At 41.9% G+C, this 60,948-nt stretch overlaps 2 protein-coding genes across 2 annotated transcripts; one reads left to right on the top strand and one right to left on the bottom strand.

The window, feature by feature from the left end:
• The first annotated feature begins 734 nt into the window (after positions 1–734).
• LOC149322652 (coatomer subunit zeta-1) lies at positions 735–24,775 on the top strand. The gene is made up of 9 exons (XM_089481021.1): positions 735–932; positions 13,091–13,159; positions 14,318–14,399; positions 15,729–15,820; positions 16,474–16,529; positions 17,902–17,979; positions 18,450–18,501; positions 19,528–19,566; positions 24,619–24,775. The coding sequence occupies exons 1-9, from the start codon at positions 852–854 to the stop codon at positions 24,664–24,666; spliced, it is 597 nt and encodes a 198-aa protein (XP_089337147.1). The 5' UTR covers positions 735–851; the 3' UTR covers positions 24,667–24,775.
• A 4,579-nt stretch (positions 24,776–29,354) lies between these two features.
• Positions 29,355–31,413, bottom strand: LOC149322651 (uncharacterized). Its single transcript, XM_089530740.1, has 2 exons — positions 30,888–31,413; positions 29,355–29,845 (listed from the first exon to the last, which is right to left on the bottom strand). The coding sequence occupies exons 1-2, from the start codon at positions 31,411–31,413 to the stop codon at positions 29,355–29,357; spliced, it is 1,017 nt and encodes a 338-aa protein (XP_089386866.1).
• Positions 31,414–60,948: the final 29,535 nt, after the last annotated feature.

The raw sequence follows: 60,948 nt of genomic DNA, 5'->3' as shown, positions 1-60,948 counted from the left end.
AAAACCGGAATTCCGTAGCAATGCCAGTAAAATCGGTGCCAAACTGATTTAGATGTGGATTGTTTTAATATGCGTACTTCTTATTTGTCCTTTTAAACTGACGTGTGTTTTAACTGATGTTGTTTATTAATTGTTGTTGTGCCCTGCCTTGATCCCATGGGGAGAAGCGGCTAAGAAATAACAACAACAACAAAACAGCAATAATAATTTAACATTATTAAATTAATTATTACATTATTTAATATTTAATATTAATTTAATAATATTAAATTATTATTATTATTATTACTGTTATACCGCTATGATTCCACTTTAATCTCCAAATGGCAACGTCCTAGGGAATCCTGGGATTGGCAGTTCAGGGAGGGGCATTTGGAATTCTCAGATAGAATTCTAAACTACAAATCCCAGAATTCCGTAAAATATTGCCATGGCAGTTAGAGTGGGATCATGGGCTAGCTCTACAGTCACCATAGCAACCGCCCACCCAACTTCCGCTTTGGCTAATACCCTCCAAGAACTCGTTCATCATAATTTCCCCCTTTCATCTTCCGGAAACGAGTCACGTGACTGCGGCTGGACCAATCCCCGCCCTCTAACAGCTTCCCTGTACACCATGGAAACGGTCCCGTTCTTCTCTACGAATATGGGGGGAAGGAGGGTTATGAGAAGTGACTGACAGCCTTGTTTTCCAATGGAGGCGAGCGGAGGCGGGGTTTGAAAGCGAGACGCCACGCCCTTCCCCCCCGGCAGTTCACAGAGGTGTGCAAGAGGTTAGACGAGGAAGGCGAGAGGTAGCCAATGAACGGTCGCGTGGCGCGAAGAAGGCGGGGCCTAAAGGAGAGATTGGCATGAGGCCAGCCAATCGCGTGCGGCTGCTGTCAGTGTTCCACGTCGGCATCAGAGCGACCAAGATGGAGGCGCTGATCTTGGTAGGAGCTGGAGGGGCGGCAGCGGGGGAGGGGGGGTGAGCGCGCGCCCCCGTCGCCATGGAGACGGGCAGGTGGAGGCCTCCCTGGGCCTAGGCCTGGGCTGGACCTTAGGCCTGAGTCTGGCCAGCCTCCTGGCATGGAGCTGGGCCGGCTCCCTGTCCCAGAGGAGGGGCTGCTGATAGACAGGGCACTAAGCCTAAGACCACCATTCCATTTCACTAGAGACCCAGCCGGGTTAGGTTGCGTCCGCACTGCAGAATTAACTCAGTTTCATATCGCTTTTGACTCCATCCTATGAGCTTGTAGCTTTATTGCGAGCTCTCCATCCACACTGAATAAATAATCCAGTTTGAGACTGCTTTAACTGCCCTGGTTCAGTTCTAGGAAATTCTGCAAACTGTAGTTTTGTGAGATATTTAGCTTTTCTACATCAGAGAGATCTGGTCCCACAAAAAAACCAAAACCAAAACAAACTACAGTTCCCAGAATTCCATAGCACTGAGCCGTGGCAGTTAGAGAGGTGTTAAACCGGATTATTTCCACAGTGTGGATGCAGCCTGAGACTTAACTGAGTGAAAGGAGTTGTAACATAAGTTTGCGTAGACTTGTGACAACTTATTTCAGTCAGTTAATTGAGATCCCTCTGCAGATGGATATTCCAGACTATGGCTCCAAAACACACTGCAGAAATAATGCAGTTTGGCATCGCTTCAACTGCCCTCCCTCACTGCTGTGGAATTCTGGGAAATGTAGTTTGTTGCAGCTCCACAGTTCTCCACTGCAATGCATCCACAGTGGAGAAATAATGCAGTTTGGCGCCACTTTAACTGTCACAGTGCAGTACTATAGACTTCTGGGATTTATAGTTTTGTGAGACATTTAAGCCTTCTCTGTCAGAGAGCTCTGGTGCCTGGAAAGGCTCAGTGTCTCACAGAACTGCAGATCCCAGAATTCCATAGCATGGAGCCATGGCAGTTAAAGTGGTGTCAGTCTGCATCAGTTCTTCAGTGTGGATCCAGCCACAGTCTGGAATACCCATCTGCAGAGGGATCTTGTAGCACCTTAATTAACCGAGTGAAAGAAGTTGCATAAAGACGCTGGAAGCTTTTGCTACAACTTCTTTCACTCAGTTAGTTAAGTCTCCAGCTGCACCCACACTGCAGAAATAATCTGGTTTGACACCACTTTAACTGCCATGGCTCAGTGCTATGGAATTCTGGGAAATGTAGTTTTTGTGGGATCAGAGCTTTCTGACAGACAAGGCTAAATGTTTCACACAGCTACAGTTCCCAGAGTTCCATAGCAGTGATTAAATGCAGTGGTTAAATGCCTGTACTGCAGCCATTCACTCAAAACCACAAGGTTGCGAGTTCAAGACCAGCAAAAGGGCCCAAGCTCGACTCAGGCTTCCATCCTTCCGAGGAGGGAGCTAAAATGAGTACCCAGACTGTTGGGGGCAAATGAGCTCACTTGCTAATTAGCTTACTTGCTGTTCACCGCTATGATCTTTGGAATAGCGGTATATAAATAAAACAAATTATTATTATTATTAAGTGATGTCAGACTGGATTATTTTTGCACTGTGGATGTGGCCTCTAAGAGCCAGTGTGGCATAGTGGTTTGAGCATTGGACTAGGACACTGGGAGACCAGGGTTCGAATCCCAGGTCACACTCTTTCAGCCTCATGATAGATTCACCTGAGGGTTGCCATAAGTTGGAAACAACTTGGAAGGCACACAGCCACAACAAGATCTTTTTGGACACTGATTTAACTACAGCGTGCTTTTGCAATGAATTGATTCTTTGAATTCCAGCTGTTAAAGGCAGTGATAATGCACCTTTTATTCCCATTGCATGCATACGGGAAAAGGGAGCTTGCTTCCAAAAATGTGCGTGTAAGATTGTACAATAGATTTTATTGATCTTTCTTTAAGTACAACACTGCAGTCCTGCATCAGACGGATCTGAAACTGTTCTAGGAAATCTTGGCCCTTAGAGCAGTGGTTCCCAACCTGTGGGTCAGGACCCCTTTGGGGGTCAAATGACCCTTTCATGGGGGTCGCCTAAGACCAATGGAAAACACCTATTTAATTACAGTTATGAAGTAGCAACGAAAATAATTTCATGGGTTTGGGTCACCACAACATGAGGAACTGTATTAAAGGGTCATGGCATTAGGAAGGTTGAGAACCACTGCCTTAGAGGGATATATGCACTGTACCACCCCCTGCCTACCATTGCTGAAGTTAACTTGCACTGCCTAGTACAACATTCAGTGTTTCAAGGCGGTGCTTTTCAAATCAGTAGTCCATGGATTGGTCTGCAGAGTGTTAGATGCTGCTTTGCAGATAGGTTCTAGGAAAGAAAAAAAAGGTTGTCACTGGCCACAAATATAATACCACTCCCTGAGACATTAGGAAGAAAAATTGCTGGTACCCCACATCAGCTAACCGGCTGAGAAGCTCTGCTTTAGGATACACTCTTAGGTTACTGTAAGGCAGCGTGTGCAGATTGATCAGTGAACTGTGCAAAAGTGTCTTGCTATACTCGCATAACTCTATGAAAAAAAAAGTCAATGTGGAAAAAGTAGGTAGAAATTTTAAAAAATAGTTGGATAATAAGAGAGCAGAGAGAGTAGTGTGATTTGCAGCATACTTGACAAATAGAAACTCAATAGTCCAAACTTTTAAATTTATTTATAGATTCATGGTGTTCTTTCTATGTCACTACTCCCAGGGCTGCCCTCTAGTATGATCGTATATACTCGACTATAAGTCTACCTCATGTGTAAATCGAGCACAGGTTTTGGGGCTGAAATTATGGCTTTTGCTATGACCCATTGATAAGTTGAGGGTAAAACTCAGGGGCGCATAGCAAAGGATCTAAAGGATGAAGCAAAGCAAAACAATGTCAAAGGACATACAAAATTCCAGCAGCCATAACTCTTTGTGCTCACTTCTAAGGCTGGATGGATGAGAGAGTAGAAGGTATTGGTGCTTCCAGGACAGATTATACTCTTGCTTTTCACCAGGGTTCCTTCTTTTAAATAAGAGTTAAGATATAGTACTTACATTGACCTGTGGATAAGTCGACTCAGTTTTTCTGGATCAATTTTTTGACCTAAATTTCTAGACGTATGCATGAGTATATACAGTATATACAGTAAAACAAGAAACAAATATTTTTTAAATATTCAAAACTTATTAAAACAGCAGAATTAAAAACAACAGCAAAGTAAAACGTGTTTAAATTCTATGCAGATTGAGCATCCCTTACCTGAAATACTTGGAACCAGAAACGTTTTAGAGTTGGGATTTTTTCTTATTTTGGAATACACAGGTAGTGGAGTATGTACCTGTACTATATTTGTGAGGCTGAAGAGAGACGTGAGGATCTGTGAAGTGGCGGGTGCCATGGATTTGTGCCACTTGGATTCCTGCCATTTCACAGATCTTCATGTCTCTCTCAAGCCTCACATCCTTTTGACACCAGCCGCCCATTTCCACCTTCAGAGTGGGGACTGCAGTGCTCCTGTTGTCTCTCTCTAGCCTGATATCTCATTTGCTCACTACTTGTGTTGTATATGAGATGCAAGGTTGGAGAGAGATGGAAAGATTCACCTGCAGAAATTCTTTCTATCATGTAACTGTTATGGAGCTTTGCTAGAAAAAAAAAATTCCAGGCCAACTCTAGCCTAATGGTAGATAAGAATGTGAGAAGAACCCAAAGAGCTAACTACTTTCCTACAGTGACCAGCTAGCGTCCTCCAGGAAACTTAGCTTTTCCACTATTGCTTGTTTGACAGACATTTCTTCATGGTCAGATACCTCACACTAATATGGTTTGACATTACAACCCTGAGCACACTTATTGGGAAGCAAATCTTTCAGAACACAGCGGAACTCATTTTTTAATACACATATTTAGGATTTCACTGTGAATCTCTTATTTCTTTGAATCATGGAAGGGTCCAGAAAGTTATTTTACCTTTTTCCTTTACCAACACAAGTGTCAGAAGGTGCCATTTCAGATGTTGATCCTCAGAAGGAAAGACAAGGATCTCATGGAGGCTTTATTATTGTTGTTATTGTTATTGTTATCCTCATTTATTTGTATAGTGCCATCAGTGTACATGGTATGTTACATGAGTGGCTAATAATTGTTAACTGGACAGTTCTCTGCCCTCAAGCTTAGAAGGCACAACAAACAAGGGATGGTAAGTGGGGGAGAGGAATAATTTCTGGCAGATGCTGGCTGCTGTTTTCTCCCGTGCTTTAAGGCACATTCCTGGACATAGTCAAACTTAAAGATCCCATAAATATAATATGTTTTTAAGAATATTCATTTTTCTCTGCTGGTTGTGTTTCTCATTTTGTTGGTTCTTTTACTTATTATTTCCATAGTAGTAGAATTCAAAGATATAGCCATGTTCGTTTGTAGAATCAGTATGTGGAGAGATCTTGTAGCCCCTTTGAGATTAACTGAAAAAGAAATTGGCAGCATGAGCTTTCGTAGACTTCAATCTACTGCATCTGAGGAAGTAGACTCAGCTCTACGAAAGCTCATGCTGCCAATTTCTTTCTTTTAGTTAGTCTCAAAGGGGCTACAAGATCTCTCCACATATTATTTCCGTGTAGCACTTACCAGTGTGCATGCCACTTTGCAAAATAACAAAGACAATCCCCTGTTCTAAAAATCTATAATTGACACACAAGACTGAGGATGGAAGGTAGAAGTGAGAGTTAACAGGAATAATCTGGATTCAGTTCAGATTCTTATCTCAGGTTAGAACAGGCCAAAGCTAGAGAGCCTGTGGCTGTCCAGATGTTGTTGGTATGGAGTTTTTATCAATCCTGTCCATCTTAGTCAGTGGTGTGGGATGATGTGAGATGCGGATGAGCAACATCTGAAGGATGAATTCCTCATTTCTGTGATAGGGGTTGGTGTTATAGGTTGTATTTCACGTAAAAGTTGGAGTTTGAGGAGGGAATTGGGGAGATACTGTTGTCCTTATGATGCAGGAGCTCTGGGAGGCAGTTCCAGGAATGTGGGGAACAGGGTGAGGGTTGGAAGTCATTCCTGGAATTAGTAGACTATCTGATAGTTCAGGACAGAAGAACTAGATGATTAATGCCCAGAGAGAGTTATTTTAGTAATGCACTCAGTGCAGATTGGATAGTCACCTTTAAAAATAACCACATGGATGCCTTTGCCACCCATTTTTAGTTCATGGTGACAGTAATACCAATATTGTGAAGGAGTAATGTTGTGGGATATTCATTTACTTTTGGATAAACTGGGAGTGGGCTGCTTTGCTAGTTCTTTCCTCTGAAATAGAACCTATAGCACCTGGTATTCTTTGCCGCTTACTTCAGAATAAATATGTGGGATTATATTGCCAGACACACTATTATCTGATGAAGATTGGGAGCCTGTATAGACTGGTGTTCTCTGCCGGCATGGGGGCACCCGTCGCCCCCCACGCCAGCGTCAAGCTGCACGCCCAACCACACAGCATCACGGCGCTCCGTTGGTGCATCTTTAAAGGAGCGCTGAAAAGCTGCTAAAGCACCTTTTCCACAGCGCAAAAAGGAGCTGCTTTTTGTAGCTTCTTTTTGTGCTGCGGAAAGGCCAGATTGGGGCTGCATCGTGAGGTTGCCACGGCCCTGATCTGGCAAGGAAAGGGGCGGCATGAGCCACCCCTTAGGGGCCATCTGTTGAGCCCCTGGCTTCACTGAGATCCAAAACAGACTGCAGAGATAATACAATTTGAGACTGCTTTAGCTGCCCTGGTTCAATGCTAGGGAATTCTGAGAACTGTAGTTTTATGAGACATTTAACCTTCTCTGTTAGAGAACTCTGGTGCATCAATAAACTACACTTCCCAGGATTTGCTAGCACTGAGCCAGGGCAGTTAAAGCAGTTTCAAACTGGATTATTTTTGCAGTGTGTTTTGGATCCATGTGAGCTAAAACCGTTCTTTCCCTGCCTCCCTGACCTCACCTTTTCAGATTAAAACCAGGTTTGTCTCTAGAATCAGCTAAGAGAACGTGAATCCCTCAGTGTTACGATTGCTGAGACCCTGAATGTGAAGCAAATGCCTTTCTCCGGCCGGATTTATTAGACAAAGCTCCATGGTTGCTGGCTGGACGGATTGGAATTATAGTCCAGCACATCTGGAGGGCACCATATTAGGGAAACCTGTCTTTCTAACCCAGAGACAGCACTGTTGAATTAAGAACAGCTGGTGCCATAGAGGATTTGGGCTTTGCATTCACGCCTGCTGCACAGAGAGCATTGGCGAAAATGTGTGATGCTGTTTTGCTGCAGAGCATGTGTTGATGATGTTCAGAGGCTGCTTATCTATCTAGGCTGCAAGCGAGCGGTGTGGCTCAGGCCTCGGTATCCCAGCGATGTGCTTTCCCTGCTTTCCAGGAAAGGCTTCCCTTGTCTGTCTGTGAGCTGTACTGCCCCAGGTGGCCTGATGGGAATGGCTCGGCCAAGCCTCCTCCTCCTGCTCCAGTCTCTCCAATTGCTTTTTGCAAATAAAACAGACACACATATTTCTTGCCGTCTTGTCTTGTCTCTTTCACCTAATGCTACCCTTCTGCAGGGTCCTGGCAGCTGTAAAATCTTTACAGTGATGCGGCTGCTATCATGCTGACCATCTGGGCCGTTGCACACCTAGTTTAATTGATTGAAGTTTAATTTATTGAAACTTCAGAATTAAATGATCAGAATAAACTGTGCAGTAACTCTTAACGTCTTGTTTTAATGGTTGATTGCTCGAGGCAGCCCTTGGCTTGAACTGGAAACCTCCAGAGAGAAATTTATGCTGCTTCTGGCCTTCTAGTCAGCTCTCATTACAGATTTAAAATGTGTGTTTATTTGCTGTCTCTCCAGTGGAGGCTTGTTTCTCTCTGGCAAAGAGATATATACATTCTTGTTGGATGCTTATATAGTAAGCACCTGTTCAAACATATTCTCCCTCTTTTTCAAACCCCCCCCCCCTTCCCAACAAAAGTATGGCAGGATGGAGGTGGACTTCTGGTGCCCCGCACTCATTCAATAGATGCTGATGACTGAATATTTTTCTGGTGGTTTTTGTATGGGTTGCTGGCTGCTTAATGTTATGGTGTTATATTGTTGCACCTACAGTTTTACAAGGGTTTCAGTGAGGAATCTATACTCCCCATGCTTCTGTAAAACAGGGATTCTCAAATGGAGGCATTGCCTAGCCGGCAGGTGAAATATTATAAGAAAGGATGAAGAAATCCCACTGCACTTTTGCCTGTCTTACTATGATGGTTAGACAGGTGTGTGCGAGAGAGAGAGAGAGAGATGGGGAGAGGGAGGAAGAAGGGAGGATGGATGAAGGGAATGGCGGGGGAATAAATTTTTCTACATTGTTGCTTATCCACCTTATAACAGATGAGCCACAGGAGCCCTGATACTCCTCTCCATCCTCTTTTTGTATGATGCATACCATCTTCTGTTAAATTCATGGGAGAGCGCGCTTCAAAATGAAAACCTTTATTGCAGAGTTTCTGGTTTAAACTAGGTTGGTATAAACCAAATGATTTTTTTTAAAAACTGGTTTTAAAAATTGATTATTTATATTTTTTAAAGTCAGCTGTTATTACTATTTTCCAACCCTTTTACTGAAACAATTACTGTTTTTTCTTTAAAAAAACATTTTAACTTTAACAGCTTATCGGCAGTTGTTCATTGTTAGACCAGCATCCATTGTCAGTTGCTTCTTTAAAATCACTTTATTTTACAGTGCAAAAAATGCCTTTCAGAAATGAATCCTGCTTTTAACATAACCAATAAAAAAATCCACCAGTGATACCTTTATTGGGCCAACCAAAATGCACATATAAATGTTGCAAGCTTTCAAAGCTTCACATTCTTCTTCATCAGGCAAGGTGTTAAAAACCATACAGGAGAAAAAAAAATGAAGATGTTAAGTCATAGGCCTGAATTTTGTTGTTTCTTTATTCAGTTCAGATGGTATGGAAGGGCATATCTTGCAGGCTGGTGCCTCCTCCTTCCTTTGCAATCCAATATGCCTCACAAGGATGGAAACATATTGGATTGCAAAGGAAGTGTTTTTGTTGTGATGCGAATAGATGTAAATTTCATGGACTTTGAAAATCTCCCAGTTGCCACATAGCCAGGAGGAGGAGGGGCCAGCCTGCAAGATATGCAGGCAAAGGTAAGACAGGCAAAAGTGCAGTGGGATTTCTCTCTCCTCTCCTATAGTGTCCATTAGGCAATGCCTCCACTTGAGAATTCCTGATGAAGAAACCAGTGAAGCTTTGAAAGCTTGCAACATGTATATTGTGCATTTTGGTTGGCCAATAAAAGTATCACTGTTTGGTGGATTTTGACTGGATTTGCTAAATGGCCAGCACAGCTATCCCTGGCTGTTTTCTGCCATTAACATAAATTCAGCCAAAACAATTTACTTTAAAAGAGCACTTTTTAAAAAGAACAGTTATTATTTAAACTAGTGGCCATAGCATCTGGACTACATTTTCCTACTTAATTTTCTGATTTAGTCCTTTATTGGTGTAGTCTTATACTCATATATAGGCAACCAACATGTCAATATAATTTCCAAAGTTTCTTTGAAAGATGTAAATCATATCAAAGCCTAGTAACTTTGGATTGTTAAAGTTAGATAGTAAAACATGGTTGATCAAGGTTTCTAATACATAAAACAATGTTTCACAGTATTGATATAATAGGAATTGATTTTTTAAATTAAAACATTAATGCAAATAAAATAAAATAAATTGGTTTAAACAAAGAAACAAAAAAAAAAACCCAGTTAAAGAAAAACTCAATTTTAAAACTTTTCTCCCCAACCCTGCTTTATTACTTTGCTTTTTTGAATGCTAAGGAATTCCTGCAGTTTCAGCCACAAATCTTCTGTATGTTGCATAGGATTCTGGGAAGTTTGTTAGGGAACTCACTAGTTCTGTGAGGTCTATTGTTGCTCTGCAGGAGCTGAAAATGCACCCATAATGCATGTTTGATCTTTAGGGCAGGTTCTGGGAACTTTTGGTTCCCCCAGATGTTTTGGACTGTAATTCCCACAGTTATTGCCATTGATCGTAGGGTTGGGACTTCTCTGAGAGGTGAAGTTTGAAAAGCTCTGGGAAGCCAAAGTTCCTGTTCTCTCCTCACCTCTCCCTTCAGTTCCAGGGAATTTGAATAGTAATAGTTAAGCAGTGTTTTGGGAAAGCTTGCTTAATGCCATTATGATCTTAGGAACATCTGAAGAAGCTGTCAAGAAATCCCAGGATTCCCAGGAACACTGTATGAAAATTACTGTGTTAGGCAGCAACTCCAGCTCCTACTTCCTATAAGAGTCATAGAAGGTAGGCTGTTTTCCATAGAATTGTGACTGGCTGCCTTTTTACAGTGTTTACTCAGCAGAGAATTAACCAGTGAACATTACCAACTCATTGAGTTGCAAGAAATGTAGAGGGGTTGCTCCATAAAAGAGTGCTCTCTGCAGGGAGGATAGGAGGCTATTGGAAATGTAGAAAATATTGAATCTAGAGAGTAATTTGGAGAAGAACTGAAAGTTTTCTTTTCTATTCCTGTTCCTGTGTTCTCCTTTGAAATCAGACATGGTGTTTGCTCTGTTTGCTTCCATGGGGTTTGGTCTGGTTCAGTGGAATGACACCTCTGGTTTGGGCTTAACCGCTCATGCGTAATGGATCCACCTGCCAGCCTGCTCCCTAGATGGATCTGCTGTTCTTGGAGAGGGGCTGTTGCAGCACTTGAGGTGAAGTTCTGTTATACACTCTGACTGTGGCTATGTGGAAGTCAGTGCATCACAGAACTTTGTCTCGAGAGCTTTCCATCATCCAGCAGGAATGAATTATTTCTTCTGGTCAGCTTTTGTCCCCTTTCCCTCTTGTACCAAGGGGATATTAGCCACATAGCAAGCTGCCTTTGACCATGAATCTCAGGAACGTACTGGCTGCAGCTCAGCGAGGCTTTTCCAGGGAGGTAACTCACATGTATGTCTGCAGTTTGGCCCTGTGACCTTCTTATGTTTAAAAAACTGTGGGCCCTTGGTGTCCACTTGGGGTTGGTTCCATGACCCACACCCACCCCAGATATCAGAATCCATGGAAGCTAAAGTCCTGTTATATACAGTGGCATAGTAAAATGGTATCCCTTATATAGAGCAGCAAAATCAAGGTTTGCTTTTGGGGAAGAAAAACTGTGAATATTTTTGAACTGTGGTTGGTTGAATCACATGAACATGAGTCAACAGTGTGATGTGGCAGCTGAAAAGGCCAATGTGATTCTAGGCCGCATCAATGGAAGTATAGTGTCTAGATCAAGGGAAGTAATAGCACCACTGTATTCTGCTTTGGTCAGGCCTCACCTGGAATACTGTATCCAGTTCTAGGCACCCCAGTTCAAAAAGGTTGTTGACAAGCTGAAGCAGGTCCAGAGGAAAGTGACCAAAATGGTTAAAGGTCTACAAACCATGCCTTAACAAAAAGAGACGTAGGGAGCTGGGTATGTTTAGCCAGCAGAAGAGAAGCTTAAGAGGTGATATGATAGCCCTGTTTAAGTATTTGAAGGGGTTTTCTGCTGCTCTGGAGAATAGGACCGGGAACAATGGATTCAGACTACAGGAAGAGATATCACCTAAACATTAAGAGGAACTTCCTGACGGAAAGAGCTGTTCGACAGTGGAACATGTTGCTTTGAAGTGTGGTGGAGTCTCCTTCCTTGGAGGTTTTTAAATAGAGGCATAACAGGTGATTGGACTGGACGGCCCTTGGGGTGTCTTCCAACTCCTATGATTCTTTGCCCATCCTTTTTCTCTGTGCCTTTTTGAAGAAAGAAAAAATGATGAGAGGAGCGAATGAAGGACGTGGCTTTAGGGAGAGAAGGAGAGAAACAGGGAGGGTACAGGCCACTTGCAGATCAGTTGTAGATGAATGGGTTAGAGGATGCTATGCACATAATGTTATACATCCTCAACCTGTACTATTGTCCTGTGCCTTTTATGCCTCACCCTTTTCTGCAAGATAACTGCTTATCCACCATGGTCCTGTGGCTCCCTCTGGTGGTGAATGGCTAAAAGTGGGCTGAGGTGGCTGGTGTTTGGGATGCAAAAAAAGGGTCTGTGGCCAGGAGGAGTCAGAATGATCTGATGAAAGAATAAAATACTAACAGTCACTTGTACTACTTGGTCCGGTGATGCTGATGCCATCAGCATACAATTTTGTTTTGTGGAATTGCTCTTTGCGATGTGGGAAGATGTTAAATCTGGTGCATTAATTAGCTTGTGTGTCTGATAGAAAGTAACATGTGTGTAGGTCTGTTGAATTTGTGTTACTTATTTGCATCACAAACATCTAAATGACATGTAGTTAATTAATTTATATCCTGCTCTCCTCCTGTCATGGGGCCCAAAGCAGCTCTATTTTATTTAAAACAGTTCTATTTAAAAAGCACATCTTTAAAAACAATTTAAAGCATTTCTATAACATAATCAAAAAGATCAGAACAACACACCACATTGAAAACCTCCTCCTGCCAGATGATTTAAGAATCAAAGGCTGGTGGAAAGAGAGCAAAGGGGTGTGTGGGGAGGGGTAATTGCAACCTCCCATGAGAAGGGAGTTTCACAACCTGGGAGCAGACACTAAGAAGGCTGTCCCCTGTGTCCTCACAAAGTCAGGATGACCAGATGCCCTCCTTTTCCATGACATGTCTACCTTTCAACCTTTATGTCCAGGAGGAATTCCAAAGTGTCCTTCATTTTGAGCTTTATATGAGTGTTTTGTAGCTTTTGTTGTGTCATGTCCTCAATGTTTCTTGAATGTTCTACATTTTGAGGTGCCTTGCCCTCCTTTGCAGCTAGGACATCTTTTCACCCTGCACCAAGTGTGCCTGAGATGGTGCTGGCAAGTCAAGTATAGAATTTTCTATACAGTACTTTATTTAGTATATACAGCAGTTACTCATTGTAACAACTTTATAATGTAGCAACCCACGTCTGCCCTCTCTGGAAGCTGTGGCTTGAGGCCTGGGCAGATCAAGCCTTTTGTTGGAGGACGAAGGCACTTGGTATTGATTGGATAGAACCATTCAGTTGTGCCTTCCTTTGCAGGAGCCCTCTCTCTACACAGTCAAAGCCATCCTGATTTTGGACAATGATGGAGACCGTCTGTTTGCCAAGGTAAAGCTTCTTGGGATCTGGGATGCCTGATAAGGGGAAGGCTCTAAGGCAGGAGTGGTTAAGCTGCAGGGGCTGGACAGCCATATATTATATTATATTATATTATATTATATTATATTATATTTATAGGGCTCTTCCAGCCCCCTGGTTGATGCAGTGATATATACTGTGGTATTGGGTATTTTAAGATGCTAAAACTCTGATTTATTTATGTGTTTGTTTGTTTATTTATTGGATTTATATCTCACCTTTCTCCCAAAATGGGATTCAAGGTGGCTTAAACACCATTTTTGGTGGTGGTCTTGCTCTTTTTTGTGTTTGGGGTATGATTCCCCCACAGCGGAGGGCAAAATAGGCCTTGAGAGTAGATTTCAAACTTTTTCCCCTGCCAATTTTAAAAATAATTTGGGGCCCATGAGCACAAAGATTACAGAGGACCCCTCCCCCCAAGGGCTACATAATTCCCAGCTGCGTTCGAAAAAAGTTCATGTTTGGCAGAGATGGAATCCTTATGGAAACTCAACTGGGTTTCAGCTTTCAGAGCAAGAAAGAAGATGTTAATGTGTCAACCTGTACCTTTTGAGGCAACCAGAACCATATTGTAACTCTTTCTAACTGATGGTTATGTAGCATGCACTAATATTGCTGCCAGGAAGTGTACTCAGTCATTTTATGAAGGCTTTATTTATTCGTTCATGCATACTCTTTCCTTGCAGATGTAAATGCCACCTGATTTTTGCATGCAGCCCTTGATAGCTGTGTTTCTGTAGATTATTTCACTGCAGTGATTTCTTCTGTAGAAATTTCACAGTAGAAACTTTTGTTTCCCTTCATTGTGTTGCCACACTTACTTTTGCTCCTACCATCTAGTGGGAGGGGGAATGTGTTCCTCTAACCATAAATCACAACTGAACTAGGGCAATCCACTGAAGTGTATAGGGTTTGAATTCTGGCCATGCCTTCACCTGGATGGCTCTGTCTCTGCCTCATTTCTCTATTTATGTAAATGGGAGAGAAAGTAACTTGAACCTTTTCTATGACATTTATGATCTCTGTCAATAAACATGATTCTTAAGCTCAGCTGAGTAGTATTTGAACCTGGCAAATGGTTTCCATAGTGCAATTCCTTGTGTAACAAGCTTTTCTTTCCCTCTGCAGTATTATGATGACACCTACCCCACTGTCAAGGAGCAAAAGGCCTTTGAGAAGAATATTTTCAACAAGACTCACCGGACAGATAGTAGGTTCTATTGGGGAGCATCATGTAGGGGTGTCTGGGATGATAATATATAGAAGGTTAAATGACCTTCTTCGAAGGCTCTTTTGGGAGTCTCTGGAAGGAAGTATCCATCTAAAATGCCAGAAAAGGGTGGGAAACATGACTGAAATTTATAAAATTGTGTTTAGTGGTGAGCTGGAAAGATAGAGAAGTAGACAGAAGTTTTTCTTCCTATCTCATGTAAGCAGACTCCTTCCAGCAAAGCAGATAATTAAGAGGCTGAAACCAAACAAAAGAAAGTACTTGTGCACACAATGTGTTGTTTAAAAAAGGTGTTTTCTTCTGTAAGATGGGGTGATGGCTCCCAGGCTGGATGGCTTGAAAAGGCTCTTGGATAAATGTATGGAGGAAAAGGCTATCTTGAGGGTTGTATTCCACTTCCAAGCAGGCTGTCTCTGAATACCAATGACTGAGGAATCAAAGAAGGATGGCCTTGAGGACCTCCTGGAGGCAGTTGATTAGTCCCTGGGTAGAAACAAGACATTGGACTAGATAGGCCACCCATTGGTGTGGTATGGCAGACTTTCATGATGCTGTTTTCTCTCTGAGAAACCTGACTTTGAAAGGAAAGAGTATTTGATAATTCTATATTTGCCACCATGGTAGTGATTTATAGCTGTTGGATGCACATTGGTCATCTGTCTTGCTTTCCAATACGTATTGGCAAGCTTTTTATTTTAAATATCTCCCTGGAATTGACTTTGGTCCAATATTCTCAAGATGAGAAGTCAGAACAAATGTCTGGAAGAAGGATTGTTTTAGGAAATGTTTTTTTTAAAATCTTAATGTATTTTGAATATAAGGCATCATTTTTAGGGGGAAATTGCTCACCTCTTAAGCAAGCCAGTGTGGCGTATTGGTTTGAGTGTTAGACTAGGACTCAGCAGACCAGGGTTTAAGCTCCCCTGAACAATCGGGAGGCCACTTCAAGAAAATGGTGAATTACTGCAAGATTTATTTTGTGAAAAATTATTTGCACAAAACCTTGGGTTCTGCACAGAAAATACTGTAATTCGAGAGAAAGCTATTTATTTTTGCACGAAGAATAAGTTGCACAATGAAAGGCCCCCAAATACAAAATCATAGAAAAATACACATAAATTCTTGTAATCTTGCCCAATGTGAGAAAAACTATTGAAATCTTTGTTTTTGTTTGCAAGATCAAAAGCAAACAGTGACAGCCTTAAGAAGAAGATGACAATGATGCAATATCAACACTTGGAATGTCATGTGCTGCTTTTCTAGCTTTGTTATGTTTTATTTTGTCACCTTTCTCCTCCTTCCACACAGGTGAAATTGCTCTCCTAGAGGGACTGACAGTCGTTTACAAGAGCAGCATTGACCTGTATTTCTATGTCATTGGTAGTTCCTATGAAAACGAGGTGTGTTATTCCAACTCATCAAAAAGATGTGTGGTTTCAACCATCTTGCCTTCTATGTGAAGGCTCTGTTCATTCGTATTCTTTGTGTCAGGAGAAACAGCTTTTCATCAGACACAATGCATGTGTGTAAAACTGTGCCCACTATTGCCCTGCATGAGAGAGCTGTTGTCACAGCTCCATGGCCCCCTAAACATTCAGAGAGGTGTAGGGAACCTCTTGAGTTCCATCAAATGGTCATACACCCCTCACCTTGACAGCATTATTGACTGGTTTCCCAGCTTTTTGTGCATATTTATTTTCATTGCAAAAGGATGAATGCCTCTTCTAAGGGTTAGTTACTGGCAATAAGGCCCTTAAGCCAAAACATGTTGGCATTTTTGATCTCACCCTTTTGCCTTTGACAGTGTCCACCACTAGAATACATTCCTCAAGAGCTTCTTTGAACCTGAATTTGGCTCTTGAGTTGAAAGAAGCTTGCCAGCTTTGGGGAGCCTCTTTGGAGAAGGACTTTAACAGAGCAAAAAATTGCCAAGCATAGCATGCCTTCTGTGAGTCTAGCAACCAGTGCCATGCTACAGCCTGTCTATCTGTACAACCCCAAATGCTTCAGATCTAGCTATGATTTGTGTGTATGTGAACTGTTTCCTTTGCAGCTGATGCTGATGGCTGTGCTCAACTGCCTCTTTGATTCACTCAGTCAGATGCTGAGGTAAGAATCTCATTTCTTGTGGTGGCTGAGCCCTCTCACTTTGGCCAGGGTGGAATTTGGGAATAGGGTAAAAGAGCAAGCATTATGACTGAAAGATCAATGTTTAGAATGGATAAGAGCATCAAGAACACATTCACTGTTTCTAAAGCATTGGAACAAAATATCATCAGTGGACAGAGGTGTGTTGATTAACAATACAATACTGAAATCCTGGTTCATCACACACTCTGGATTTTTCCAGAGCTTGGAAAAAAATATTTGATTGGACTACAACACCCAGAATCTTCTAGCTAGCATAGCCATTGAGGTTGTAATCTTAAAAAAAATCTTCCCGCGCTCTGATACCTCCACCAATACATTAAATTTAGCACTTAGCACTTGTGTTCAAATCCATTCAAAAAGTACTGTTTTCACCACCCCCACCACCCAAAAATCCATAAGAATGAGCTGGGCAACTTAGTTATATGAGTTTGGGTAAGATGTCATCCAAAAAAGATCAAACTTCACTTCTTGTGTTTCTGTTTGGGGGGGGGGGGCATGATTCTGTGGAGGGTCAGTTCACAGTCATTTGTGAATGGAAAGACAAAAGAGGTCCTGGGTTAGTTCCAACTTGTAGTGGAAGGTATCGGTTAATGGTCATCAGCATGGTTGCTGGTTTACAACAAGCCAGAACTTTTTAGAAATCTGCTGTGGTGTAGCATCTATATGTGCTCTGTGGACTTAGTATGTCAGCACAGTGTAAGCAAAGCAGTTGGTTTCAAAGTGGTACCTATTTATCTACTTGCATTTGCATGCTTTCAAACTGCTAGGTTGGCAGAAGCTGGGACTAGTAATGGGAGCGCACCCCATCATGTGGCATCCGAACCTTGAACTGCCAACCTGCCGATCTTGCAATCAGCAGAGTCGATCAACCACTTGAGCCACGTAGGGAGTATATTAATGGCAATGAACAAACAAATCAATACATACTTGCCCAGTTTATTTAGGTTCTCCAGTGCAGTGGCTTTTTTTGATCCATGATGTGGAATTCGTATATGTGTCAGCACACATGCATAGGGTTTACATGCTCCATTTAAGGCAAGCCTTTGGATAGGTGTGTGAATGTTCTGAGTGCACCTTGGTTCATATTCCAAGCACTAGTATCCAGTCCAGAAATGAGCATTGTGAGATTATCAGCTAGTTGCTGGTTCTTGAGCAATTACATAGTACTGTAATGCATTGAAATGTGGCACATTCCTGGTGAACACTATGTCTGTATTTAGGACTCTGAGTATGATAGCAGGCTGTCAGTGCTGAGATTATTTATTTATTCTAAATTATACCTTGGACCCCCAACGTCTCAGTGAGCAGTATTCTGTGGTTTCTTCTGCAGGAAGAATGTGGAGAAGCGAGTGCTCCTGGAAAACATGGAGGGTCTTTTCCTGGCTGTGGATGAAATTGTGGATGGAGGGTAAGTCTACACATTGCAGTACACTGTAGGGGCCAGAGATTCAGAAATCTAATCACAGTCTGGTGTGTGCATGCACACTCACACACTTATGTGCCTATGAGGGTGCCTGTGTAAGTGTAACTTAACTGTAAGTGTAAGAAGAAAGGCCCTCCCTCCAGTCCATCTGCCCTGGTCCAGGCCTTCGAGGGAGAGAAGATCTGCTGGACTTTTCCCTTCCCCACTGCCATTCCCTTCTCCTTTTGTGTCTTGTCTCTTTCGATTGTAAGCCTGAGGGCAGGGAAATGTCCAATTAACAATTTGTAAGCCGCTCTGATAACCTTTTGGCTGAAGAGCGGGGTATAATTAAATAATAATAATAATAATCATCATCATCATCATCATCATCATCTGAGCAGAATATGCATTCCTGATGGCAGGGTGTAGCATTTGTACCCATTCCAGAAGGTAACTGCATCTGTCATCTCTTCCAGGGTGATTCTTGAGAGTGACCCCCAACAGGTGTTACATAGAGTTGCTGTACGGGTAAGTGATTCCCATCTCAGCCCTCCTGCTTCTCATACCTTGTTCAGGAGCTTCCTTAATCAGCCCATTTTAGGTGCTGGGGGAGCAGTTGTATAGCCCAAGGGTTGGTGGTCACTTTTCAGATTGGCCAGGTGTTTGACAGCTGCAAGTTAGAGGCTTAAATTGGTTTAATAGAAAATGCATACCAGCTATATCTATCTAAAATACATTAAAATTGAACTGAAATTAAAATTTTGTGCTTCATATGTAAATTCATTAGAATCTCATATACAATTAAAATTGCTTATTTATACCAGAATATTTTTTTAAAATTATATTTTTATGTAAATGAACCTTAAATTGACTATTTACATTGACTACTGATATTGAACTAAAAGAAATCAAGGGTGTATCTAGACTGATTTTAAAAGACCAGAAAGTCCCAGATTTTCTTTCTGTTCCTTCTGATTTTATTTTGGATATCCATACATGTTTTGTTAATCTCAAAATAATTTCTGATAGCTACCAGTACTATCATAGACTTTTTATCCAGTTCCTCACTTTGCTTTATTTTAACCCAATATATAAGCAGAACAGGAACAAAATCTAGGACTTTTCAGTGTGTCCTAAATTGATCATGCTGTTGACAATCCCAATGATAAAAATGAATTTAGTTCCTTTTTCTTAAAACAGTAGTATGAATTGCAAAGTCAGTTTTTTTAAAAAATGGGGTAGCACTCAGGAGCCACAAAGAAAGCTCAGAGGATCCATATGCAGCTGAGCAGCCAACAGTCACTTTGCTGGCACTTATCTTGTTTTTACAAGGAAGCAAGCTGCAGCTATATACAGCTGATTTAACAGGAAGGGAGGTTGGTTGGAGGAGGAGAAAGAAGATGGTACCATGTTATGATGAGTCCTGGAATTAAGTGGCCTTTGGTGGACTCTTTGGGACACTGAGTTAAGATTAGTGTCTCCTTTACAAGTTAGAATACCTATTTTCAAAAATACCTTTGTGAATTAACTGCCTCCCCCCCCCCCCCATTTCAGGGAGAGGACGTCCCTCTTACAGAGCAGACAGTCTCACAGGTATGTTTATTGGCTACATCTTGTTGGCTATCTTTCATTAAATCTCATTGAGAGCATGCTAATGCTACTATAACTGCACCCTTCTCATCAACAAAGTTTTCTGGTTATGACATCTCAAGACACTGATAAGATGGGAATTACCCAGTGCTATCACCTAGGTAACATGTCTGCAGTTGGGTCGCACATTTGGTTTTTGGAGTCTTGACATAGAGCGGAGTATGATGAGAAACTTCATTCTTCTTCGTGGTCTCTGCGAATCATACAAATGGGTTTCACTGCGCCTGCGCAGTGCTGTTCGGAAACTTCTGGAATCACTGGGCAAAGTTTACTTTGCAACATATAGAAACTTTTTGGCGGTAACTCCGCCCACCCAGTTTCTTTCCCCAGTTCCTTTTTACCGCCGCGCTAGCTGCTTCAGGGAACTTCGCTCGCTTTAGCTTGCATTCGGAATCACTTTCACTTTTGACCTCAGACTGTCTCTTGACCATTCTTTGTCTCCCGCCCCTGGTAACTTCGAACTCTCGGACTGTTGACCTTGTTTCTGGACTTTCCCTTTCAACTTGACAACTTCGGAAAATGCCTGCTCCATTTAAGAAGTGTGACGTCTGCGGGGGCAAGGTGCCCATCCAGGACCCGCACTCCTCCTGCCTCCTCTGCTTGGGCAAAGACCGACGAGCACCTGAACCGCAAGTTCAGAATGAAGGTGGCGGCGAAGAAGCACGGGATGTCATTGGCTCCCATCTCGCCCTTCAGAAAGAGGCGGTGCCCGTGGCAGCCGCAAGGTCAGTCACAGGGGTCCTTCCAAGAAGACCAGCAACCTCAGCAGCAGGGTTCCCAGAGACGCCGGTACCCCTCTCAGTCCTGCTCCTCCTCTGGCCGTCGCAACTTTCCCTCCCGGTACCGAAAGTCCCGCCGGCAGGACACCGACCAGGGGAAGAAGAGAGCCTGAAGGGTTGCAGCGTGCTTCGTCTCTCCTCCTTTGTTCTTTTTGGACATTTTGAGGCCATTTGTCACCACCTGGGCCTCTATTACAACGGACTCGTGGGTCCTCAACATCGTCCGTAGGGGTTATGCCCTCGAGTTCCAAGAGCTCCCCCCAACCGGAGCCTTCATGTCCACTCACCCCTCGGACACCCTTCTCAACGCAGTGCGCACCTTGCTGGACAAAGGGGCAATCTCCCCTTTATCGCCCGAACAATACTCCAGGGCCTTTTTCTCCAGGTACTTCACGGTACCGAAGGCGGATGAGGGCATCAGACCCATCTTGGACTTGAGGGAGTTGAACTCTTTCCTTGAATACCGCCGGTTCCGGATGGTAACCTTGGCTTCTATTCTGCCACTTCTCCGCCAGGGCCTGTGGTTCGCGACGGTCAACTTGAAGGATGCCTACTTCCACATCGGAATTCGGGAGTCCCACCGGAGATTCCTCGCCTTCGCCGTTGGTTATACCGCGTACCACTACAACGTGCTCCCCTTTGGCCTTGCCACGGCTCCGAGGGTCTTCACGAAGTGCATGGCACCAGTGGTGGCTTACCTTCATCAGAAGGGCTACAGAGTCTTCCCGTACCTGGACGACTGGTTGTTTGCCACCGACTCACAGCAGGAGCTCCGAGAGGCAGTCTCGTTCGCCTTGCACCTTTTGGACTCCCTCGGACTGGTCATCAACGAAGAGAAGTCCCACTTCACCCCGACCAGACAGGCCAAGTTCATCGGAGCCATCCTCGACTCCGAAAGATGCTCCGCCTTTCTCCCTCGGGATCGTTTCCAGGCATTGGTGGCATCGCTGAGGCCTTGCATCTCTCACAGAAAGATGAGGGCCAGGGACGTCCAAGTAGCTCTGGGCCACATGGCGTCAACAACTTTCGTGACACCGTGGGCAAGGCTTCGCCTCGGACCACTCCAGTCCTGGTTCCTCTCAGTCTTCTCTCCGATGGAGGACCCTCCGTCCAAGTGGCTCACGGTACCGAGACCGGTGGCGGCTTCACTGAGATGGTGGCTGGACGGCCCCAACGTCTGCACCGGGGTGCCCTTGCATCAACCTCAGCCTCAACTGACTTTGACAACCGATGCTTCCCTGGAGGGCTGGGGCGCCCACCTGCTCGACCTTGTTGTCAAGGACAAATGGTTGACCCAGGACAAGCTTCTCCACATCAATGCTTTGGAGATGCTCGCAGTCGAAAAGGCTTTGAGGGCATTCAAAACCGCTGTCGCAGGCAAGGTGGTCCTCCTGAGGACGGACAACACCACCGTGATGTATTACATCAACAAACAGGGAGGCACCAGATCCAAGACCCTGCTCGAGATGACACTTTGCATTTGGGACTGGTGCATCCAGAGACAGGTGCTCCTCCAGGCGATTCACCTTCCAGGAGAGGACAACAAGTTGGCGGACCGCCTAAGCAGATCCCCTTCGGTGTGCCACGAGTGGAGGCTCCATCTGGAGACGGTCAGCGACCTGTTCGATCGGTGGGGAACCCCCCAAGTCGACCTCTTCGCGACCGAATGGAACAGTCACTGTCCCCAGTTCTGCTCCAGGAGGCGAATGGACGGATCCCTCGGAGACGCGTTCGCCTTCCCTTGGTCGGGAGAGCTGCTCTACGCCTTCCCTCCCTTCCCTCTCGTCATCAGGGTGGTGTCCAAGATGACAACGGACCGTTCGGATGCGATCCTGATCACGCCGTGGTGGCCGAGACAGCCCTGGTTCGCATCCCTTCTCCACCTCTCCAAGAGATGCTTCCTCCACCTCGACTTCCGTCCGGACCTGCTGTCGATCCAGGATGGCCGGATTCTGCACCCGGACATCAAGTGCCTGCCGCTTGTGGCCTGGAGAATCCAGCCCTAGCCTCACTGCCGGACGCGGTGAGGACGGTGATCCTGGCTGCGCAGAAGCCATCCACCCAGCGGTCCTATGCCCTGAAGTGGAGGAGGTTTAGCCTCTTCCTTGATCAAAAGGGCTTGTCTCCTGCTCAAGTTTCCACTCCAGTGGTGCTGGAGTTTTTGATGGCGCTGTTGGATGAGGGGCTGTGCCTCACATCCATCAAGTGCTACCTCTCTGCCATTTGTTCCGGGTACCAATTTGAGGGTAGGGCTTCCTTCTTTAGGGACCCCTTGGTGAAGGGGTTCCTGAAGGGATGTGCCAACCTGCACCCTCCTGTGTCGGTACCGGCCCCGGCTTGGAGCTTGGAGGCGGTGCTGGCCGCGCTCCAATCCAAGCCCTTTGAACCGATGGCCACAGCGGACTTGAGACTACTGACTTGGAAGACCGCTTTTCTTGTGGCCATTACCTCTGCCCGCCGTGCGGGCGAACTCTGTGCCTTGCGGAGGGACCAGCCCTTCCTGAGGTTTCACAAGGATAAGGTGGTCCTTCGGACAGACATTACTTTCTTGCCTAAGGTTGTGTCTGCTTTCCACATGTGCCAGGACATTGTGTTGCCTACCCTCGCTTCCAATCCAACTTGGGATGCGGAGCGAAGCCTGCACTCTCTTGATGTCAGGAGAGCGCTGGCGTTTTACCTGGACAGAACTGCTGCCTCCAGTCGGTCCGAGAGACTTTTCCAATGCTATTCGGAACCGAAGAAGGGATTGCCCGTGTCTGCGCAGAGGTTTTCCAAATGGGTGGCTGGTACCATCCACCTCTGCTATGAACTGTTGGGCAAACCTCTCCCTGGCAGGGTTCGGTCCCACTCCACGAGAGCAGTGTCAGCATCCTCTGCATTCCTGTCAGGCATTCCCTTGGAGGATGTCTGTAAGGCTGCTGTCTGGTCCCAGCCATTGACTTTTATAAAGCACTATAGGCTGGACACCAGAGCCATCCGAGACGCAGCTTTCGGGAGGGCTGTGTTGGTTTCAGGGTTGCATTGATTGCACTACTGATGGTTTGTGTTTTCAGCATTTATGTACATAATGCCACTGCTTTACATTCTGTTGAAGGTTGATTTGCACAATTCCAATGGGACTGGTCTTGCATGACCTTTTATTTCCTTCTCAGGTTTTGCAATGTTATTGCTATGTTGAGTTTTTGCATGAACAAAAAGACTGACTCTTTTTATGGTTCAGGGTGTTTATTGTTACAATAAATATACCCTTGGTTTACCATAGCTTTGGTTTCAGGACACTCCCTCCGCCGCTTACCTAAGCTTGTCAGTCTAAACCCATTTGTATGATTCGCAGAGACCACAAAGAAGAAGGACAGGTTGCTTACCTGTAACAGTATTTCTTCGAGCGGTCATCTGCGAATACATACAAATCCCACCCGTCCATCCCCTCAGTGTCCTGCTCTTATTGGCTCTTTCCATCGCCTGCTTGGCGGAAAAATTGCGGAACTGGGGAAAGAGCGGGAAGGCAGGGGCCTTATAACGGGTAGGCGGAGCCACCGCCAAAAAGTTTCTATATGTTGCAAAGTAAACTTTGCCCAGTGATTCCAGAAGTTTCCAAACAGCATTGCGCAGGCGCAGTAAAACCCATTTGTATGTATTCGCAGATGACCACTCGAAGAAATACTGTTACAGGTAAGCAACCTGTCCTTTTCATGTATAAACCAGCCCACCTGATCCCAGCTTTCCCCAACATGGTGATTGCTAATGTTTTGAACTACAGTACCTAGTATTCGCAACCATTGGCTGTGCTTGCTGGGCTGTTGGGAGTGGAAGTCCAAAAAGTCTGGAGGGCATCAGGTTAAGGAAGATTGGTTTAGTCTTGGCTGTAGATAAAAGCTCTGATACCTGGTGTTGATAAATGTTTATAGGCCAGAAGAAGCTTCATCTGAATGACTGCTAATCAGAGAGCTAGAGTTTCAATGCATAGCACATAGCAGCTAAAATATCTGGAGGTTTTATGCAGAAGCCAGAATTTGAATACAAATTATGCTCAACCTTAGTTTTTCCCTTTTCAGTCTCCATGAGCATGACTTTGGGGGGGGGGGGGGACCCATCTGTGATTTAAATCATTTTTACTGGGAATTTTGTATAACTGCATGAAGATTATTCTTGTGGAGAATTGGGGACTGAATCCTGCTGTCTGCCAGTCTGTTCACCCTTCAATTTCTATTTGCAGGTATTGCAGTCAGCAAAGGAACAAATCAAGTGGTCGCTACTGCGATGAGGAGTCATGTGGGATCCCACCCATTGACCTACTGTGTCCCCACCTGCCTTTCCTGCCCTGTCTCGCACTGACCAAAATATAACATGACCACAATTTTTGACATATCTCATATCCTGATCTTAGTCTCATCACTGTCCCTATAGTTGTTGGTGCTAGCACATGGGGGTGGGGGAGCCAGTGAGGGCCAGGCTGTTTTCAGAATTACGTCATATTTCAGGGGAACACTCCTTCCTGTAGGGGAAACATCTTCATATCTCATATTGTCTGTCCAGTCTGGCTGTCTTCTCCCAACCTTTAATCCAGAAAGGCATTTCCTTTTAACTGTATGATAGAGGTTTTTTCCTCTTGGGCTCTTCAGCCTTTTCCCAGTTCTGCCCATAGGCCAGCATGTGATGACATGAGAGCCTGTTTGTGTATGACTGACACCCAGATATATGCCCCCCCTGCTCCTTTACAGTCACAGCCATGTGAGTCCTGTCTCCAATCCACCCATCCCCCATGCAGTCCTAGCCTGGGCCAATCTTTCCATGTGGACTTAGTGCCAGAGATTTACCTAGAGCTGGTGTGGGCCCTATACAGCCAATTGTAATTACCTACTTGATACATTGCATTTGATCCAATTCCTGCAGCTGCTACTTGAAGGCATCCAGCAAGAGGAGTACCCTGGCCATTGGTCCCATTCTTGAACAACACTTACTGTCAAAGCAGTTTCTCCTAGTGTTCAATCCAAATAGACCTTTTTATGATTTAAAGAATCATATCCAGGCCTGTCTTCTGGGGTGGCAGAGGAAAGGTCTTTCCCCTCTTCCGTTTAATCACAGTGCTTTTGAAGAGTGCCATCTTATCTCCCCCAAAATCTTCAGGTTAAACATTCCATTACCTCAGTCCTTCTAGTAGTTGATATCTGTGCCCGTTCGTTATCTTTGTTGCCATATTCTAAACCTGTTCATTTGTCTATATCCTTTTAAAAGTAAGGCATCCAGAACTGGAAACCTATGCACGAAGTCTCTTTATTGCCTGTAATTTGCAAAATATGGTTCTATTAGTGGAGTCTAAAGTTTTACTAATGGTTGCACAGGACAATTTGACATTGCTTTTTATTCATAGATAATTGAGGTGATATCTTACTTCATTTTATTGGACCATCTTCTGCAGCTGTAAGAAAAATACTCAAGGCTTACAGAATTCTGCCTTAAGATGGGCTTTCAGTTTGCTGTGACCCTGTAACAGGGATGGGCAACTTGTGACCCTCTGGGTTTTTGGGCTGCAGCTCACATAATCCCTCACTACCAGCTATGTTGCCTTCAGCTGAGGGAGTTGCAGGTAAAGAAATACTTAAGGACACTTGCCCACCTCAGTTCTGTAGGAACATTTTCAAAAGTGTGCAATTGGTTGTATAATTCATCTCCTTAAGAATTCTGATTATCTTTTTGTCTTAAGTGTTGGCAAAAATTGAATCTTCCAGGATTTGCTGGAATGCAACCATCATCTCTGGTCAGCACAGCCAATGGCAAATGATACTGGGCATTGCAGTTCAGCAACATCTGGAGAGCTGACTCAGCCCACCCCCAATCTAGCTCTGGGGTTATGAGATATGTTTGAAGTACCTGCTGTAAGCAGAGAAGTGCCCAGATGTCCCTTCCAGTCCTTGTGGTCACATAGAGGTCTTTGCCATTCTGCATGACTAGCAAAACAAAAATTAGGTTGTGACCCTTTACTGAATTACCTGGAAGTAAGCTCTAGTGAAATGTCTAGAATTTACTGTTGTCTAGATATGTGTAGGTTTGTACTATACATTATGCAGAACAGTAGTTTGAAAAATAAATGATACAAGGCAAACTGAACAGTTTAACAGATCTTCGCCTGGTTTAAAATTTGTGTTGCCAAAATGGAGAATGGACAATTATTGAAAAATAATGAAGTTGGCATTTCTCTGCCACAGAAGCCCTCTATGTTCTGCAAGTCAGTAGGCACTAATGCTCCCTGGGCCTTCTCTAATCCTCCAGTTGCCAAACCAGAAAAGAGGAGAAAATGATATTTTTGTGCTGTTTTTTTCCCCACTTGCAAGCCTGCCATCTTGAGTCACTGTCAATTTCCAGGGAAATAAGATGTTTGTTGCAGAAAGAACAAGCAAAATTCTTGCAGCATGTAACAAATTTGATTTGGCATAGGTTTTCAAGACCTGTAGCCCACTCCATCATATGTGTAGAGTGTTGCCTCAGCAGGCAGATTATTGTAGATATGTTTGAGTGTGTACATGGGCGACTGAAGCAGTGGGAAGTGAAATGCAAGTAGTACAAATAGTGTACTTCTGTAACAATGTGTTGTTGTTTTTTAAAAAAGATAATTTGAACTTCTTGATGAATTTTTGTCTTATCAATTGGAATCTGCTTGACTTAGAGGCAACAAAAATTTTGGAGCTCATTTTCCCAGTGGGAAAATATTCATTTCTCTTCATCTCTTTGAGCCCAGTGAGGTATTTTTAAAGTACGTGGGACTGTATGCCAAATAATACTGAACAGTATTTAATGTGCTGCAAGACCTTCTGTTCTTTTTGCTACAGTGGATGAACAAGGCTAATATTGAAAGGTGACACTCAGAACCCAGTTGCTTAACATCTTAAAAACAAATTAATATTTTCAAAGGGTATCATATGAAGCTGCCAAAGCTGATGTCACTGTATATAGGTATGACCTTCTCAGGCTCTTTAGTAGTAATCTGCTAGCTCACAATAGAGAGTCCTTTCCCTGCTTGGAAGGTAATAACCACTTTGGTTCTTTATAGTTTTTCTGCATATACTTTGAAAGAACATGATCTTCCACACATTTCTGTCTCTATCTTTCAGAGGTGTTGGTCTATTCCCCAACTAACAATATTTACCAGGTTGAAGAAGGCTGGTCTATGTTTATGTGTCAATTGAGGGTTACCTTCTGTGTACAAAAGCTTATGCCATTATTATATTCTTCCTGGTTTTTTAAAGGCCTCTCTTGGGCCAAAGTTGTAGTGAAAAGGATCCTCCAAACCCCTAGGCGGCATGGGGGGGGGGGGGATTTTGACTCCTTGGATGCTACATTTGTCCCAGGGCTGCACTTTGCTCACCCCTGATTATAGATGCTGCTACCATATTTCTCTAGACCAGAGTGAAAAATTAAATTACAGTTGGCCCTCCGTTTTCGTGGGGGATCTGTTCCGGACCTCCCCCCTGAAAATGGAGACTCATATTGAAGCCTAATAGGCTTGAATGGGGCACGCCCTCAGGTGTACATGCCATTGGAAGTCACTCAGGCCACCCCCTCCGTGGATATTCAAGGTCGCAGATCTCAGATCCACGAGTTAGTAGGGGTGACTGTATATGTTATTGGCTGCCCTTCACCCTCCCCCCAAAAAACAAAGCAAAGTCTGAATTAATTTTCCTTCTTTTGTTTCTAATAATACAAATTCTTTGCAGATACTGGCTTTGAAAAAGCACTTAATGACAGATCCCCACTTTACATTTTAATGCCTATTTAGTGGCTTCTCTTTTCTTACATGTAGCTGGATGACACTGTATCTAAGAAAGATTGCTGTTACCAGGTGGGAATTATGCAGCCATGTGTATGTTGTTGGATTCTAGCTCCCACCATTCTTGATTACTGGTTGTGCTGGCTAGGGCTGCTTGGAGTCGTAATAATTCAACATATGGAGAGCAACATGATTGCCACCCCGGGCTAAATCAAAAGTGTTACCAAGTTGAGCAGAGCCATTGGATCAATCGAACTTACAACTGCTGAATTAACAGAAGTCTCATTGATTCATTAGATCCATCCTGTTTGGGACTATCAAAAATTTCAAATACCATTGAATGTCTTTTGATCAGGTATGGTTAATAATGTTCCTGAATGTCATTTACCAAATACTATCTTGTATCAGCCAACAAATGCAAATAGATGTAAATAATTGGAGATCAAATATAGATCAAAGATTGAAGTCAAGAATCAGAATGACCTATAAAATTTTAAATCATTATTAGCTATACAACAGGCCCTTGGTATCTGCTGGATTTTAATTCCTGGACACACACGCACACACAAGCACACAACATGGAAACCAAATGCCATGGATGTTCAAATCTAGTTAAATAGTGGTGTAATAAAATGGTGTCACTTATATAAAATGGCAAAATCAAGGTTTGCTTTTTGGAATTTATAAAAACTGGATGGTTGAATCCATGGAAAAGGAAACCATAGATCTGTGAGTCCAGTTTCATCCTGCTTATAGATACAACTTTTCTGTCGTCATATAAGAGCAAACAAATTTTAATATAAACAAAATTTTGCATTTACAAGAATAAACGTTAAAAACAGCTGAAATAGCCATAAGGCTTCTAGCTACAGTGGATATTGTCCAAGTCACTAAAATAGCCTCAAAATATTCTCTGGTCAAACATTGATTTGGACTGTTGAAAGGTAAAAAAAGGGAAGGGATGATACAAGAAAGTAGGAAATCTCTGGAACATTTTAGAACCACCGAACACTTGACAATGTGTGCATCATTTTGAGACATAACATTTTAACAGTATTTCATTAGTAAGATCCTGTGCCCTAACACAAATTCTGTGTATGTACTGAATTCTAAATATACAGAGACCCTGAAAGAAATAGGGAGCAGGGTTGGGACTGGAGAGAACCACCCTATTTTGGCTCTTTTCATTATCCCATAATTCCATCAAATGAATTTTCACTAGAGGAACTATGGCTACTTCCTGAAAATGAGTCCCTCCTAACTGATCTATGGGACAAGGAGTTTCTCTCTTGTTTGGATGCACCTTCATCATCTTGAAAGACTTCTTTCCCCCCTCTCTGTAAATCCGGTTCTGAGACGAAGCATTCAAGAAGATCGTTGTACCTGTTTATTGCATCTGCAACTTTGCTAATGGCTTCTGCCTGGACAAGAATCGCTTCTCGCATCTGACTGGCAGCTGATCTGATTTCCTTCCTTGTTCTGGAGGCCTCGCTTTGGATTTTCTCTTTCTTTTGATTCTCAAAACCCATGTAGCTTTGAAAGGACTTCTGGAAATTTTCCATGTTTTTACTATACTGCAAGAATGTTTTCGAAAACTCTCTCACTGAACGACTCTTTCTGGCTCTTATCTTGGCAAGGTGAAGTCTTGCATTGGCTGCAGGGTGTTGCCGTTTTCTAGCTGAAGAAATAAAGAAGAACATATTCCATGTATGCCATGCCTTCAGACAAATTTGCAAGTTCTTTTTAGTTAGCCTTTCAAATGAGTTTTAATTTTAGATAGAATTCTGGTAATTCCCTCATCCCCCTCGCTATGTAATGCTTGTTTTCTCTCACCAGGTGTCACTGTAGTTCCATTTATGCAACCAATGTTATAATAGGAATGCAGTAAAAGTACTGGTTGAAAGAACAAAGAAATGCATTGTAAATTAAAACTGTTTTTAAAAACGACAACCAGGAATCAGACAACCAGCCTTTTTAAAGTTTGCCTTGCTTGAACAAACAAAAATAGCATAGTAAGCTCTACAATTTTTCAGAGGCTGGATGTTAAGCAAAAGAGATAGATTGAAGAAATTAACTGGTTTGACCTTCTATTAGTGTGATCATCAGTGTTTTTAATTAATTCTTGCCCCCAAACACACAAGGAGGCCACAAGTTCTCCCATCTCTGAATCAAAGGATTCACAGTAGAGAAAGACTACAGGAACAATGGGCAACTTCGGTCAGTTCAGGAGCTAGTTTTCTGGTACAGGATGAATATTTTTTTATCCATAATTCCAAAATATTCCAAAATCTACAACTTTTTTTCATGGTTGGCTGAGATACCTTTGCTTTCCGGTGGTTGTTTCATGCACAAAATTAACTTTATGCTATATGAAGAAGATGCATGTGAAACATAAATGAATTTTGTATTAAGACATGGGCCCCATCTCCATAATTATGTATGTATATACAAATACATACTTCTGGGCCCAAGCATTTCAGATAAGGGAGACTCAGCCTGTATTGCTAAAAGCCAAAACAAACAAAAACCACAAGTGGTTTGAAGCCCACTTCTGATTTGCTGTTGAAAAGCAAAGAGTGGCTATGCAACCCATTTAATAGACAAATTCAGCACTCCAAAAAAGGGCAGCCTGGGAGAGCAAACAACTCCAGTGGGAAGCCCCAGAGTCACTCCTGGACAAAGGTTAAAGAAAAGATTCAAGAGAGGAAGTCCACACTTACGTGGAGATGTGTTGACAGAAGCCCCTGAGGCAGATGTGCCAAGGGAACCATCTGAAAGTCTCTGTGAAGTTCTAGGGCTACAATAGGGTAGCCCAGGTTTCTGGCTTTTGTCAGGAAGCGGCTGTTCGGTAGGTTGTGGTAAACTTTTTGGTGCCTCAGTATGCCTTTTACTCTTCTTAGTGGCGGAGGTGGGCGAGACAGTGGCCTCTGGTTCCATATTGTCATCAGCTTGGCAAATGTCATCCAGGAATGTGTAGTACTGCCAGAAGGAGTCATCCTCACTGATCTGGCCATTGTGCTTCTTAATCTCCCTGTACTGCCTTTTTAAATCTTTGGCTTTGGTACGCAGCTGAGATGCAGTACGAATGAACCCGAGTTCGCACATTCTGCCAGAAAGCTTTTCATAGATGGCTTGGTTCCGGTGGGAGGCTTTCAGTTGCTTCTGTATATCCAGCTCCCCAAAAAGGGTGAGGAAGACCATTGTCTCCTCATGGTTCCACCTCTCCCGCCGTGGTTCCTGCTGCATGACAGATCTGAGGCTGCAAAGGACATTGGAAAAAAGAACCAAAAGCTTGTTTCGCAGCTTTTAACATTAGGGTTTTTATTGGCCAGCATTTTATCTGGAAACTGTGAGACGACAAATTCCAGGAGAATTATTTTAGACTATAACACTCAGAATCGCTAGCCATCCTCCCTTGTGGATTTCTTTCCCTTCTTGCAATTTACTACAACTTCTAAGTGTAGTTCAAAAAGTATCATTTTAAGGCATGAAATAAAAACAATCTGAACACATGCAAATAATCTGTCCTTGACAAACGGGTAACCAACAGGAGCCTCAATGGATCTGAAATTAAAGGCAAGAGCTTCCAAGACTGTGGGTCTGGCTCAGTGCTACGGAATCCTAGGAATTGTAGTTTATTGTGACACCAGAGCTCTCTTAACAGAGAAGGCTAAATGTTTCCCTAGCACTGACTCAGGGCATTTAAAGCGCTCTCAAACCGGGATTATTTCTGCTGTGTGTTTTGAACCTATGAAACGAACACCTCTAAATTTGAGAAGTGATCACAATATCAAATACTGGACATCTGCAGTTTCATGGCAGTATTCCCCAATCTGGTACCTGCTTTACATTTATTAGACTACAATTCACATCATTCCAAACTATTGTTAACAGCTCTCCAGTGGACCCTGATGCATTGTGATCCTATGGATGAGGCATCTACAAGACCTCCTGTCCTTCATTGCTCTGCTTAGGTCCTCCAAATTCAGACCTATGACCTCCCTGATTGAGTCTAGCCATCTGGCCTGTGGTTTTTCTCTCTTTCTGCTGCCCTCTACCTTTCCAAGCATTTCTAATGAGTCGTGTCTTCTCATGATGGGGCCAAAGTATAACAACCTCAACATGGGGGTTTTCTTGGCAAGATTTTGGGCTGCAAGTCCCAGCTACCCTAACGACTATATACTCGGCTGTGAGGAATGATGGGAGCTGCAGTCGAATAACACTTGGAGGGCAGCAATGGTTTTGAATCTCCACTGCCTCCCTAGCATACCAACATTGTTTTGCTCTGCCTTACTCCATCTTTTCCTCCTTCAGAGGAAACCATTTGAGGCAGGTGCATTGGGGCTGACCATCACTGGTACTTTCACACACATCTGGGGCTGCATCTGCAGTGTAAAATAAATGCAGTTTGACCTCACTTTAACTGTCATGGCTCCATGCTATGGAATCCTGGGATTTGTAGTTTTTTGTGGCACCTGAGTGCTCCGACAGAAGGCTAAATACCTCACAAATCTCAGAATTCCACAGTATTGCTTTGCTGTTGTTGTAGTTGTGTGCCTTCAAGTCATTTCTGACTTATGGTGACCCTAAGACAAACCTATTATGAGGTTTTCTTGGCATGATTTGTTCAAAGGAGGTTTGCCATTGCCATTTTCTGAAGCTGAGAAAGTGTGGCTTGCCCAAGGTCACCTGGTGGGGGTTTCCATGCCCTAGCCATGGAATTCTGGGAAATGAATTTTTATTAACATTTAACTTTCCCTATCAAGGAGCTCTGGTGCCACAACAAACTCCAATTCCCAGAACTCCACTGGACTGAGCCATGGCAGTTAAAGTGGTGTCAAACTGGATTATTTCTGCAGTGCAGATGAAGCCCCAGTACACTCTGAACCTACTCACCTAAGTGCAACAAACTAACTTCCCAGAATTCCATAGCAAAAAAAGCCAGGGCAGTCAAAGTGGTGTCAAACTGGTCTATGTCTGCAATGCGGACGCAGTCTGTGGTCCAAAACATACTGCAGAAATAATCCAGTTGAGACCGCTTTAACTGCCCTGGCTCAGAGTTGGGGAATCCTGGGAATTGTAGTTTATTGTGGCACCAGAGCTCTCTTAACAGAGAAGGCCAAGTGTCTCCCAAAACTACAGTTCCTAGAATTCCCTAGCACCGAGCCAGGGCAGTTAAAACGATCTCAAACTGGAATATTTCTGCAGTGTGTGTTTTTTAGACCTGTGACTCTGGAGACCAGGGTTCAATTCTTCACTTGAGCATAAAAACTCACTGAGAGACCTTGGGCAAGAAGTCACACTCTCTCAGCCTCAGAGGATGGCCATGGCAAACTCCCTCTGAGGAACCTGCCCAGAAAACCCCACAATAGGGCGGCCATGAGTCAGAAATGAGCTGAAGGAAGGCACACAGCAACCAAGTTATCCTTAATATCCTTCTGATTCACAGAAGCAGAGGAAAGAGCAGGGGACAGAAAGGCAACATTTATGTGGCCAACACAACTTGGTTGTTGTAACTGTGTGCCTTCAAGTTGTTTCTGATTTATGACGCCCCTAAAGTGACCCTATCACGGGGTTTTCTTGGCAAGATTTCCTGAGAGGAGGTTTGCCATTGCCTTCCTCTGAGGAGGCTGAGAGAGTGTGACTCGCCCAGTGGGTTTTCCTGGCCGTGCAGGGAGTCGAACCTTGCTCTCCAGAATAAACTACGACTCCACCCTGGCTCTCCCCCTGAATAGTCATGGCTTAAGATTTGGCTCCCAAACACACTGCAGAAATAATCCACTTCGAGACTTCTTTAACTGCCCTGGCTCAATGGTAGGGAATCCTGGGAAATTTAGTTTGGGGAGATATTGATCCTGCTCTGTCGGAGAGCTCTGGTGCCACAACAGGGTTCGCTAGCACTGAGCCAGGGCAGTTAAAGCGGTCTCGAACTGGATTATTATTATTATTCCTGCAGTGTGTTTTGGACCAAAGTGAGTTTAGTCCAGATCTGCAGCGATGAAAAGGATTCACTTACCTCGGCGGCTGGAATGTTTGAAACCGAAACCTGAGAAGCAGAGCAACAATTCTCTCCGGGCCTTTTCTTCCAATGCAAAGAATGAATGAATGAATGAATGAAGAAGGAAGGAAGGAAGGAAGGAAGGAAGGAAGGAAAGAAAGTTGCAGCGTTGCCTCGTGGGCTCTTCCTTACTCCCAAACCTGCAAATGGATCCCCATTGAGTGCCCCATCAACCTCGATGGCCCTCTCATTCAAGAAGAGAATGGCTTCCCTCCCTTCCCATCTCTCTTCATCAGTTTCACTTTGCAAAGCCCTGAGGGAACAAAGGTCCAGCTAAAGGTCAAGGCTGGAGTTTCTCTCAAACTCCCTACTCATCCCAGTCACACTCTCTCAGCCTCAGAGGATGGCAATGGCAAACCCCCTCTGAAGGAACTTGCCAAGAAAATCCCATGATAGCTTCACCTATGCTGCATCCTCACTGAAGGAATCATCCGGTTTGACACTGCTTTAACGGCAGCGGCTCCATGGTACAGAATTCCCGGGACTGTAGTTTGTTGTGGCAGCAGAGCTCTCAGATAGAGACAGTTAAAAGCTTAATAAACATATACACTTCCCAGAATAAAGATACTGCAATTCCCAGAATTCCATAGCATGGAGCCATGGCAGTTAAAGTGCTGTCAGCCCATATTATTTAGGCAGTGAGAACACAGCCCTTAAGTTGGAAACGACTTGAAGGTACACAATGACAAAACTCATCCCAGGGAGAGCTAGGGGTGACATGCAGTGGAGTGGATTATTCCTCACCTTCCATCAATTAAGACACAAAATGGTGGCCATGGATTTCTAGAGCCAGTCTAGTGTACTGGGTTGAGTCCTGGACTTTGTTGTTGTTGTTGTTGTTGTGTGCCTTCAAGTCATTTCCCAGTTATGGAGACCCTCCAGCGACCATATTATGGGGGTTTTCTTGGCAAGTTTTGTTCAGAAGAGGTTTGCCATTGCCTTCCCCTGAGGCCAAGAATATGTGACTTGACCAAGGACACCCACTGGGTTTCCATGGCTGAGCTGGGGTTTGAACCCTAGTCTCCAGAGTTGTAGTCCAACGCTTAGACCGCTGTGCCATATTGGCTCTGAGCCTTGGACTGAGACTCTGGAAGCCCACTGGGTGACCTTGGGCCAGTGCCACTCTCTCAGCCTCAAAGGAAGGCAAAGGCAAGCCCCCTGATTTAGGGTGACCATAAGTCAGAAGGATTTGAAGGCACACAACACCAAAGGAAAAAAAAATGTGGCACGTTGAGTCGGTTGGCAGATTATTCCATAGAGGAACAGAAATGCAAAGAGCAAAATTCATTATTTTACTGTGTGTGTGTGTGTGCGCGCGCGCGTGCTTTCAAGTTGCTTGACAATTTATGGTGGCCCCATGTATCTTATGGGGCTTTCTTAGGCAAGGAATCTCCAGAGGTAGTTTTGCCAGATCCTTCCTCTTAAATATAGCCTGGTATTTGTTGGCCATCTAAGTAAGTACTCACTATGGGTGCTACCACAAGCATTCTTGCACTGATGAGGTGCTTAACACATACCTTATTAGCAGGTTAACTGCTAACTGTTCATAAACCTCCAACAGACAAAGGTGGGTTGCCAATGACTGCTGATCTTTTCTTCCAGGCCCAGTTCATAGTTTTAGTCTAATCTTTAAATCCCTGAATAGTTTGGGACCATAACTATGTACAGTGGACCCTTGTTATACGCTGGGGTTTGGTTCCAAGATCCCCCGTGTATAACAAAATCCGTGTATGCTCAAGTCCCATTACATATAATGACATAGCAAAATGGTGTCCCTAATAAAAAAATGGAAAAGCAAGGTAAATTTATACTTTTTGGGAACATTTTCAGACCGTGGATGCTTGAATCCGTGTATAAAAAATCCGTGTATAAGAAGGGCCGACTGTATCTGTCTTGCTGTGAATCTGTCCAGATATCGCATCCCTGAAATCACTGTGATGATTTGAATGGATTTTATTATTTGAGTTGTTTTTGTCTATTAGCTACTATGAACGCTATTTTTAGCGAAACAGTCACAGTTGTGGCTATTTTTATTCTAGTAGCAGAAATATGATAAAAAGCTTTTGTCTCTGTTCAAGTCCCAGGGATAGAGGTGAATGTATTCTTTCATTCTTGTTTGGCTGTTTCACATTAGAATCTGCCTTTGAAGTTTTTTGGTTCACAACCAACCTTCTGGAGATAGAACTGAGTGTTCTAGGATGTGTAAATGTTCCCCCCCCCCCCAATTGTTTTTGAACATTGAGTCTTTCAATGTCAGATTGCTGTCAAGATCAGGCTGAAATACATACAAGAGGGTGACCTGGCTGAGTGACAACATTTTATGAAGTGAAGATATCATATCCAACTGCAGCTTAATCCAAATAAAATCTATTAGTCTTTAATTTGCCAGAAGCTTTTTTATTGTTGTTATTTTGCTGCAAGAGACTGACAATATATAAGACAGAGTTCTTCAGGGTTGGGGTTAGCCAAGTACCTGTCTTTTGCATGAAGTTCCCATTAGTAGAACTTGCAGTTCTTCTAAAAACATTCTTAAGCCTTCCTTGGGTCACAGATGCCCTTGAAAGTTTGATGAAAGTTGTGGACCTCCACTCCAGGAATATATACTTAAAAACATTTTGCAAAGTAACAGGAAGAAAACAAACAAACAAACCAAAGAAGAAGGGGAGAACCCCCTCTCCCCCTCCCCCTGTATTCATGGTCCCACTGTATACCATTTGTGAATCTGCTAGTTATGTATGGACCACAGTTTAAGAACTCATGCTTTACACAAAGTAAATCCTGTCATCTTGGAGCCTTTTTTTTTTTTTTGATGTTGTTGTCTGCCTTCAAGTTGTTTTTGTCTTATGGTGGCCCTAAGGATAACCTATCATGGGATTTCCTTGGAAAGATTTGTTCAGATGGAGTGTGTTATTGCCTTCCCCTGAGTCTGAGAGTATGTGACTTACCCAGTGGTTTTTTGTGGGTTTTTCAGGCTATGTGGCCATGTTCTAGCAGAGTTTCTTTCTGACGTTTCGGCAGCATCTGTGGCTGGCATGAATGAATGAATGAATGAAAGAAGGAAGGAAGGAAGGAAGGAAGGAAGGAAGGAAAGTCACAGATGCTGGCGAAACGTCAGAAAGAAACTCTGCTAGAACATGGCCACATAGCCCAAAAAACCCACAAAAAACTATGGATGCCGGCCATGAAAGCCTTCGGCTTTACATCACCCAGTGGGTTTTTATGATAAAGTGGGGATTTGAACCCTGGTCTCCAGGGTCCTAGTCCAGCACTGAAACCACTACACCATGCTGGCTCTAATCCTAACGTGTACTAACCTCCTTTCATACAAAGAAGTATTCTAAAATTTTCGGTATTTCAGTTAATGCTTTATATTTTTAATTATCTGTTGTGTTGTCTTATTCTGTCTGCATTTTGCATTCGTGTGTGTGACTTTTTTTGCATGGTATTTTATATTGAAATGGTTATAAATGTTTTATCCTGTTTGTAAAGCACCCTGTGCATGAATGGCAAACAACAACAACAAGAATGTAAGCCCCCATCTTGATTCTGAAATGACAGTCCAAATAGAGGCTGACCAACTCCAGGAGAGTGCCTTTCTCTGTTTGCTTTTAGCTGGTCTTTAAAAGGCAGAATGTTGTGCTAGTCTGTACAGCAACAAACAACTCCATCCTCAGCTCCTGCCAATGGCTTGCAATCTAGCCATATTTTATATATTTGTGTGCATTTGTGTGTATTTTCCCTATCTCACTGCTTCCAAAGAAGCTCATGTTTTCCCCTCTTTATGGCATATCTGGCATCCTCTCACTTTGGCAAAGTTATTTATTGTCAGCCCTGTTAAGAGAGAGAGTATTATTTTAGCTGATGACGAACTCCCTCAAGTCTAGACAGGTTTGTTCCACTGAGCCATCAGAGTGTCTGAGGCCCAGTGTTGGAAAAAGACAAACAAACAAACAAACAAACAAACAAAAAAGGAGCTACGGAAGGCAGTGTCGGGGACTTCTCATATTTGTGTGTGAGTGTCTGGGACTGAGGTGTAAATTTCTCCTGCAATGTTTAGCTCCATTTGTTTGAACTCTTTAGCAGTTTGGAAGGAATTCTATCATTGGGTCAAGGAAGACGGCTTGATCAGCAGTGTTTGACCAAGGAGAAAAAGGACCATAGTGCAGTGGTAGAGTTCATACTGCATTCTAGAACATGGCCAAACAGCCCAAAAAAACCACAAAAACTATGGATGCCGGCCATGAAAGCCTTCGACTTCACATTGCATTCAAGGAATTCAGGATTTTATTCCTGGCACCTGTAGGGCTGCATCCACACCGCAGATATAATCTGGGTTGACACCACTTTAATTGCCATGCCTCAGTGTTGTGGAATTCTGGGAAGTTTAGCTTGTTGTGGCACCAGAACAGAGCAGGTTTTCTTGGCAAGTTCCTTGAATGGGTTTGCCGTTGTCATCTTCTGAAGCTGAGAGAGTGTGGTTTGCTCAAGGTCACACAGTGGAGTTTTATGATCCAGCCTGGACTGGAATCCTGGAGTCCTTGTGGCACCTCAAAGTTTAACAAAGTGGATTGGGCAAAATAAGTGGACTACAACTAGGGTGGTCGGATGTCCTCCTTTTCCAGAAAGTGTCCTATATTTCAACCTTCTGTCCAGGATTGTTAAAGATTTTGCCCAATCTAATTTGTTAAACTTTAAAGTGGCACAAGGACTCTAGGAGTCTGTCCAGGAGGAATGTCAAAATGTCCTCCATTTTGGATAAAGTAAATTTAATAACTTGGAATGTACAGGGCTTAAACACACCCCAGAAGAGAAAGAAAGTCTATCATTATTTACAAAAATTAAAAGCGGACGTAATATGTATTCAGGAAACAAGAATAAAAGAGAAAGATAAAAAATATTTAAGATGTGCAAAATTAGGCCAAGAATTTGTATCCGCGTCTAAGGTAAAAAAAAAGGGAGTGGCCATATATATAAATAATAACTATAACACCAGAGAAGTATATAACGACAATGAAGGACATCTTATTATGGTAGAGTTAAAATATAAGGAGCAAAGCTTCCTATTGGTTGGGGTATATGGTCCATTGGAAAATAAAAACAAATTTTATAAAAAGGTAAAAAATGAATTAAATAAGCTTACAGTTGAAAATATAATAATTCTTGGTGACTTCAATGGGATAATAAATCCAGTAGTCGATAGATTTTCAGAAAAAAAAAAGCGAAAAATTAATCAAAGAAAATTACCGCAGGAGTTCTTTGACTTGATGAAAACACATTGTTTAGGAGATGCCTGGAGAATAAAGAATGGTGAACATAAAGATTTTACATTTTATTCAATCCCACATAAAACCTGGTCCAGGATAGATACAATCTTAGCCTCACTTCATCTATGTGAAAGAATTGGAAAGGTGAAAATACTTCCAAAAGTATGGTCAGATCACTCTCCAGTTCAAATGGAGTTACAGTTAGGGAAAAGAGAATATAATTGGTGATTAAACGCAAATTTGCTGAAAGATGAAAAATTGGTAAAAGATTTAAAGCAGAACATTGAATGGTATTTTAAAGAAAACAGGAATAACGAGACCTCTTCACAAATAACTTGGGAAGCAATGAAGGCGGTGATAAGGGGTTGGATAATTAAAAAAGCATCCGAAAAAAAGAAAATTCGAGAGGGTAAATTGGTGAAGTTTAATGATGATTTGAATTTGAAGGAATCGATGTTAAAGAAAGATCCAAATAATAGGAAACTTCATTATGAAGTAAAAGTTCTACAAACACAAATTAGAAGACATTTGGCAGAGGATCTAGCAAATAAAATGAAATATGTAAAACAGAAATATTTTGAAGGGGCAAATAAATCGGGAAAAATTTTGGCAGCACAGTTGAAAAAAGAGAAAGCCAAAAGATCAATAATAGCCCTTAAAAAGGAAAATGAGATAATTTCGGATCAGAAAAAAATAAGGTCGGGAACTTTCTGGAACTATTATAAAGAGTTGTATAGGGAAGGGCATGTAGAGGAGGTAGACATAATTAAATATTTGGAAAAGACAAGTTTAATGGAATTTACAGAGGAACAGAGAGATAGATTAAATGGACCTATTACGGAACAAGAATTGATGCGGGCAATCTCTATGAGTAAATCAGGAAAATCTCCAGGTCCAGATGGGTTTATAAATGAATTTTATAAAGTTTGTGTAGATCAAATTACTCAACCCTTGTTGGAAGTGATGAATGAGGTGAGATTGGGCAAGATACCCCAAACATGGACTCAATCCAATACGATATTGTTACCTAAAGAAGGGAAGGATTTATGCTGCCCAGAAAATTATAGACCTATTTCTCTTTTAAATTCGGAATATAAATTATTGGCTTCGATATTGGCAGTTAGATTAATATCAATTTTAAAAGATTGGATACATTCAGATCAGAACGGGTTCCTTCCAAACAGGAGAATTAAAGATAATATTAGGAATATTTTAAATTTGGTGGAGGCTCATGAAAAAAAAATTGATAAGAAAATGGCTATGTTTTTCATCGACGCAGAAAAGGCTTTTGACAATATCGATTGGAAGTACATGTTTGGGGTATTGACTAGGGTGAAAGCAGGTCGGGAATTTATAAAGATGATTCAAACAATTTATACAAAACAGGAGACTAAAATTATTGTTATGGTGAGTAAACTAAAACCTGTGAGATAAGGAAAGGGGTTAGACAAGGGTGCCCCTTGTCCCCACTTTTATTTATTTTGGCCTTGGAACCATTATTAATGAATATTAGAAAGAATCCATTGATTGAGGGATTTAAATGTAAAGGGGAAGAGTATAAACTCAGAGCATTCGCGGATGACGTGGTATTAACAATTGCTAACCCTAAGGAAAGTTGTGAACAGCTAATGAAGACTTTAAAGAAATTTGGAAGAGTGTCGGGGTACCGGATTAATGTGGACAAAACAAAAGTTTTGGCCTTGAATTTAACAACGGAAGAAAAGAATTGGTTGGAGCAAATAACAAAATTTAAAATTGAGAAAAAGGTTAAATATTTGGGTTGTGTGTTAACAGTTAAAAATTCGGATCTTTTTAGAAACAACTATGAGAAATTATGGGGGGAGATTAAAAAAGAATTAGAAAGATGGGATAAATTGAATTTATCATGGATGGGAAGAATTGCCACAATTAAGATGATGGTACTGCCAAAAATGATGTTTTTATTTCAGACACTTCCAATTATAATGAATGATAAACCGTTTGTGAAATGGGAAAAAGATTTAAACAATTTTATTTGGAAAAAAAAGAAAGCAAGGGTTAAAGCAAGAACAATGCAGGACGCGGTGAAGAATGGAGGATTGGCACTGCCGAATATAAAATGGTATTATTATGCAGCGGTATTAGATTGGTTATTAGACTGGATTAGATTAGATAATAGAAGGGTTATAAATTTAGAGAAAAGGGACTTAAAATTTGGACTCCATGCATATCTGATATATGGGAAAATTAAAATAGATGGATATTTTAATGATCCTATTATATGCAAATCTTTGATTAGAGTATGGAATAGGTACAAAAGAAAATGGTGTGCATTAATACCATTATGGACCTCCCCTAATGAAGCTTTCTTTAATCGAGTTGTTATACAGGATAATATGTGGGTGACATATAAACAATTAACAACAGTGGTTGAAGGAGTGAGAAAAATGAAAACACAAGAGGAATTGGAGAGGGATGGACTTAAATGTGATTGGTTTTCATATAGACAGTTTAAAGAAAGATATACAATGGATAAGAAAATGGAAGATATAGGGGAGGGGGAACCACAATTAGAAAAGATTATATTAGACCCCAAGAAACAAATCGCTAAACTATATAATTTAATTAGAGAGTATGAATTGGAAGCAGAAATTATAAAGGATTATATGATTAAATGGCCTAAGGATTTAAAAGAAACGATTCAATTGGAACAATGGGAAAGTGTTTGGAACGGAAGAGTAAAAATAACACCCAGTGCGGAAATTAAAGAAAATCTATATAAATCAATGTATAGGTGGTACTTGACTCCTTTTAAATTATCCAAAATGTTCAATCAAAATAATACATGTTGGAAGTGTAAAAAGGAGGTGGGAACGTATCTTCACTGTTGGTGGAGTTGCCCTAAAGTATTTAGGTTCTGGAGAGAGGTTCATAAAGAGATTTAAAAAATTGTGACAATTAGAGAAAAACCAAATCCCTTAATGTATCTCCTAAATATTACCGATTTGAATAAGGAGGAAGTATATAAAGAAAAGATATTATTTTATATGATCGTGGCCGCAAGAGCAGTGATTGCCAAGAAGTGGAAGACGGAAGAGCTGCCTTCAATTGAAGACTGGCATCTAAAGGTGATGGAATATTCTGAGATGGATAAGTTAACAACTTTGATAGGGAAAGGGAGTTTGGATGAGTTTAGTAGGGAATGGGATCCCTTGGATGGATATTTACATAATAGGGGGTAGTTATTAGGATGGATTTTTTCAGAGATCTCTAGAATAAAGTGAAAAAGGGGAAATTGGTAGTGGTTTCAGAACCAGGGGATTTTTTGGGATCTTTATTATTAGAGCGGTAGTCTATTTCCTATGGTGTGAATATAGAACAATGAATAAGAGTTTGTTTTAATATTAGGCCAAAAAGAGAGGGTGGAAGATGCGAACCAAAGGAAGTTTGTGGAGAAGATAGAAGAGAGAAGATAGAAGTGAAAGTAGAAGTGATAATAAGAAATTAATACAATGTTTTGATTTTTAATCTGTTATAAGTTTTTTGCTTTCCTTTTTTCTCTTGTGGTTGTGAGATGTATGTTTTATTTGTATGTTTGTTATTTGTTTAATAAAAATGTTTAAAAAAATGTCCTCCATTTTGAGCATGACCAAGAAGCATGAATTTACTTTTATAAATCTGTGATATCCTACATTTTGGTGCCTTCTCCTCCTTTGGGATTATGACATCTGGTCACTACACCCAGCTTCATCAGATTCATTAAATGTTGCCTCAACTGGCAGGCTACAATGGGGTACTTTTTTGCTTAGTAAGTGGGTGCATGACTATGTTTGGTGGGATAAGAAATGCAAAAGCTTTAGATATTGAAATGCAAAAGCTTTAGATATAATTACCTTAACAGTGACCATTAACAAACAGTTGTTCGCTGCCTTCAAGTCATTTCAGACTTATGGCAACCCTAAAGCAAACCTGTAACAGGTTTTTCTAGGAGAACAGTAGACAAGTACAAACAAAAACATTTTTGCATTGAAATGATTAACACATGTAAGGTAAATCCAGTCACATCAAAAAATCCACCAGTGATATCTGTATTGGCCAACCAAAATGCACATACACATGTTGCAAGTTTTCAAAGCTCCACTAGCTTCTTATTAGCAAGGTGGTAAAAACCATACCAAAGAATTTTTTAAAAAGATATTAGTCATAGGTCTGTATTTTGCTGTTTCTGTTGTTAGTTCAGGTGGTATGGAGGGGTCTTTCTTGCAGGCTGGCATCTCCTCTTTCTGGCCATGTGGCAACTGGGAGATTCTCCAGGAAATTTAACATTCATTTGCAACACAAAAAGATACTTTCTTTGCAATCCAGTATGTCCCCATCATTTGTGAAGCCACAGGTACCTTTGTTAGATGAAGGACACTGAATAGGTGGTGTTGAAGTAAAACATGCCAATCCAGTCCCAATTTAAGGGGGGAAATGTTTTACCTTTGCTGGTATTTGGGGGCAAAAGCTGGCTGGATTGGGGCCGCTGTGTGCAGTTGCCATGGCCCCAATCCAGCCTCAAATGGGGCAGCTCCAAGCCGCCCCATCAGGGCTGTCTGTTTTGCCATTTGGTTGACAATCCTAGCCCCCATCATGTGTATTTGTTGTTATTGGGTCTACTCTTCCGCACATTCAAAACAACGAATCTCTGGAATCCTCCTGCTCCCCACTCTTGCAGCTGGAGACTCTTGTGTGAATGGAAGACAACAGGTCTTTCCCATTCTAACAACAACCTTCTGCTTTGAGAGTTAAGAGGAGGAAGAATCCTGGCATTCCTCATGCACTCCACTCCAGAAGCTGGAGACTGCTTTTGACCACAGGAAGGGAAAGAATCCCTAGATTCCTCCTGGACCCAATTATGAAGCTGTCTCCAATTTACACAACAGCCTCCAACTACAGGAGTTGCAGGACATAGGGCTGGAGCAGACAGGCGGGAAACAGTGGCCTGAGCCCACTGCAGGCAGAAGTGGGTCTGAGCCCCGCTGACCACATGGACCATTCTCAAGGCGGTGTGCACGCAGGAGCCAGCAGGAGTTGGATTATGTGAAATGCTTTTTGTTCTGGCCCAAAGGACCAGAGCATGAAAGTCACTTCATTTTGCCTGTTTTACCCCAAAGAAGGGGTGAAACAGACTGCCCATTTGCACCAGCTTGGGAGCGGCATCAGAGTATGGTGTTTAGAAAATAAGAAATAAAAAAATTAAAAAAAATATTGGATTGAAGTACATAAAATTATTCAAGAAATCTTGCAAATCAAAATAGAGCTGCCTGTTAAATATGGTGGAAGAGATAAATGCAAGGAAATATCTTAAATATATACTGTACCTCGTTACTACTGCAAGGATAGTAATAGCCAAAAAATGGAAAGAAAATAAAGCTCCAGAAATTGACAAATGGCTAATTAAAACCCTGGACGTTATAGAAATGGACAATTTGACAAAATTAATGAGAGGGGAAGAAACAAAAGAAGAAGATTTAGGATGGGAACCCTTTATTAAATATTGTAATAAACGATGGAAAGAGGATGGTTAATTAGAGATAGTTATTATAGTTATTTAAATATTAAGACTGTAAGGAAATAAGGACCTTTACCAGTTGTTAAGATAATGGATGGTTCCAACGAAAAGAAAGAAAAGGAAAGAAAGTAAAAAGATATGTGATATATATCATTGGAATGTGGTTTAATAAAAGGAGAGATAGGTATAGAAAACATTTAAGATTATTACACAATCTTTGAAAGAATAAAATAGCATAAAGGATAGTGAGATAAGAGAAAGAAAAAAAAGAGGTAGAAAGAGAGGAAAAAACAAGAAGAGCTGGTTTAATGATTAGATATTAGAAAATATGATAACGGATAAGTGGAATAGGAAATGGGGGATGTACATTTCATATATTATACAATCTATTGTATAATTTTAATTTTTTTCAATAAGAAAAAAGAAAATAAGAATAAATAAATAAAATGAAAATCTTAAATAAAATAAAATAAAAACGCATAATGATTAAAAATAAATTAAAATGATATAAAACATAATAAATAAAAATAAATAATTAAAACAAAAATAAAATAAAGAATAAAATAGTAAAAAATGAAATAAAATATAAAATAAAATAAAAATAACAAAATATGAAAATACAATAATATGAAATAAAATATAATAAATGATAAATAATAACACAAAATCAAACATAAAATACCAATAAAAATATGAAATAAAAACTAAAATTAAAAAATTAAAATAATAAATAAATATATAAAATAAAAGATAAAATATAGTAAATAAAATAACAAACAATATAAAATCTAAAATAAAAATAAAATAATAAAAATAAAAGAAACAATAAAATAATAACATTCAAGATAAAATATGAATTAAAAATAAATAAATATAATATATATATTAAAAAGGGAAATTAAATAAAAATGAAATATAAATGAAATATAAAGAATAAAAATGAAATAAAATAAAAATAAAAAATAAAACAAAATAATATCCCACCTCTATGTGTTGCACAGAGAAGCAGGATATTATTATTATTATTATTATTATTATTATTATTATTACAAAATAAAAGCGGGGGAGGAAAGGGGGCATGTATGGGAAGACTCCATGAGTGTGCTTCCTCCCCTTTTTATTTGTCCCTTACCATGTAAAGCTCTGTGCCAACTTTACAGCGCTCTATAAATAAATGTTAATAATAATAATAATAATAATGCTCTGCCAGTATTTCACTGGGTGCACCCATGCACCAATGCACTGTAAGGGTGGTGTATAGCAGGTGCAACTTTTGTGGCTGGTCACAGGAGATGGAATTTGGGTGGGAAGATGGAGATAACTGAAGGTCGCCAGTGGTGTGTTTGTGTGACAGTGCACATGCATGGTGGGGATGTGGGAAAAAAAGATTGAGCAATGCAGACTGACGCTGTATTGTGAGAAGCAGACATGCAGGAAAAAGTGCCTTGACCCTGCTTTTTCCAAAAGTGGATTGAAACCTGCTGTTTGCACAGCCCGCTCCCAAGGTGAGCTTAACAGGCAGACCGCATGGCACTGGGTAATTTTTTTTGTCACCTCCCCACCATGCATACGCACCATCGCACAAACACCCCACTGGAGCCTGCAATTACCTGCCACATCCACCCAGATGCCATCCCTTTGCTGTAAAGCGCTGTATAAAATTTACAGTGCTATATAAATAAACAATAATAATAATAATAGTTTGTGGGTGTTCAGCTCGCCTTTGGAGCTGGCCATGTGGACAGCGGGGCTTCCACCTGCTTTCATAAAAACTGGTCCCTCCTTGACCTATAACACAACAACAAACCAAAACAACTCTAAAGCACAAGGCTGTTGGGATATCCTTCAATCTGAAAATCCTTCCTCTTCACCCTGGTAAAACTTTCCCTCTATTCCTTGGTCCTTCCTCTTTGTTCAAGAACAGTGAGACTCAGGAAGAAGAAGGAAAAAAAAAAAAAAAAAAAAACAGAAGGAAAGACCCTTGTTGTAAATCTGTGACTCTGGCATTCCCCCACCAAATAGTTTTTCAGTAAATCCCCTTTTTCCACCTGGCTGGCCAGCCAGTCATGTTTTTAATAGGGCCTTTTGGGCAAAAAAGGGCCACTTAACTAACTGAAAAAGCTCCCATTAACTACCACACTCCACCCTGAATAGCAGTTGCCTTTAGGGATCCCCTGAGAGGGGGACTGTGGATCTGCTGAAGCATTCCTTGAAAACCTGACTCAGAGATTTGTGGCAATTTGTTCCTTCTTCCAACTCAGAGATGAAGCCATCTCTCATTTCCCTGAAGCTCCTCTCTAAAACAACCTCATTTCCTCCCTCCTGCTTTCTCATCTAGCTCTTCATATTATGCCATTACAAACTGCAGTCACTACATGTGAGATGAGATTCCAGCAGTTAACAGACTTCTAAAGAATTTATTTTTTTTTCTGACAGAGGCGGTGGGCTTTGCTAGCAGCTGCATCCCCTCCTTCTTCAGACCCTTCTCAAATTTCACCTTTTCTGGGAAGGCTTGGGTTAACCCCTTAATCCTCATCCATGGCTGTAAACAGAGGCTCAACACATGGGGACCTTAAATATTAGCAAATGTATAATCGCTGTTGTTGGTGTGTGCCTTCAAGTCGTTTCCAACACATGGCTACCCTGAGGAAGACCTACCATAGCTTTTTGTTGACAAGATTTGCTCAAAGGAGGTTTGACATTGCCTTACCCTGAGGAGGCTGAGAGCGTGACTTGACCAAGGCCACTCAGTAGGTTTCATGGCTGAGCCAGGAATTGAACCCTGTTCTCCAGAGTTGAAGGGGCTGTACAGACTCCTGTAGGCATGGTGGGGGCTGAGTGTCTGGACGTTCCGAGCCCTCACCGCCCACCTGGGCACCATCTTGGCGCGTGCCCGTATACACGGCATGCACCATGAAGATGCACATCATGTGCAGCACCTAAATGGAAGATGGAGGGTCACCATCATGTCACATGCCTATGGCGCCCCTTCCAGGAAGCTGCCTAGAGCAGCTTCTTTTTGCTCCCTACAGGGAGCGGATAGGTGCTGCTGCATGCGGCTGCTGCAGAACTGATTCGGGGGCTCAAAGGGGTGGCTACATGCTGCCTGTCTGTAGAGCCAATTAGCCCAACACTCAAACCACTATGCCACACTAGCTCTCTGTATAATCATTAAGGTGCCATAAAATTCTTGGTTGAATATGTGGCAAACAAAATGTGGCTTGCCTTAGTGAAGCCTTCTCCAGAAACTAAGAGACAATGTGTGTGTGTGAGAGGGGGGCTGTATCAGGTGAATCTCTGCGTGTCAGGTAGTTGCTGAGCCATACTTGCAGTGAGAATCAAGTTATAACTTTCTTCCATTCCAGAGTTTGCAAAAACAGCATCTTTAATTATGTTTCCTAGTCAATCAGTGGCTATACTGACTGGGAATAGTCCAAAAAGCAACTACATGGCCCCTCCATATTCACTAGGGTTGGGAGAAGATTAGAACCTCTGTGAATGTGGGAAACCCACAAATAAAAAACACAATTCTTTTTACACTTCTCTGGGAATCTCCAGGTTCTCTAGGACACCTCTGTGGTCAACATCTGCCAGAAGTTCATCACAGAATTATGTTGGAGGACCTTCAATGCTTAGAGAAGTGTTTTCTCTAGGAACGTCTAGGTTCTACAGCACAACTCAACTTCAGGGAGAGATGCACTGGAAGACTTAGAGATTCCTAGAGAGAACATGTTAATCAAAACCACAAATAATCAAATCTGCAAACATCAAAGTCACAAATGTGGAGGGCCAACTGTATTTCAAGCTTTTAAACACAGACGTACAGCTGGAATGGAGATTTTGATCCACATCAGAGCCAAAGAGACAAAATGGAAGTTGTTCTAGATTAACTAATTAAAAACACCAGAATCAACTCCCTGCAATATGCATAACAGAATTTGACTTTAGGCAGGTAAAAATAACCCCCCAAACGTTGCCAATGTGCTTGCTAGTACCATACCACATCTAATCATGAAATGAAATACAGTGAGAACATTCTGCTCTTTCAAATGGCTCTTTAACTCACCAGTTGTGCATGTGTGCAGTGCTGTAGATAGCCAGTGTGATGTCGTGGTTTGAGCACTGGACTACAACTCTGGAGACCAGGGTTCAAATCTCACCTCAGCCATGAAACCCACTCAGTGACCATGGGCAAGTCCCACTCTCTCAGCCTCAGAAGATGGCAATGACAAGCCCCCTCTGAAGAAATGTTGTTGCCTTCAAGTCATTTCTGACTTACAGCAAATCAAAGACAATCTATCAGGGGTTTTATTGGCAAGTTTCTTCAGATGAGTGGGTGGCTGCCCCCCTGAAGTTGAGAGAGCGTGACTTGCCCAGTGGGTTTCATGGCTTAGTGGGGTTTCAAACCCTGTTCTCCAGATTCGCCTTTCTCTCTCTTTCTCTCTCTAATCATAGTCACCTACTTACTCCCGCAGAACCAAGCTATTAAATGAGCAGGGTCTGTTTGTTTATTTTTTTATTTTTAAGTTGCAATTCTAAGTTTAGCTGATTTGAAATTAAAATGGTGAGTGTTTCTCCAGCCTGTTTCTATGTTTGTAACTGTCAAAAAAAACCCCAACACATACACTGAATGGTAGGAATTCAGGCAATGAAGAACTTTATCAGCTAATTCCTAGAATGGTCAGTTAAACACAGCTACAGAGTTGAGTTGAAAAGTTGGCAGTTCGGTCTCAGAGAAGTAAGCCTCTCTGGTGAACCACCCACCTACTGGCTTTGGGTGGGGGGATCCAGTTCCATTATACATTTATTAGGAGCCATCTTTATTATCCAATTATGGTTTGTGGATTAGTTCATGGTGGAGCTACACAGCTACCTCTGATTTTATCATTATTTATTATCATTTTGTAATTAATAATTTCTAGATAGCTTTTCAGCTTGTAAAAGGCACCTGGAATAACTTGTAAAAACTAATAATTAGATATCCCTGCCCGCAGGTTTACAACCTAAAAGTCGTGAGACAAATGGAAAGGAGCTGAGAGGGAGAAGGAACGAAAGCATGAGTTAGGAGTGGATTCAGTAGCCCAGGCAGATAGAAACTGATCTGCATCTAATTATACACTCAGCCCTCCATAGCCATGAATTCTTTATCCACAGATTCAACCATCCACAGTTTGAAAAAAATATGGAAAAAGAATATAAATTCCAAAAATCAAACCTTGGTTTTGCCATTTTATATAAGGGATATCATTCTACTATGCCAGTGTATTTAATGGGATTTGAGCATTCTCGTATTTTGGTATCCATCGGAGTCTTTACACCAAACCCCAGTGGTTACCAGGGACCCGCTGTATTCAGGTTTGCATTGCTTCTGCTATGATTCTGGGTTGGCTTGTTTCTTTGTCAGTCTGTTCCTCTTCTGTTCTATTGTTACCCTTCTCTCTCTCTTTTTTTTGTTAATCCCCGCCAAATTTTTCCTTAGAGCAAAGATGGTTCACCTGAAGCCCTTCTGTTGGTAGCAGAGGTAGAGAATGGCAGCTGTCCAGGTTGCCCTGCCTCTCCCATCCCCTCAAGTCAAGAAGCAGCAATGGAGCAGGGTGACTAGATGTCCTCCTTTTCCAGGACATATCTTACATTTGTTTCTCTAATCATGGAATGTGTCCAGAGGAGGGTGACCAAAATGGTGATGGGTCTGGAAACCATGCCTTATGAGGAGAGACTTAGGGAGCTGGGTATGTCTAGGCTAGCGAAGAGAAGGGAAAGAGGTGATATGATAACCCTGTTTAAATATTTGAAGGGATTTCACATTGAGGATGGAGCAAGCTTGTTTTCTGCTGCTCCAAAGAATTGGACCCGGAACAATAGATGGAAGCTACAGGAAAAGAGATTCCACTTCAACATTAGGAGGAATTTCCAGGTAGTAAGAGGTGTTCGACAGTGGAACACACTCCCTTGGAGTGTGGTGGAGTCTCCTTCTTTGGAGGTCTTTAAGTAGAGGCTGGATGGCCATCTGTTGGAGGTGCTGTGATTGTGAACTCCTGCATGGCAGGGGGTTGGAGTGGACGGCCCCTGTGGTCTCTTTCAACTATGATTCTATGATTCAACCTTCTGTCCAGGGGGGATTCCAAAATGTCTTCCATTTTGAGCATAACAAAGAAGCCCACTGAGTAACACCACAGTTGCTGTTGCCCTTCGAGAATCCATGTACAGTGGGTCCTTAGTTTCAGGAGCTCCTGTGGATACCAACATCCAAGGCCCATTAAATACAGTGGCATAGTAAAATTATGTCCCATATATAAAAAGGCAAAATCAAGGCTTGCTTTTTGGAATTTATATATGTTTAAAATATTTTGAAGCCATGAATGCTTGAATCTATGGATAAGAAATCTATGGGTGTGGAAGGGTGACTATACTTATAAGCCTGTCCTCACTGCAGATTGGGAGAATAGGATGGATTCTTTATTTTTATTTTTTATTATTTTTAAAACAAAATCACACAAAAAACCCAAAGAAAACATACATATACTGACATATAAAAAGCAATACCATATAATATCACACAGTACAAAATACAATATCATATGTTACACAATACAAATACTCTACATTTACAATGACCACTCGTCCCTCCCACTTATCCCAACCAGTACTCCCCACACTCCTATACATATATACACATTAGACACTTCTGATGTTATCCTATCATGTTCTGATGTTATGGATCCTTCTAAAGTTCTTCTTTCCTAGGAGCAGCAGCAACAGACAAGAGTTGGCCCAGAGATCAGGGAAGGAAGGCAACAGGGTGCTTGAGGAAACAATGCAAATGCTGAAAAGTTTTTTTTTCTTAATTTGAGCACAATGGACAAATGAAAGGGATAATTTAAATGTAGTGTCAGTCAAGGGTTTGTTGCTAGTCAAATATAATTGCAAACATTTGTCTTGCTCAGAGTTCTACAAGTATATTGCAAGCCAGCAAGGCTTTTCAATGAAGAGAAGTTCATGAGAAAAATATGGTTGAGTACATAATAAAATACAATATATGCAATATAATTGTAAATAAATGGCATGAAATGAATTTATATATTTATATTAGTGTTTTAAACTCTTTTTTGGTAATGTCCTACCTTTCCTTGAATGTCCTACACATTGAGTTTCCTTGTTCTCTTTGAGATTATGACATCTGGCCACACTCCAATGGAGGTGCAAGCCTTCCAGGACCTTTAAAATCTTTAGTATAGCATGGTGGTGAAAGCGTTGGACTGTACGTAGGGAATTCGTTGTTGCTGTTGTGAGCCTTCAGGTTGTTTTCTACTTATGGCAACCCTATCACAGGTTTTTCTGGGGCTGAGAGGGTGTGACTCATCCAAGTTCAACCAATGGGTTTTTCCATGGCTGAGCAGGGAACCGAACCCTGGTCTCTAGAGTTGAAGTCCAATGTTCAAACTGACTACACCATGCTGGCTCTCTGGGGTGTAGGGAGAGTCAGGTTCAAATCCTCATGGGACCATTAAGCTGTATGAACCATGCAGAGGGTACAGAAAATAAAATAATTGTGCTAGCCTCTGAATAGGAGAGGAGTACGGTGCCAAGGAGTACAGGTGATGTAGACATGCAACCTGTGACTCCAACAATGTCACCTATGTTCTCATGCCTTAATTCTCTACCATCTTTTCCTGTCATGAGCTTTGAAAACTAACTTTTTTTTTGCACCTTCTGGTTGGCCTGATGGAGGTATCACAAGTGTCTGTTTTGGATTTTGTTTAATAGTCAACCTGATTGAAGCTCATTGGGTGACCATCAGATAGGCACTAGATCTCATCCTGGCCTATCTCACGTGGTGCTTGTGTAGACAAAAGCATGGATGAGGGCTATCTATGCTGCCTTGAATTTGTTTAAGTCAAGTTATGACAGAAATGTAACAGACAGTGATAATAAAAAAAATTGAACAAGTGCAGTTTTCCAGTCCTTATGCAGAGAGTTCCCAAACTTTGGATCAGAAACTGTAGCCAGGAAATCAGAAGACTAGGAATGGGAAGGGCAGCTATGAAAGAACTGGATAAGATCCTAAAGTATAAAGATATGTAACTGAGCACTAACATTAAAACCATCCAGATCGCTGTAGTCCTCATCACCACATTTGGATGTGAGAGCTGAACAGTGAAAAAGGCATATAAAAAGAAAATCAGCTCATCTGAGATGGGGTGCTGGAGAAGAGTGCTGAGGATACTGTGGACAGCCAAAAAGACAAACAAATGGGATCTGTCAAACAGATCAAACCTGAACTCTCCCTGGAAGACAAGATGATGAAACTGAGACTGTCAGACTTTGGTCATATCATGAGAAGGTAAGACCCAATGGAAAATAAAGCAATGTTAGGAAAAGAGGGCCGCAGAAAGAGAAGGAGACCGCATACCAGATGGATAGCCTCAGCCAGGGAGGCCACAGTTCTTACATGCAGGACCTAAGGAGAGCAGTGGAGGACAGAGGGTCTTGGGCAAAAGTTACATGCTCTCAGCCTCATGGGAAGGCAAGGACAAACCTGCTCTGAACAAATCTTGCCACGAATACCCCATTATAGTTTTGCCTTTGGGTCGCCATAAGTTGGAAATGTCTTAAAGGCACACAAGGACAACAATGATGAGTAAAAGCACCACTTGATGAACTTCTCATGTTGGTATTAAAAGCACATGGGGTTGGAGAAGGTGGAGGAATGACTAACCCTATGCTGCTTCAGTGTTGTAGATGTGACAGGGATACCTATGGTTGCTTAGTCTTGAAGGGAACACTCTCTGAAATCCCCCAGAAGAACTCGAATAAAAAAGAAATTATTTAAGGGGTGAATGCTTCAGAAGTCTGGAGGCTGAGCCCTGGCTCAAAATAAGCACCCACACAACTTTGCACTTTCCTGCACATTTCCATTTTGCCCCCATAAGGCAGAAGGGATAAATATCCCTTCTTTTCTTCCTCACCATTAGGATTTTCCAAAGCACCCAGAGTCTGGCTTCATATCGGTGGAGCAGCAGTGTCACCTTCTGTTCAGTTCAACAATTGCAGCTGGAATGGAAAACCCAAGAAGATTCCCATTAAGTGAGAAAGGAACTGTTGGTCATATAGCAAATCTAATCAAAAATCTACCAAATAGTGATACTTTTATTGGCCAATCAAAATGCACAATATACATGTTGCAAGCTTTCAAAGCTCCACTGGCTTCTTCATCAGGCAAGCTGTTAAAAATCATACAGGAGGAAAAAAACTGAAGATGTTAGTCATAGGCCTGCATTTTGCTGTTTCTGTTCTCAGTTCAGATGGTATGGAGAGGTATTGCCTGCAGGCTTGTACTCTTCCTTCTGGCCATGTTGCTGCTGGGGGATTCTCAGAGTCCAGGAAATTTAACATCCATTTGCATCACAAAAAAGACACTTCCTTTGCAATCCAATATGTCTCCATCTCTACCATCCTGTTCCTGTTTGTCCTTCATGATAAAGTACATTGTCTTTTCTCCATCCAGTGATGCAATTCTTCCTTTTCTTTTGCACAACCTTCATGCACAAGTTACTCAGAAACAAACCACGTTTGGCTACGAGGGGGCTGCACCCAAGCAAGTATGCACATAATAGATTTACAATCTTAAGAGCCGAAAGGTTTTTTTTTCTTAAGGAACCAAACTCCAGGCTGGAATTGAAAATCCAAGATTCCCATTAAGTGAGAAAGGAACTTGGGCTTTGTTTTACAAACAGCAGCATACATGGAAGAAAGAGAAAGCTATTCTCCTATGCTGTTAAATAATGGAATTTTAGATGCTGTTAGATGCTGTTATTTACTGGACATTTCAATTTCAAGGACTGTTTTGTTATTTTTTTTTTTTAAATGCAATAAATACATAGCTAGGCAACTGCCTTACACTGAGTCAGACAATTGGCTCCTCTATCCCTGAACTGCAGCAGCTCTCCAGGAGCTCAGACACTGAGCTCTTGAACCTGAGATGCTGGAGATTGAACCCAGGGCCTTTTACATGGGAATAATTTGTTCTGAGGTACAGCCCCCCTTCCCTCCTTCCCTCCCTCCCTTGTCTTAGTACTCCTTGCTGCTCTGATGACCATGGCCCTGTGTTGGGAGAAACATAGGTTATGAACGAGATAAATAAATGAATAAATGAAGTACAAAGGGCATGTTTAAAGGCTGCAGAAATATAAAGCATGTTTAGCTGAGGCAAAAACCTTCTAAGGCAATAGTAGGAGGAATACACACGCACACGCACACGCACACGCACACACACACACACACACACACACACACAGCATCTGAGTGAGGAATGAGTGTAGGCAGGGACTGGCTACTGAAGAGACCAAAGCTGACTGGCTGGAACCCTGAACAGCAGCATGTCACATGGCTAGATTTTGTTATGGGGCCTACTCATGATAACGTTTTAGCCAGCAATGAAAGATGTCAATGGAAAGACTGTAGCTTAGCACATGCATCACATACATATTGTCCCAGGTTCAGTCTCAAGCACTTCCTGGAAGTGCCTGATACCTGAGCAAATAACCAAAATGGATCAGTTCTCTGACTCAATTAAAGGAACCCTCAGGTTTTCCTGTCATGTAACATAAATAGTGTCTGTTGTTCTCAAGTGAGGGTTTGTTGTTGTTGTGTGCCTTCAAGTTGTTTCCGATCTGTGGTGACCCTAAGGCGAACCTATAATGGGGTTTTCTTAGCAAAATTTGTGCAGAGGAGGTTTGCCATTGCCTTCTCCTGAGGCTGAGAGTGTGACTTGCCCAAGGTCACCCAGTGGGTGTCATGGCTGAGTGGGGAACTGAGCCCTGGCCTCCAGAGTCACAGTCCAACACGCAAAACCACTATGCCACACTGGTTCTCAAGTGAAGACTATCAGGGCTCTTTTAGCTTTAATGCTTACATGGCAAGCAGCTGCTGCTGAAATCCTCTCTTCTATGCAACTATTAAAGGTACAGCTGCCCTCTGCTGTATTTCACCTGGTGTAACTAGCTCAAATACAGAAACTGTTTATTCGACTTTGTTTATTTAGGTATTATGGTTATATCTTGGATTGCTAGACTGACACTAGGAAAGGGATCTTGTGCCTTTAATGGTTGCATAGAGGAGGGAACTTCACCAGGTGTGGTTTGTCACACAACAACATAATATGCAATCTCTGTGAAATTCTCTCTTCTCCAAAACCATTAAAACAGTGGTTCCGAACCTTTGGTCTTTAATTTGTTTTGGGCTTTACATTGCAGATGTCCCAGCCAACATGGCCAACATGGCCAACAGTCAGGAATTATGGGAGCTGAAATCCAAAATATCTGGAGGACCAAAGATTGGGAACCACTATATTAAAGGGACAGGAGTTCACTCCAGTTTTAACTCTGGCAGTCCTAGTTACATCTTGCCTATCCTCCAGTGACCTCTCTATGGCTCCCCTCCTTCTCATTTGATCCTCATAATAACCCTATGAGATAGGTCAGGCTAAGCCACAGAGAGTGTGAGGGGACCAAGGTCACCCAGTGACCTTCATGACTGAGCAGGGACTAAAACCTGGATCTCCCAAGTACTAGTCTATCACTCCAGTACAAGAACCTAGCTCCTGATGGAAAAGAGATAACATTCAAACCAGCTTCTGTCTCTACTTGTAGCAGTGCCCAACTATTGATTTGGCTTTGTTTTGCCCCCCCCCCCCCCCAAAGCCTCCATTTCTTTTTCAAAAAGAAAAAAAATGTACTCAGGAAATAGCTAAGGATTTTTTAAAAATTATGGAAAAGAAGCCATTAGGGTAATATCTACATGTAAATTTCTCCAACATCTAGTTTGGTCTTATTGCTCCAAATGAGAAGCAGAAGCAAATGTGTCCTCAAAAGAGGACAGGTTCCAGAACGGCTTGTATCATGAATCACAAAGCCTGTTGTGATGCCTTCAACAATTTAAATTTAACAAATTTAATTTGGCATACACTTTCATCAGCGTCACAGTAAGACTCTAATTTCTGTTAAGGTAATATCTACATGTAAATTCCAACCAACATTTAGCTTGGCCTTATAGCTCCAAACAAGAATCACAAGAGAATTTTCCCTCAAAAGAGAGGACAGGTTCCAGAGGGACTTGTAGCACAAACAACAAAGACTGTGGTATATGCCTTCAACAAATTTAGTTTGGCATAAACTTTCATCAGCATCACCAGTTAGACTCTACATTTTAGAGAAGGTCCTCTTTTCCATCTTTAACTTCCTGCAATAATGCCTCAATGATACAGTCAGCCCTTCTTATACACGGATTTGTTATACACGGATTCAAGCATACACGGTTTGAAAATGTTCCAAAAAAGTATAAATTTCAATGATCAAACCTTGATTTTCCATTTTTTTATAAGGGACACCGTTTTGCTCTGCCATTATATTTAATGGGACTTGAGCATACACTGATTTTGTTATACACGGGGGATCTTGGAACCAAACACCAGCGTATAACAAGGGTCCACTGTACTAGGATTGCCAGATGAAATAAGGGACAAGGCTTCCATCCCTTTAATGGTTGTGTAAAAGAGGAAATGCCAGCAGGTGCTGTTTCTGTGACAAACAACATCTGCCAAAATTCCCTCTTTAAAGGATGGAAATCCTCACCCTTATTTTATCTGGCTGACCTAAGAGATACCAATGTCTTCCCAGATTAGAAGGTAAAAAGGAAATTTTACACCAGGCTTGGGGAAACTTTGGTCCTCCTGGTGTTTTGCACTTCAACTCCCAGAAGCCTCAGCCAGTATGGCTAATGGTAAAGGGCTTACCCCTATCTATCCATCCTCCCTTATTCGATTTTGAAAGGTGAGGTTTAAGTTTAAAATGAGGGTGTGATAGAGTAATATTACCTACCGTACATAAGGTATGTTTTTGAGGGCATTTTAAATTGATTTTGCAAAACTGAAATGTGAAAGTTTTAAAATTTGTAGCTTTTTAGGCAGCCTTGTTTAGAGTGATTGTGACATTTCATTGGGATGTAGGTGTTATACATGGGATCATGTTTTTACAGTCAACCCTCCATATCCTCAGATTCTGTACCCGCAAATTCCACTATCCATGGCTTGAAAGTATCCTCCTTTCCCTGCAATTCCAAAAAGCAAACCTGACTTTGCTATTTTGTATAAGGGATACCATTTTAATATGTCATTGTATATAATGGGACTTGAGCACCTACAGATTTTGGTATGGTGTGTGTGTGTCTTGGCACCAAACCTCAATGAATACCAAGGGCCCACTGTACTTTTTTTCTTTTGTCCTCATTGCAGCCTGAATCCTGCAGAGAATCTAATACAGCTCCTCCAGTTTGTCTGCAGTCTCCTCCTCGGTTTTAACAAAGTGATTAAATGAGTTCCTTGTAGATGCCATCTTCTCCAGTGGCCCCACATTGCTTAATATTCAGCTTGATAAAGAGTTATGTTAAACTCCAAAGCTTGCTCCCCCTGTGAGAAAAGAGGAGGAAAAGAGAGAATTTTGAGATGGCGATCACAAAGGCATGTAGAAATTAGAGTCAATATATCAACTCTTTTGGACGATATTGTCCCTCAGGGACTTTTAGATGTATAACACTTTTTTGGTGCCAGGTCCTGCGACTGAATAGAGCCATGGTTCTCATAACCATTTCCTCATGAACCACTGGGAAATTGCCAGGTCTCTCTGTGAATCTTTTAATAAAGTTCCTTGTTGTTCTACAATAAATCAAAGCACATCTCTAACTCAAATTTAAGTAACACCATTATCAATCAGTACCATATTATAGGGGGGGAAAAACTTACACTGATGCCGTGTTAGCCCTGGTGGTGCAGTGGTTATATGCCTGTACTGCAGCCTTTCACAGCCACAAGCTTGTGAGTTTGATCCTGCAGGCCTCGAGGGTTGATTCAGCATTGCATCCTTCTGTAGGTTGCTAAAATGAATATCCAGCTTGTTGGGGGCAATTAACTTACACATTGTAAATTGCTTAGGGGGTGCTTAAGTACACAGATAAACAATAGAGAAATGTACTTCTATTGCTATTCTTCAGTAACTAACAAGTAGCATTAATTTCAGTGGGTCTGCTTTCAAAAAGGCAAAATGTAGCCCAGGACTGAGAATTATGTGGCCCTCTAGATATTGCTGGACTGAAACTTCCAGGAGCCCCAGACAGCACAGCTAATGATGAGGAATGCTGGGAGTTACTGTCCAACAACATTTCCAAGGGCACAGGTGGTTCATACCTGATTGCTTTGGAAGGGATACCGGATTTTCTGTTATTTTTGTATGTGTTGGGCCATATGACACTTTTTGTTTTTGTGTGTCTGAGATTACATCTCTTCTCTTTCTGGTACTGGTGCCTTCCTTCCTTTTTGCTTTTCATTCTTTTACAGTTTCTGCGTTGGTGCAAATAAAAGGATTGCTAGGCTGGATTTTGATTTTTTTTCCTAATTGTGACAGGACAATTTCCTGTGCTTTTAACACTTACATGCCACCTGGAACCCTAATTTCTTTTAATGGTACCTGGCATTAGGTCTCTCTTCTCTTATAGGGGCAGCAGTTAGAGACTGAATGGGCCAAATATGCTTCTGGAAGGTTGTCAGCTATTCAAGTCCATTTTGGCTCATGGCGACCTGAAACTCCTCCAAGATTCCCTATCCTAAACTGCTCAGGTCCTCCTTGATATAGTCTATCCATCCATGTGGTTTTCCTCTCTTTCTACTATTCTCCACTTTTTCTAGCATTATTGCCTTTTCTAGTGAGTCTTGCCTTTTCATGATATGGCCAAAGTACAAGAGCCTCAACTTAATCATCTTGACTTCTTGGGAGAGTTGAGGTCTTATCTGTGCAAGGACCAATTTGTTTGTCTTTTTGGCTGTCCACAGTATCCTTTAGCTATTTTCTCCAACACCACATCTCAAATTGATTTTTTTCCTATCATTCTTCTTCACTGTCCAGCTCTCACAGCTTTATATGATGCTTGGAAATATGATGGCTTGGATAATACTAACTTTGGTGTTAAGTTGTATATATTTGCACTTTAAGATCTTGTCTATAGCTGCACTTTCCAATCCTGGTCTTCTTCTCACCTGCTAAATCCTGATAAATCCTTGGGTGGTTTGCAGAACATTGGTAAGGATTCCTGAGTGTAGTTGTTTAGCAGCAGCCATTACCAAAGGACTCCCCTCTCTCCCTCCAGCTTGTCCTAAAATTATACTGCTGAAATAGATGGCTTGGTGTGGAGGTTAGCATGGAAGGATCTTGACTTCCCTTCTGTTCTGCTACTTAAATTCTACCAGCAGGCTGTAATTCTGTTTGCATGCTGGTAGTGAATCAAAGAAAAAGACAAAGTAGATTTGGCGACCCGGAGCCTGCCCATCTTTGCCTGAAAATTCTTTCTTGCAAATGTCTCTGCTGAGGGTCTGTGCCTGCAATGGATAATGAATGCATTGTGGTTCTTGTCATGCACTCTTTGAGAATGCATGTGCATGTCAGAGCTTGGAAAAGATCTTTCTTGGACTATAACTCCCAGGTTCCTTCAGCCTGGTCATGCTGGCTGGGGGATTCTGGGAGCTTTTATTGTTGTGTGCCTTCTTGTTGTTTCAGACTTATGGTGACCCTAAGGCAGCCTCTTGGCGAGATTTGTTCAGAGAGGGTTTGCCATTGTCCAAGACAGTGTGACTTGCCCAAAGTCATCTACTAGGAATTTGGGAGTTGTTGTTCAAGAAAAATAACTTTACACTTTCTGCTGCATGAACAAAGGAGATGCACACTGCTCGGCTGATTCTTGATACTAGAAGCTTGCAAATATAACCCTGTGAAATATTGGAGGATATAATAAAATGCAGGATCAAGTCTTCTCCAGGTAAGGGAAAGAGATGGAGAAAAGGTTTGGTAATGTCTGTGTGTATAGGTGGGCCAGGCACAGCCCAT

The sequence above is a fragment of the Sceloporus occidentalis genome, unplaced genomic scaffold (assembly GCF_023333645.1).
Source record: "Sceloporus occidentalis isolate IW3139 unplaced genomic scaffold, rSceOcc1.0.p SCAF_1, whole genome shotgun sequence".
NCBI classification, from domain to species: Eukaryota; Metazoa; Chordata; class Lepidosauria; order Squamata; family Phrynosomatidae; genus Sceloporus; species Sceloporus occidentalis.
This window is presented reverse-complemented; position numbering and strand designations above follow the sequence as displayed.

Excerpts from the sequence above, each read along its gene's own strand:
- LOC149322651 (XM_089530740.1), bottom strand. The coding sequence starts at position 31,413 with ATGCAGCAGGAACCACGGCGGGAGAGGTGGAACCATGAGGAGACAATG. Across the intron at positions 29,846-30,887 it reads TTCTGTCAACACATCTCCAC|CTAGAAAACGGCAACACCCT; the intron begins GTAAGTGTGGAC and ends TTATTTCTTCAG.
- LOC149322652 (XM_089481021.1), top strand. The coding sequence starts at position 852 with ATGAGGCCAGCCAATCGCGTGCGGCTGCTGTCAGTGTTCCACGTCGGC. Across the intron at positions 13,160-14,317 it reads GAGACCGTCTGTTTGCCAAG|TATTATGATGACACCTACCC; the intron begins GTAAAGCTTCTT and ends TTCCCTCTGCAG. Across the intron at positions 14,400-15,728 it reads CAAGACTCACCGGACAGATA|GTGAAATTGCTCTCCTAGAG; the intron begins GTAGGTTCTATT and ends CCTTCCACACAG.